At 40.7% G+C, this 71958-nt stretch overlaps 5 protein-coding genes across 7 annotated transcripts; 2 read left to right on the forward strand and 3 right to left on the reverse strand.

Moving 5' to 3' along the window:
• Positions 1 to 6052: 6052 nt before the first annotated feature.
• On the forward strand, positions 6053 to 24354 carry LOC124140552 (3-ketoacyl-CoA thiolase, mitochondrial-like). The gene is made up of 11 exons (XM_048386121.1): positions 6053 to 6114; positions 9824 to 9999; positions 11317 to 11445; positions 12650 to 12766; positions 13578 to 13725; positions 15157 to 15216; positions 15831 to 15943; positions 16799 to 16901; positions 17465 to 17562; positions 19444 to 19598; positions 23920 to 24354. The coding sequence occupies exons 1-11, from the start codon at positions 6069 to 6071 to the stop codon at positions 23999 to 24001; spliced, it is 1227 nt and encodes a 408-aa protein (XP_048242078.1). The 5' UTR covers positions 6053 to 6068; the 3' UTR covers positions 24002 to 24354.
• Positions 24355 to 24497: 143 nt separating this feature from the next.
• Positions 24498 to 31254, reverse strand: LOC124140551. 2 transcript variants are annotated; one of them, XM_046508184.2, is made up of 10 exons: positions 31205 to 31254; positions 30533 to 30801; positions 30022 to 30170; positions 29392 to 29653; positions 28420 to 28528; positions 27365 to 27419; positions 26945 to 27083; positions 26725 to 26819; positions 25863 to 26067; positions 24498 to 25474 (listed from the first exon to the last, which is right to left on the reverse strand). In XM_046508184.2, the coding sequence occupies exons 2-10, from the start codon at positions 30762 to 30764 to the stop codon at positions 25263 to 25265; spliced, it is 1458 nt and encodes a 485-aa protein (XP_046364140.2). In that variant the 5' UTR covers positions 30765 to 30801; positions 31205 to 31254; the 3' UTR covers positions 24498 to 25262. The 2 variants fall into 2 exon arrangements, with proteins under 2 accessions (XP_046364140.2, XP_046364139.2); XM_046508183.2 differs by lacking the exon at positions 31205 to 31254 and having other exon boundaries at positions 30533 to 31198.
• Positions 31255 to 37331: 6077 nt separating this feature from the next.
• On the reverse strand, positions 37332 to 56232 carry LOC124140550. 2 transcript variants are annotated; one of them, XM_048386325.1, is made up of 12 exons: positions 56150 to 56232; positions 53946 to 54489; positions 50293 to 50375; positions 48895 to 49028; positions 47562 to 47648; positions 47062 to 47118; positions 46158 to 46275; positions 45742 to 45844; positions 45350 to 45473; positions 44301 to 44762; positions 42799 to 43521; positions 37332 to 41010 (listed from the first exon to the last, which is right to left on the reverse strand). In XM_048386325.1, the coding sequence occupies exons 2-12, from the start codon at positions 54468 to 54470 to the stop codon at positions 40925 to 40927; spliced, it is 2502 nt and encodes an 833-aa protein (XP_048242282.1). In that variant the 5' UTR covers positions 54471 to 54489; positions 56150 to 56232; the 3' UTR covers positions 37332 to 40924. The 2 variants fall into 2 exon arrangements, with proteins under 2 accessions (XP_048242282.1, XP_048242281.1); XM_048386324.1 differs by having other exon boundaries at positions 55951 to 56227.
• A 286-nt stretch (positions 56233 to 56518) lies between these two features.
• Positions 56519 to 61548, forward strand: LOC124140549 (mitotic-spindle organizing protein 1-like). Its single transcript, XM_046508180.2, has 3 exons — positions 56519 to 56657; positions 59741 to 59886; positions 61196 to 61548. The coding sequence occupies exons 1-3, from the start codon at positions 56606 to 56608 to the stop codon at positions 61226 to 61228; spliced, it is 231 nt and encodes a 76-aa protein (XP_046364136.1). The 5' UTR covers positions 56519 to 56605; the 3' UTR covers positions 61229 to 61548.
• Positions 61549 to 64329: 2781 nt separating this feature from the next.
• Positions 64330 to 66436, reverse strand: LOC124140548 (leucine-rich repeat-containing protein 74B-like). Its single transcript, XM_046508178.2, has one exon. The coding sequence runs from the start codon at positions 66412 to 66414 to the stop codon at positions 64969 to 64971; it is 1446 nt and encodes a 481-aa protein (XP_046364134.2). The 5' UTR covers positions 66415 to 66436; the 3' UTR covers positions 64330 to 64968.
• Positions 66437 to 71958: the final 5522 nt, after the last annotated feature.

The following is a 71958-nucleotide window of genomic DNA, read 5'->3' on the forward strand; positions in this document are numbered from 1 at the left end:
AATTAGATTCCTAGAACTTGCGAGCAACCCTGTAGGCAATCAGACAAGAATGAGAACACCCAAGTCAGTGTGGTTGTTCTTGGAGTATGCAGCAAACTGTACTCACATTGATAAAGTACAGGGAAAGAACTCAATATTAAGCCAATTTTGCTGGGTCTCTCTGCCTAACCTATTTTCATCAGAAATGGAAGGAACTGTTTTTCCAAATTACTATTTCTTCCACCGACCAACACAAAGATAACTTATTACCTACCTAAGTGTTTTTAGAACCATCTTTTCACAGAGTACTAAATTGCTGTGGTAACCAATTCCGGCATAATTGAGTTTCGACCCCAGTCCTTGACATATCAAATATGCTAAAAGTAACTCCTTTTGTCCTTGAAGTAAAGCTGACATGTCTCACACTTATGACATGTGATAGCTTTGACAGTAAAATACTGTATTTTTTTTTTTTTTAAAATAAATCACTCCACTGACATCTGAACAAATGTGACAAATAAGAAAATAAGTCTTCTTTCTGTACTAATGATTATACTGTGACCACACACTGCAGATAAAAGGAAATATTTACTTACCCTTGTGTGAATATGATCCCCTTCAACCTGTGTTAATCCATATATGTTAACCACTTCTAGTATTAATGGATAAGTACCTGCATCACGTATCTGTGTGAAAATAGCTATTTCATGTCAAGTAGACTTGAAGTCATTCTGTCCCCAATAGCCAATATTCTGTTTCTGTTATTACACTTGAGAGGAGCATTGATGTGGATGAAACGATGGTAAGGATGGTCAAAGTGTTGATTCACGTGCAGTAGGATTCCAGATGCTTTTAGTGGCATTGGATGTGTTTGGATTGGTCATATGTACTTACTGAAATCCGCTGTGCATTCCAGTACTTGGTTATATGAAGATTGTTTCAAGGGTTTTGTTGCTCAAATCTTTATCTATAAAATATTTAAAACTGAATGAATGAAATAAAAATATACTGAAATACTGAATGTCACTTTGTTATAAATGATGGACATCTTCACCTGTTTTGTGTAACGCAGCACTCAGCAATGTTCCAGCTATATGACAGCAGTCTGTCAATAATCGAGTCTGAACTAGACAATCTAGTGATTGACATCATAAGAATCAATCTTTGCAATTGGATCATGATGTCATGCACCAACCAAGACAGCAAGTCTGACCACCTGATCCCAGTCACCATTTACAACAAGCATAGTCACCTCTTATGACAAGCATGGGACATCATCCAACAAACAGGTCTATGATGTCACTGTAGAGGTGGTTTCATGCAACCCCAGACATCATGGCCTATATCTCTGTTGTTGCCTTCAGACAGTGTCACTGTACAGATAGTCTGATGCAACCCTAGCCATCATGGCTGATATCTCTGTTATTGCCTTCAGACAGTGATACTGTACAGATAGTCGTGCAACCCCAGCCATCATGGCCGATATCTCTGTTATTGCCTTCAGACAGTGTCACTGTACAGATAGTCTGATGCCACCCCAGCTGCCATGGTCAAATCTCTGTTGTTGGCTTCAGACAGTGTCACTGTACAGATAGTCCGGCAACTCCAGCCATCATGGCCTATATCTCTGTTGTTGCCTTCAGACAGTGTCACTGTACAGATAGTGATGCAACCCCAGCCATCATGGCCAATATATCTGTTGTTGCCTTCAGACAGTGTCACTGTACAGATAGTCTGATGCAACCCCAGCCATCATGGCCTATATCTCTGTTATTGCCTTTAGACAGTGTCACTGTACAGATAGCCTGATGCCACCCCAGCTGCCATGGTCAAATCTCTGTTGTTGGCTTCAGACAGTGTCACTGTACAGATAGTCTGATGCAACCCCAGCCATCATGGCCTATATCTCTGTTATTGCCTTCAGACAGTGTCACTGTACAGATAGTCTGATGCCACCCCAGCTGCCATGGTCAAATCTCTGTTGTTGCCTTCAGACAGTGTCACTGTACAGAAAGTCCGGCAACTCCAGCCATCATGGCCTTTATCTCTGTTGTTGCCTTCAGACAGTGTCACTGTACAGATAGTGATGCAACCCCAGCCATCATGGCCTATATCTCTGTTGTTGCCTTTAGACAGTGTCACTGTACAGATAGTCCGGCAACTCCAGCCATCATGGCCTATATCTCTGTTGTTGGCTTCAGACAGTGTCACTGTACAGATAGTCTGATGCCACCCCAGCCATCATGGCCTATATCTCTGTTGTTGCCTTTAGACAGTGTCACTGTACAGATAGTCTGATGCCACCCCAGCTGCCATGGTCAAATCTCTGTTGTTGGCTTCAGACAGTGTCACTGTACAAATAGTCCGACAACCCCAGCCATCATGGCCTATATCTCTGTTGTTGCCTTCAGATAGTGTCACTGTATATGTGGTATAATGCAACCCAAGGCATCATGGCCGATATATCTATTGTTTCCTTTAGACAGTGTCACTGTACAGATAGTCCGGCAACCCCAGCCACCATGGCCTATATCTCTGTTGTTGCCTTCAGACAGTGTCACTGTACAGATAATCCGGCAACTCCAGCCATCATGGCCTATATCTCTGTTGTTGCCTTTAGACAGTGTCACTGTACAGATAATCCGGCAACTCCAGCCATCATGGCCTATATCTCTGTTGTTGCCTTTAGACAGTGTCACTGTACAGATAATCCGGCAACTCCAGCTGCCATGGCCAAATCTCTGTTGTTGCCTCACCTTGACAATGGCCTGGTTCCTCTTCACATCGCCAAGGCGTGGCAGTTTTCAAATGGCCAACTAAATGTCAGATCTGACCTGGCTGGATAGGCATGCACATACAAGACCTGATACCATGCAGTCGTGTATGGATGCGTTTTGGAAGAGCCAGTAGAGTTGTCGTGTTTTACATGTTGACGCAATGTGCCCCATGGGAACAGAGACTGCGAGGCATAGGCGTCCGAACATCTTTGTTTAGCGGTAACGAGAACTAAGATCTGATTTGAATTAGATTGGGGAGCGCACTCCCGAACCCGTCTGGATCTGTCAGTGACTACAGCGATGTTCAGGGACTACAATAATAGCATTGTGTCATGAAGTTCATCCTTCATAATCCAAGGGGGCACGGGTGGCCCAGTCGTCTAAGGCGCCGCGATTCGCTGTGCAGAGTTGCGTCCCTTGGGCACGCCAGAAACCTATGATTGTGGGTTCGAATCCCGATTCGCCCCGATTATGTTTCTAGGTTTGTCAGCGCCAAAGTCACCAAAGTGGTAAACGTCCGAGGGCTGCATCACTTCGGGTTTTCCTCCCACATTTAGCTGACACGCCGTGATATAACTGGAATACTGTTAAAAGCGGCGTTAAACCCAACTCACTCACTCACTCATAATCCAATGTATAATATCAATATTTTAATCTTTTTATTTCGGTACGTATCCACAGAGACCATCAAATACTTTTTAATACGGTCTCTGATATCCAGTGTAAATTTGATAAATACCATGGACTATTCGCTTCCATAGCTTCGATTTTATTCGTTATTTATTTTGATTCCGATTCGTAAGAAACTGGTCACACGAGTTGTCTTAACCCCTTCCCCCTTTTTTTATTCAATCTGATGACATTTTGTATGCGTATTGCCTACAATGATAACATGCTGATTTGTTTGGTAAAGTAAAATACCAGTCTCATTAAAATCAGATCTTAGTTCTCGCTATCGCTTTGTTTGGCGGCAGCGAGAACTTAGATATGATTTTAATAAGACTGAATAAAATATATAATGCTTTAATCTGCAACATTTAAATGAAATAACATACATTACAACATAAACATAGTAAAGTAACCTGACTATACTGGTTTGCTGACAAGTGGTCGATGCAGAATGAGTACATGCAGAGAGACAAAGCTTATCTTTAGAGGCTTAGCTAGGCCAATCGGTTGAGTACGTCATGGTTTGGATATATTATAGGCTTACAACATGAAGGACACATGAACTACATTTAAGCTATCGTAATCACTAATTATACATAAAAGTTTAACACAGGATAGTAGAGTGTAGAGTGAGTGAGTGAGTGAGTATGTTTTTTTACGCGGCTTTTAGCAATATTCCAGCAATATCACGGCGGAGGACCAGAAATGGGTTTCACACATTGTACCCATGTCGGGAATCGAACCCGGGTCTTCGGCGTGACGAGCGAACGCTTTAACCACTAGGCTACCCTACCCTAAGTAGAACATGCTGAAGAATAATATGTATGGGCTCATTCGATACCGTTACGTATTGTATGTGGCGTTTATGTAGCGAATGACATATATATATAAAACCACTGCCAGGGTTAGGATTTGTCTTTAAATTCTTTTGGGTAGTAACAAATGGAGGTTACTGATACGGGAGATGGAAGTAAAATTGGGTTTAACGTCGCGTCCAAGATTATTGCACTTATATAGCGACGTGCATGCACGTGTGTGTGTGTGTGTGTGTGTGTGTGTGTGTGTGTGTGTGGCTTCTTGTACTAGTCCGGACTAATGCCAATTTTAAAGTGCAAGCCAAATGAGATACCATGCCGCAGTTTAACATGAATACCCTACTCAGAAACAGAATACTGAGCCGACCAGTCCTTGTTTTATCCCCTTAATGTCGAGCGCCAGACAGGGCAACAACAAGTACCATTATTTAACGTATTTTGGTATGACGCTGTCGGGGATCGAACCCCGGACCTTCCGCTCTCCGGGCGGACCACTAGACCACGTAGGCGGTCTTCGGGAAATGGACGTTACATACAATACGTTACGTTAGCGAATGACTCGACGTTGTTCAGCAGAATTTGATAGAGTCATAATAGTTTTAACTGTTTGTTTGTTTTTTAACGCCGCACTCAGCAATATTCCAGCTATATGACGGCGGTCTGGAAATAATCGAGGACCAGACAATCCAGTGATTGACATCATCATCATCGATCCGCGCAATTGGGATACGATGATATGCATCAACCAAGTCAGCGAGCCTGACAACCCAATCCCATTAGTCGCCAGTTACGACGAGCACAGTCGCCTTTTAGGGCAAGCATGTGTTGCCGAAGACCTATTTATTCTACCCCGGATCTTCACGGATAATCGAGGATGAGATAGTATTGTGAATTAGCGCTGTATTTCACCGTGAAGCAGAGTTGGGTCCCTTACTCCGAGGCAGGATTCGGCACAGTTACGATCCTTGTTTTGTTGGCACGATACCCGTGTTCGGCTGCATGACCGAGTTGGTGATACTTGCATGGGCCTTCCACTATTTCACCCTTATGTAACTGAAATGGAATTCTCACTATCTTAGATCTACACATACATTGATGGTCAACCGTGATCCTTGAAAATCCTGATCTGTAGCGGTATGGTGGCATTGTGGTTAAAGCGTTTGGTCGTCACGCCGAAGACCGGGTTCGCGCGCTTCCCCGCATGCATGGGTACAATGTGCGAATCCCATTTCTGGTGTCCGCCGTGATATTGCTGGAATATTATTAAAAGCGGCATAAAACCATACTCACTCACATTGTAAGTCCCCCCGACATTTTCGCTGGTCGAGGACAGTCTGCTATCCTATTATTTGTTATTTGACATTATGAGGCAGGAACAGCAAGCTTCTTTCAAGCAGTTCAATTCCATGGTGTGTGTCAAATGTGTTAATGTATATAAGTAGCAGTTTATGAATTAACTAGATCATGCAGAAGCAATCTCTCAGTGCATAACATATTAATAATTATCAAAATGATTATATGTGCTTGGTGGTGGGGAATTTGATGGAAAAAAATTGTTCCTGAAGTTTAATAAAAATTTGTCATGTCATGAAAAAAAACAATTGCCAGAAAATGTAGTCGCAAAGTGTTTTTCTTTAAAATAAAAGATATTTAGGCTCATTGTTTTAATCAAAAAGATATGTCATTTTGCAGCAGATGTAGCTGAAAAATATCTTTATGTTAAACTGTCACAGTCTTACAAGAGAATTGTATGGTATATTTGCCTTAGGTCTGTGTTACCGACAAACGAAAGGCGTTCACGGTGTACTTCACAAGGGGACATAACTCTATGGAACAATCTTGGAGTTCAAAGTTCATCATGGCGCTGTCCAGAGGTAAGCAACACGTAAAACATGCTCTCGACATTCGAGCATTTCATTGATAATATGTCACTTAAACAGATGCTTCCTTTTCACTAACAATATGCTTTTTGAAGTGTTGCAACTTGTGTTTCAATGAAACGAAATAGGGTTTTTTCCTATCACCTGTAAGTAAAAGCTCAAATACCATGAATACTGACGGTTCTGCAGGTTGGACTTTGCACTTTGACTGTCAGTGAGTCCAAAGTGTCGGTATCAGCACTGTGCATGCGTTCTATACTCCTTGTCCTCTGTTATGGGCCTAAGTCTGGTGTAGACAGACTGTCACTCTTATTCATGTATTATCCATTATTCGAGGCTATGTTTAGCATTGCTTAGTCTGCACCATGACTGTGGAATTCATTTATTTTACGAAACTTTTATTATCTAGAAACGCAAACAAAAGCAAGTCTAGATAGCATAGCTAGCTCTATGAAATCAGCATAGGGAATTTAAAAAAAATATTTTTAGAGTCAAGAAGGATATTGTGCAAATGTTGTGTAATATAAGATTTCAGAGACTAAATGTTAGTCTAAGCATTGCTCAGCTAATTTGCCCATTTCTGGTGTCCCCCGCCGTGATATTGCTGGAATATTGCTAAAAGCGGCGTAAAACAATACTCACTCACTCAGCTTATTTGTGAAATAAACATTTTTTAAATGTTGTTGATGAAGATCTATAATACTATATACTCGACCAGTTATCGCCACTTTTTCATTTTATTTATGACATATTCTGTGTTCATATTTGGCTGTATCAATAACTTTGATTTTTGTGAAACTTCGAGCAAATGCGCTTATTTCTGTCTGTGGAATAAGTTTCAGTAGATTTCTGTATGGGGAATCAAAACAGTGGATATAGAACCTTCCCATGGACTTACTGTACCAATATCGTCACGATATGGCTGAAATATTGCCGATGTGACGTTAAATATTAACTCACTCACTCACTGTACCAATAATTATCCCCATCGTCACTACAGCATGTGCCTGATGATCACTCGCACTGATTCAGTTATCATGGTAATACAAATTACAATTTTTAGTATCTCGGGTATCGCACTCAATGTTGTTATTCATCAAAATTAACAAGAAATGCTATTATCAATTTGTCCTCTGCAAACATACATAAATCAATATTCTTTTCACTAACAATATGCTTTTTGAAGTGTTGCAACTTGTGTTTCAATGAACCGAAATAGTTTTTTTTCCTATCACCTGTAAATAAAAGCTCAAATGCTGACGGTTCTGCAGGTTGGACTTTGCACTTCGACTGTCAGTGAGTCCAAAGTGTCGGTATCAGCACTGTGCATGCGTTCTATACTCCTTGTCCTCTGTTATGGGCCTAAGTCTGGTGTAGACAGACTGTCACTCTTATTCATGTATTATCCATTATTCGAGGCTATGTTTAGCATTGCTTAGTCTGCACCATGACTGTGGAATATATTTATTTTATGAAAAACATATATCTAGAAACGCATACAAAAGCAAGTCTAGCCAGCTCTAGCTAGCTCAATGAAATCAGCATAGGGAATTTTTTTAAATTAAGCTATCGTCAAGAAGGATATTGTGTAATATAAGATTTCAGAGACTAAATGTTAGTATAAGCATTGCTCAGCTAATTTGTGAAATACACATTTTTCAAATGTTGTTGCTAAAGATCTATAATACTATATACTCGACCAGTTATCGCCACTTTTTCATTTGATTTATGACATATTCCGTGTTCAAAGCTGGTTGTATCAACAGTCAGGGTGGCCTCTTTGGGATGTGGATTTTCAATTCCTACTGCAGGACCCGGTTTTTAGCATACGTGGGCAAAGTCACTGAAGCGCATGTAAAAGGACTTTGAATATCCTGTGTATTGGTGTCACTTCACCGTTAGCGCTTGGTTGATTCCCGGCCTTCATTACCACCAGGAGACTCGTTTAGGTGTCTGCGGCCTGTGCGTTTAGCGGCTGAATGTGGATACAAGAGAAGATGTGATCAATAACTTTGATTTTTGTGAAACTATGAGCAAATGCGCTTATTTCTGTCTGTGGAATAAGTTTCAGTAAATTTCTGTATAGGGAATCAAAACAGTGGATATAGAAGCTTCCCATGGACTAACTGTACCAATAATTATCCCCATCGTCACTACAGCATGTGCCTGGTGATCAGGCGCACTGCTTCAGTTATCATGGTTATACAAATTACAATTTTTAGTATCTCGGGTATCGCACTCAAGGTTGTTACCGTATTTGACGTAATAAGCGCCCAGGGCGCTCTCAAAATTAGAAATAGGGGGCTCTTATTAGAATATTATTTTGGTGGAAAAAAACAGAGTTGATGGATAAATTTTGTAGTTTATGCTGACAGCCTGACTGTTTATATACGACAGATATATTTTCCCAGAATTTAATTGCCCATAATTAAGGGGGCATATAACACATGAGTGCGTATTATACACAAATAAATAAGTCTTGCGTACATTGATCAATCGGAAGAGGTGCTGATTGGGATTGTTCACTAGCCAATATATTAGCAAATATCGCCGTGGGCACTTATTAGAGCGGGGCGCTTATTACGTGGAATACAGTATTTTTAACTGTTTTTTTCTGCATAAATGGTCATCATTGTCTAGTGTCTTTACTTTTTTGTTAGAGAATAACTGACCCATATGTTATATTCTCTAGTGATTTAATGGCATAGCTAAATTATTTTCTTTGTTTGTCAATTTGAATTTCTACTTCATTTCTATTATCATGTAATTGGTATAGTAAAAATGTAAGGGGGAAGATGGGTGATTTTCTGTTTGTCTGTTATCTCGAACCAATCTGATCAAACAAACCAAACGTTAAATTCATCTGGGTAATATGGTCAGTCGTAACCTTTTTAGAAATGAACTTTGATGGCATTTCCAAAGACATGAACAAAAGTATAAACGTCACTACATTTGGGGTTAGAGTGCAAATTTCAAGATTCTGGAAATGTCCGTTCCCACACTGACGTTACTGAGAGTGTGACAAAGACGTTACGCAGTGGGAAGGAGTTTGGTCAACAAGCAGCAAAGGGATGTCACTGTGCAAAAGTCATAACTTCTGCAGACCACTAATGAAAATGGGTTGGGTTTGCTTTTTATATAATTAACGGAACTTGTCCCAAGTAATGACCTGAGTTTACACCCACATAATGTGTCTTAGGCCTTTGACAATGATATAGTTCCAGTAAGAACCGCTTAGTCCACCATTAACTTCAATTTGGATGCAATTTTACATTTGACTCATATGTTTAAACTTGATAAAAGGTATAAATGGTATAATGTAACGACTGGACTCTCTCAACCATGATAAACAGACATTGCCAAATAGTCAACCAAGAGTTACCTCCTCTTCCCTTGAGATCCGCACCAGTTTGGGCTATCCTCCCACATTAAGCTTTCATGCCCTGAAATTACTGAAATACTCAGTATGATAAAATATGATCATGATGATTGGGTGATTTCCTGATAACAAACATCTTGTGCATTTTGTTGTTGTGGAGTATTGTGAAAACAATAGACATACATGTTGAGAGGTTCTAAACTTCAGTAGATATAGGGTTAAGTGATGTAAGAATCTATTTTTGTGTACACTCGTGGTTGACAAATCCCCATCCCACAGAATGTTTGTCAATATCATGATTTGCCCTGACCTTGGTATGTGCAGGTGTGTCGGGCGTGTTCATTGTTGCTGCCAGGAGAACAGCCTTCGGGACGTATGGAGGGAAACTAAAGGATTTCACGTCGACCGACCTCGGCACAATCGCAGCCCAGGGAGCTCTGGAAGCCGGCGGAGTCAATCCTGAACTCATCAACTCTGTTGTCTTTGGAAATGTTATTCAGGTACTTTATTTGTGAAAAATCTTATTTCTTAGTATGTTTGGGCAGGCAGGTGCAATGATTTTGACATGCGAATAAATCTGTGAACAGGTCGATGATTTAGACCCAAGAAATGTAATAAGTCAATGGCAAAAGTCAACATGGTCAATAAGTTTGAAAGATTAGAAAAGATGAACCATAACAACAAATCAATGCAATACCTTTCGTGATTGGATAAATATATATTATGTGGCCATTGAATGACGTGATAAGAAAAGCACTTGGCTAAGTCACTACAGCTCCTAACAGCGTTTCCCAATGATACAGAAAGGACAATGCGCTGCTCCAAATTTTAATTATTTTTTTATTGCCTTGCATTGTTTTATTAAAATCGAATGTTGCGGCAACTTGAAAGAGTATTTGGACAGGCTTATTGCGGCACACTTACAAGAATGATTGCAGTAAAACATAAATTTTTCTTGATAACTAACTTATGTACACTAGAAAGTGACTTGAATGAACAGCTGGTGAAGATGAGTAGATCTGCCTCACGTGTGGATACTTCTAATTTTATACGGGGGCACGGGGCTGCGATTTGCTGTGCAGAGTTGCATCCCTTTGGCATGCCAGAAACCTATGATCGTGGGTTTGAATCCCAGTTCGCCTCGATTATGTTTCTAGGTTTGCAGACCCCATGCCCGGGCTCGTGGGTTTCACCGAAGAGGTAAATGTCGGAGACCTGCATCATTTCGGGCTTTCTTCACACATTAAGCCAACACGCCATGATATAACTGGAATAATGTAAAAAGCGGTGTTAAACCCAAATCATTTACTCACTCACACTAATTTTCCACAGACTGATAGTTTTTTTAAAATTCGTGTTTTGTCTGGTGTGAAAAGAATCCTAAATATAAAAATAATTCTTCACAGCTGTATGTTTACATTTAATAATATTTACTTACATGTAAGCAGTTTTAGAAAAAAGACTTCCACACTTTAAGAGCTTGATAATAGGGAACAAGTGGCACCATATACTGCCTCATTATAAAACAGAGGCGATGGGGTAGCCTACTGGTTAATGCGTTGGCTCGTCAAGCCGAGGACCGGGGTTCAATTCCTCACATGGGTATAATGTGTGAAGCCCATTTTCCGGTGTCCCCTGCTGTGATATTGCTGGAATATTGCTAAAAGTGGCACAAAACCATACTCACTCATTATAAAACACCCTGCAGACTAAAATCATATTGCCTTTTTTTCTTCACTTGATGTACTTGATGACATACACCATATTCTATTATACATAAGAAAGTTGGAATTAATGACCTCGTGATTTGGTTGCAGTCTTCAGCAGATGCAGCGTATATCGCCCGTCATATCGGGCTGCGAGTGGGTGTGCCCCTGGAGGTGCCGGCCCTGACCGTCAACAGACTGTGTGGGTCTGGCTTCCAGGCTGTCGTTAACGGAGCTCAGGTATAGTTGCCAGTGGTGGGACGATATACTGTAAACTACCTTTATAACGAACATGAATTGACGGATAAAACAAATTGTATGTTTGGACCTGTCCATTATCTGTATATATGCTGTATATATGCCCAAAACAAACGTCGGTTTTAACGAACTAAAATTACTGGTTCCTTTGAGTTCATTATGACCGTAGGCTACCGTACACTGGTGCAACGGTGGATTGAGATTTTTTACTTCCTGATACTGGTATTGATCACAGTCACACACCAAGAAAAAAATATTGATTCTTATCTTCTTATCTTTAATGTTTACTTTAATAACTGTTACGCCAAACAAATGTAGCAGTATGTATGTGCACTGCTGAACAGCGTGACAAGGCTACAGGTGTGATTCAGTGATTTGGATGACAAGTAGTTATTATATGTTTACACTAACACTCAATAAGACCTTTGTAAAATATAACTAATAAAACAAGAACATGATACGTCATCTGAATTACATTATACATATCATTTTTTACTTATCCTGCATTACTCCTGAATGCATTTACTGCTTACCTTACATCAAAAGAGACGGCACCTAGTGATGTTTCTTGGTGTAAAAAGAAAAGGCTGCTTTCATCTCAAGTCTGCTTTTTGTAGGACTATTGCCGCTGTCATGTGACCGGATGTGACGTCAAATCAAATCATATTACTGTTGTCCCCCAAGCTTATCAAACAAAGGTTTCTGAAGCTATAGTGGGGAGGCAGGTCTGCTATGGGTTGGCCCGTAGAGGCAGTAATGCAGGATAAGTATACGAATGAAAAAAGATATTTAGATTTTACTAAATTTTTTACTTATACCTCATTACATTTTAATGCATCTGTATCGCATGGTGTGAAGGAGGGTGTACCTTGAGATGTCAGAAAACCTCAATAAACAAACCCCTTGAAAAGACAAAAACTTGTCAAATAACCGTAAGGCGGAAAAAACATAAAAACGCTGGAACTGTAGGGCTTGTTCAATCTTATTCACAGACCAAAACATAAAAAATGAGGATAAATCCATGTACACTCACTTGTAAGAATGGATGACAGCATAAGCTAAAGTCTGTACATACTGTGTTACTGATGTCAATGTACACTCACACATCACTAAGAATGGATGACAGCATAAGCTAAAGTCTGTACATACTGTGTTACTGATGTCAGTGTACCTGTTGTGTGCACAGGAGATAGAGCTGGGAGAGAGCAGCATTGTGCTGGTCGGGGGATCCGAGAACATGACTCAGGCTCCGTACGCTGTTCGCAACATCCGCTTCGGCACCAAACTTGGCTCAGACATCAAGGTGAGCAGACGGATCTTTATAGTCTAATATTACAGATGTTCTAGAACAATTCACATAAGCATTTTTGTTCTGCATCAGTTTTGAGTTTCAATACTTTTATTACAAATATGGCACAGATTTGGAATCCAGGTTAGCACTTTTTTAGGCCAGTTAAACCATTTTTTTTCACAAATGATCACCTCTGTGGTCTTGTGGAGCGTCTGCCCAGAGAGCAGATGGTGGGGGGTTTGATCCTCGGCCACGTGATACCTAAAGATGTTAAAAGATGGTACCCTACCTGGTACTCGGCATTAAGGAGCTAAAACAAGGACTGGTCAATACACTGTGTCTGAGTGGGGGAATTCATGTTAAATTGCAGCATGATATCTCAATGGGCCAGCACTGTAAACTCAACATTAGTCTGGACTCGCAATATAAGTGCAATAATCTTGAATGCGACGTTAAACACCATTTCACCTCAACATTTTTCACCAAGAAACCTTTCACTTCATTTTGATCATGAGTGTTATTTATTTCAAGAGTCTTATGGGGAAATACAACCCTTATCACATCTTCCCGTTACAAGAGAGTTAACTGACTATAAGTCCAGCCAAAATACTCCAAAAAACTCCATAATACAAGCCTAGTTCGGCAAGGATGGAAACTGGACTTTTATAGTCAGTTACCTCTCTTGCCTCGGGAAGATGCCCAAATCAATACTGACAATATATATTTCATCCTTTTTCCTCATATTTGTTAGCACATTGATGAAGAAATGTCCCATGTTGGATTTAGTCTGTCCCCATGAGAAGAAGCTAATTTCCCTCCACAGCTGGAGGACACGCTGTGGGCAGGCCTGACCGACATGCACATCAAGACCCCCATGGGCATCACGGCTGAGAACCTGGCGGTCAAGTACAACATCTCCAGGGAGGACTGTGATAACTTCGCTCTCGCCTCACAGACACGCTGGCAGAAGGGTGGGTGGTGGTGGTGGAATATCTTGTTCCAAAATAAGAGGCTGTTCAACTGAGTATTACATTCGTGACCAACTCGTGTTATTCCGGGACAAGCCGAATAGCGACTCGTGCCCCTCTCGTGGCCATTTTTGCGACTGGGTTCCATCTTAGCACAAATAGGCATACCTAAAACAATTGTCAACTCATTGCGTAATGGTCCACATATATTTCCCCATATATTATATATATTTCAGATGCAATTTAAAGCACATCGGGACATGCGGAATTATACAGTATCATTGAACACATTTAATTGTTTCTTGGGTATATTTTTAGATGCAAGACATATGTAAAATCAAAAATTATTTATGAGGGATTATTTGACAAAGAACTCGAAATCATACGCCCATTCTGATTGGTTTGTCGTATTTTCGCACAAACAGTCATCAATAGGGGGTAGAGTCTTCTTGCAGGTTACAGAAAGGGGCGAGTGGTGACGAATGTGAGTATTAGGCCATTATTTTTTCACTCATTGCATAAGAGATTTATTTTACCCAAATCACAAGTCGTATGGGGTTGGAAATGAGGTCAGTTTCAACCTTTGATTTATTGACTCTTTGTCTTTGAATTATTGACTACTGTCAGAAGAGAAAGTTTATATCAGGAAACTCTGTGTCAAGGACAAGGGAGAGAACTCTAGATTTATTATGTTGGAATCAGTTATGACTGATCAATTTAGCGAAATATAAATGTCAGATGGAGCATTTCACCCCTGTATTAGTGATGTTGATGATTTTTCTAGACCACTGTAACCACAAGATACTCTTGTACATGTGATGTTTTATTTTGATGTTTTCATTTGGTCTAATTTCGTCTAATTTCAAAGTTATGGAAAACTGTTTATAACTGAAGACTAGCCCATATGGGAACGTTATCAGTCCAAAACGTGAACATGTTTTTAAAGAATAATGTTGAATTCTCCTTCAATGTACCTCTTCATTTTCATCACAAGTTGTAAATGTTTAGTAAACCACACAAAAGTAGTGGATGAAACAGGGTCCTTATCCCTACTGTTTAAACAGGCCTAATGAAATGTGTCCTCGTGGAGCCATGAGCTGACTGCTGCTCCACTAACAATTGCAGGTGGCCCAGTCGTCTAAGGCACCGTGATTTGCTGTGCAGAGTTGCGTCCCTTGGACGTGCCAGAAACCTATGATTGTGGGTTCAAATCCCGGTTTGCCCCGATTATGTTTCTAGGTTTGTCAGCATTATACCCCTGCTCGTGGGTTTCACTGAAGTGGTAAACGTCTGAGACTTGCATCACTTCAGGCTTTGCTCCCATATTAAGCTGACACGCCGTGATATAACTGGAATACTGTTAAAAGAGGTGTTAAACCCAACTCACTCACTCACTCACTAACCATTGCATAATTGATGTGATGATTCTTTCAGCTTTTGAAGAGGGCGCTTTCAAGGCTGAAACTGTTCCCATGAAAGTGAAAGGAAAGAAAGGTGATTACTTGGTGACTGGTCATAACAAAAATCTCTTGCTGAATTTAGTGTTTTCAGTGATGGGTATGTAGGGTTACCCACTCAACCAGTTGGAGCAACTTCCTCTTCAGCAAGACCTTAATGCATAAGGAGTGATGCGGGATAAGTATACATATATAGAAAATATCTAGATTTTACTACACTTGTTATTTGAAGGACACTGGAATCTTTCTTTTCTGGACAGGATGAGGCACTTAATAAAGCAGGGTCTTAAGGTGGTAAGATATGAATGAATTGCCTTGTATATTTGAAAATTGGTCTGAATGATCTCAGACCATGTTTACACATCAGATAATTTTCTTCTGGTCCTCGGGGGCACGGATGGCCCAGTCGTCGAAGGCGCCGCGATTTCGCTGTGCAGAGTTGCGTCCCTTGGGCACACCAGAAACCTATGATTGTGGGTTCGAATCCCGGTTCGCCCCGATTATGTTTCTAAGTTTGTCAGCACCATACCCGTGCTCTTGGGTTTCACCGAAGTGGTAAACGCATGTGACCTGCATCACCTTGGGCTTTCCTCCCACATGAAGCTGACACGCCGCGATATAACTGGAATACTGTTCTTCTGGTCCTCACAGGTGAGGAGATATTTGAGCGAGATGAGCACCCACGGCTCGCTCCTGCAGCTGCACTGGCTAAACTACCCCCAGTTTTCAAGAAGAATGGAACAGTATCTGCAGGAAATGCATCTGTGAGTTTTAATCAAGTTTTTACATTCCTTATTGAGCCAATTGCAGACATGTTATTTTAGGTTAGAGCTTGTGCTGTAGTGGGTATTTGTTTCCTCAAATTCAAAGTGAATGGAAGTGGATGGTTGTAGGTAAAGATTTCAAGGAGCATTGAGAAAATGTCATTGAAGGAGCTGCTTTTCTTTTTGCAAGTACTGCAACACTTTTCTGGAGATTTTTTATGCATGCCCCTTGTGGTTTATTTTCCCTGCAGTGTTTTATTGTATGATAAACAACTTCCATGTGATGTTTATTTCTTATATGAAATATCAATATTATGTACGGCCTCTTTAAGGATGATAATAAAATGTACAAACTTTAAAAATATTTACCCGTATTTAAATAATGATAACTCCCTGAATAGAATCTGTCCTCGCAAATGTCAGACAAGTCTATTTCATGAACAGGGGGGTTAAATTTGGTCTTTCTTGCATATTCTCATAATTTGCATGTTGATTATCAGTACTTTTTCTCCCAATACCGATTGTCCTATTTCTCCACTTTTGGATGCAATCGTTCGGCCATTGCGTTTATCTACGTTGCCCAGCTACATCTATGCTGAACAACTCCCCCAACACCTCCCTCTCAAAAATAATGTTGTCCAAGTTATGACATCATCAAGTTGTGAGTGCATGTTCGAATCTCCAGAAATGATGTCACGATAGAACAGTGTTTTATCATGAAATAAACCATTCTTCGTTCTTCATTGTGATTTATTTCTTCTTTGTGGTTTATCGTGTAGCTATCTTATATTTATACATAGTCGGTATGGTAATGCTCGTTATGGACGCTAGTATGACAGTATGTTCTCCTTACAGGGTGTGTGTGATGGAGCAGCAGCTCTGATCCTGGCAAGCGAGGCAGCTGTGAAGAAACACAACCTCACCCCACTGGCTCGCCTTGTGTCCTACGGCATCTCAGGTACTCAGTAGATCTCCACATTCCATAGGAGACCCGTGAAGATTCGGGTCAGAATAGGTCTTCAGCAACCCATGCTTGCTGTAAAAAGTGACTATGCTTGTTGTAAGAGGCGACTAACGGGAACGGGTGGTCAGGCTTGCTGACTTGGTTGATGCATGTCATCGTTTCTCTACTGTGTAGATTGATGCTCATGATGTCAAACACTGGATTGTCTGGTCCCAACTCAATTATTTACAGACTTCCGTAAAATAGCTGGAATGTTGCTGAGGGCAGCGTTAAACATCAAACAAACAAACAAACAAACAAAAACTTCATAGGATCTTAGCCAGTTTTGCACTGGACTCGTGATCAACAGATCCTGGCACAGCTAAGGAATGCAACTCAGCACAGTGAATTGAATTGCATTGTCCCCTGCAAATATTTGAACTGTAAAATATGAGATTGTAACAGAAATATGTTGTAAAGCAAGTTCAAAGCGTCTGTTGAGCCCAACAACGCGGACACTTCGACCTAGTTTGTACATGTTGTAAGTTTGGATGTGAGCGTGAAGAGTTCTGTTGCAGGTTGTGACCCCAATATTATGGGTATAGGTCCTGTTCCATCCTCTAAGGCTGCTCTCAAGGCTGCAGGGAAGGAATTGAAAGACATGGATCTCACTGAGGTAAGTTCAAACATGTTGTACACATGCCAGAAAATCCCTGCGGGCATTCTGGGTTGGAATAAGTCCAAAGCGAAGCTTAGCTGGTTGTTAGAGACGAATGATTAAATTTCAACACTGTTTGTTATTTTATCAGTTGTCAGGCTGTGTGACTAGTGACTATACATGATATATGTTACTGATAGTCAGCGGTAGAAACTAACAGTTTTAGGCCACTAGTCCTTACAATGATAACATATAGCAAGACCATTAAAATGGCAAATTTCTACTAGACCTTATGATACCGTAACTATTTGGCAGTTTGGCAAGGACTACAGGACTAGTGCCAGTTTCTAATGCTGATAGTGTGCCTTTTGTGGACATCACGGTTTTGGTGTATTGTGTTCATCAGTATTTGATGCCCAGACATTTTGAGAGTGTCTGTAAAGTTGACACGGGCAAAAATGTATTATCGGTGGTTCATATTGAGAAAGGGAGGTTACCCTAATTACAATCTGTCCTCATACCACTTGACGTTAAAAGATGGTTGTTATCCTGCCTGGCATTCACAGTTTAGGGGATACTACAAGGACTAGGCAGTACAGAGTCAGTATAATGTGTCAGAGTGTGGTGTCCATGTTAAACTATGTCATGGTATCTCGGTGGGACTAAAACAAGCAAACCCCCCCCACACACACACACATTGCTATATAAGGGAAATAATCTGTAACCCCATTTCTACAATCTGAAGTTATCTCTGTTGTGTTCGTATTTGCAAAAAATGGCATTATTCATGATGCACATTGTCGTTGGTCAAAATATTCATTTGCCATCTGATCCATAACAGTGTTCTTAAGCAAATGTTTAAATATATTTTATTTTCGTCTTTCCATTCATAGCTTGCAGCAAACTTAAACCATTTCTTGTGAAATAATCTTGTGAATACAGTAAACTACGGTTATAACGAACTCAAAGGGTCTACTAAATTTAGTTCGTTATAACCATAGTTTCTTTATAAGCATATATACAGCATAACTACAGCAAATAGTTGGGACCAAAAAGTAAGTTCTTTATATCCGTCAGTTCGTTATAAGCGTGTTCATTTTAACCGTTGTTTACTGTATTAGTTTTCCCCAAATGTGGTGCCACTTTATGTTTCTGAAAAGATGGCTTCAGGTGGTCCCACATTTTAGAAAATCAGCATTTGTAGCATGCTGAGTGTGATGTGTCCATCCTCTTGGGTTCTTTGGTTGCTTGAGTGGTTTAATGCTGATAATAAGTTTATAAAATCAGGGCCTCTCTCTATGAAAAGGAAAATTATGTCGAAACTTGAATTGAACTGAGACATGGGAAAAGCATATGACCTCACACTTATCCGGGAACTTGTTCCAGGAAAAAGGAATAACTCATGAATGTCAATGAGCCTATGACCTAGTTTTGCGATGTTCATATGAGTGAGTTCTGCTGCAGTTTCTAAACATCTGTCCAATTGAAAGTCAAGAAATTTACTTATTGACAAAAAAGTAATTCGTGATACAATTGTTTTGAGTTGTACATATTATCTACAAGTGCGTTTAGGTTTGAATAGTCAACAAGAATTAGCTCCCTTTCAAACCACAGATTGGTGCTCGGCATAAAGGGGGCAAAAACAAGGACTGGTTGACTCAGAGTCAGTATACTGTGTCTGAGTTCATGTTATACTGAGGCATGGTATCTCAGTGGGCTAGCACTATAAATCGGCATCAGTCGAAACTTGTACACACACGCATGCACGTTGCTACATAAGTGTAATAATCTTGGACGCAACGTTAAGCCCCATTTCACCTCACCTCACCTTACCTTATGATACACCAAATTCTACAGTTTGGGCTTGCACAGACTAATAGTGTAGCTTTCATGATTCAGGTGAATGAAGCCTTTGCTGCCCAGTCCCTGGCTGTGATAAAGGAGTTGGGATTGAACCCAGAGATCACCAATGCTTGTGGTGGAGCAATAGCCCTGGGACACCCTCTTGGAGCCTCTGGAGCCAGGATAACAGCTCATCTTGCACACGAGTTGGGGTAAGCTGTTTGACAGTCTTTATCCTCAATTTTAATGTGTGTCATGTCTCCATTTTATTTGAATATATGTATATATTTGGACCCATCTGCCGTCATCGCTTTGTTTCGAAAGGGATGTCATCATTTCTGCCTCTCTTATCACCATCTTAGCTTGTAATCAACAATCAATGAAACTCCCCCTTCTCATTGCAAAATCTATAGACAGCCTCATCCGAGCAAGCCTTCAATATATTTGATTGATTCAGAAGTAATAAATAAAGATAGGAAGAAAAGTTTTCTTGTTAAGGGAAGATCTTATGTAACAAGATAGCATGCAAAGTGATATCGCCAGGCTATTATTTATGTAGAGGTGGACAAGTTATTGTTAACATTTTTGATAACTGACATGTAACAAATTTTTAAACTTATCCTATCTCAATCAATGTACTTCTTCCTTCTTTTGATCCTCATTTGGAAACATGCTTAAACAAAGTTTCCAGCTTCTAAACATATTTCACCCTAACACATCTCAGCATCACCATGGTCACCACCCCATCAATTGGGTCACGCACTGTAATCCCGTGCGTTGTGACTTTACACGATACGATCACCTACTATCCCTGCAACCTAATGCTTTTTCTCATCACCACCCTGTGGAGACGTGTATTGGGTTTTAGAGAATACATTTCCCTGTTTTTTGGCGAAGGCTACCTCCTGATTGTAAATACATTTACAACACTAATTTGAGAGAGGATGGGTACAGAACGTGATCAACACCCGGCTTGTTTAAAATGCCGCCGTATTTTCTCCACTGTGGATCCTCATGATCTCTGCTGTGTGCCGGAGGAAGTCCAATGACTTGGGGCATGGGCCTTTCTCTGCTATGAAGCCCAAATGGGACACCAAGCCAGCTGTCCCCTCCATCAGGTCCAACATGAAACCTCCTCCAACGTCAACCATACCCTCCTTGTCAGTGTAAGATATTGGTGTTTCAGACAGCTTCCTCACTGACGATGTTCCCACCAAGTCGGCCCAGCTGCCTGTCCCCAGTGCGACCGTGTCTATGCCTACGTTGGAGCAACCAGCAGCTCGCATGGTTCTCTATAAGGACCGCTTGTACAAGACAGCTTCGACAGCCAGTCGCTCATCAGGTGATGTTCCTGTTGTCGCGGACCTGACTTCTTCGACTCGAGACTCAGTCCCTCCCAAGTCGACGGTACTGGTTTCAGCTTCATCCCGGGTCAGTTGTCTGAGGATCGAACTCACAACTCTGATAAAAATCGGCTGGCTTCCTCTAGGAGTCGCTGTTCCAGGATATTGACCCTCTCCTGATCACTCATCGGAGGCTCAATGTTCCGGATCTACGGATCACTCTTGGGATCGACCTTCTCAGGATCATTGCTCTACGAATCGACATCGCAGTGGTGCTACTGATTCGTCACGTATTACTCCTGAAGTTCACCATCATTCAAACGATGATTCCTATAATGCAGATCGATCATCAGCTCAGTATCGCTCTCCTTCTACAAGTTATTCGGATCGTCAGCATCTTCAGGTTCGTTTCCGCTCCTATGACTCAAACCCTGAGCAACAAGACTTTCCGCCTTCATCCTGGGATCATCTTTGACTAAGTGAATACGAGGATAGTCTACATGGCTGGGATCCTCCCCCCCATCTGGATCTGTATCATCCTATGCTTGTCTACCCTTATCCTGACTATCGCTCTTGGGCCGACTTCTATCGTTTCGCACCTCCCAGTGATTGGTCCATGGGTCCGGTCAACAAGAGGATTGTTGAGCCACTCCTTCACATCAAAGCTCATCTCCAGTGGACACTCGTATGGATCAACGTTCTCCAAGTAGATCCACATAGCCATCTCCATCTTCGGTTCCTGCGCAAGCTCCCTTTAGCTGTGTCAGCTCCACCTCCTCTGCCTTTGTCTACCTCATTGGGACCATCATGACCAGACTCGTACTTCGTCTCTGGACATGACTTCTGCCCTACAGCACCGTTCCGGTCAGCCGATAGTGCCTCAACGTGCCGCTTCGACTCTCCCTTGTCCACTCCTCCTTGATCCAATTCTGTTCAACCTGGATTCTTTTACTGCATCGCCTGATGTCATCTTGGATCGTCAGCCTTCCCCCACCACATCTACAGGAGCTTCGATAACGACTATCCAGTGATTTTCCTACCTTAGATTCTGGATCAACTTTCAGCACAGTACTTCAACGGATGACCAGCTATCGTCGTACCCAACACCAGTTCTTCAGCCATCACACTGCCTCCCAGGCTCATCCTGTCTGATGCCGCTAGTCATTTGGACAAGGCCTTTTCTACACTTTCCTATGTTTCCGAGATTGACTTCAAACTCTTTGATTCAACTTAGACGTACAGGCTCTCATGTTCACTCGTATTTCATACATCCTGTTGGCAACGGAAGCCATCGTTACGTCTATGTCCCATGCCAAGTTCTCAGAAGACGCATTAACTAGAGGTTCCGTTACGCTGATACAAGAGAAGTTTAAGGGTATCACCACATCACAGCTCTCCGCCATCGGTGTGTCCTCCACCACTGTCAGTGGGATGACAACTTCAAGGCATGTTTATAGCAGCTTCCTTTGTCTACCCAGTACCTGTTTGCTGCCAGGATTCAGGAAGTCGTCCTTGGTGTTAAGGGGGACACACATCTCAAGGTATCCATGGACCTACTCTGGCTTCAGAGACCGCACCTGGAGGACCAACAAAAGAGGGACCGAAGTCGACCACAGTTCTTCCCTTTACAGCGAGACTTCCAGGAGGTGCTGAGATCTTTTCATGGCCGAGGCCATGGTCATCATAGCTAACATGGTTACAAGTCTTCCACCATGCGTTCTGTCACCTTCACTGCTTCCAAGGACATTGGTGAGTCAGCCAAGCTAGGCAACTCATACTCTAAGTGACTTGCATCAGCTATGTGACGGGGAACTTCCGTCCCAAATCATACCAATCGTACAGACTAAGTCTTCTCCACTACAACCAGATCGAAGATCTCCACGGTTGCTGAACCACAGTGCCTCATTTGGTCCTTCAAGCTGGCTGATCAGTGGTAACGATTGCGGAAGCCCACTTGGGATCTTCATCCCCTGCCATTTGACGTCTGCCGAGTATGAACCACTTGCTGAGGAATAAGTGAGATCCACGCACATGATGTTACCAGGGTGCAGTTTAAGAGATGACAGGACAGAAAGGTTTTCTGGGCCTTCATAGCGAAGAATCAGCTTCCAGGAGAGCCAGACCGTTTGTTCACCATCCCCTCAGGCATTTATCCTGAGCCCAGATGAACATGAAGACATCTCGCTGTACCCAGTTAGAACGCTCGGCATTTACCTCAAGGGCAAATGACCACTTCAGTGTGCCCGCAAGAGACTCTTCATACCACTTTCTGACTAGTGTTAAGGGATCACTTTGCCTGTTATGGTAATTTTACCCACTACGAGTTCTTGTCTTTTTGACATGAGGCCGTGTTATAGATTATTATATTCGTATCACTGTTAAGCACCAGCTTCTGTGTGTTTGTCTCACGGTTGTTGTTTCTACAGGCTAGGGTATCTGTGCCCCACTGTCCAACCATGGGATAAATGCATAGTGTGAGATAGGATAAGTTTAAGAATTTGTAAATATTTCATTGAATTGTATATTTAGATACTTATCCTATCTCACATGCTATATGCCCTCCCGACTATCACTGCATCACAGCTCCGCTAGCCTGTCATCTCCAGGCAAGAGAATGAAGTGACAGGGGTAGTCAGGTGATCATGTGGCATGGGATTACAGTGCATGACCCAGTTGATGGAGTGGTGACCATGGTGATACTGAGATGTGTTCGGGTGAAATGTTTTAGAACTAGAAGCTGGAAACTTTGTTCAAGCACGTTCTCCACATAAAGATTGAAATTAGAAAGAAGAAATGTATAGTGTGAGATAGGATAAGTGTATAAATCTACAACTTCAAAAATTTACTATATCATAGATTAATATCCTTGAAAGTTAGCCATAAGGTTTAAACCTTAATGGTCCAGTTAGGAAATTCCAAAATAGTGATGTAAGAATGCCATGTACAAGTATTATAAGGGTGAGAGTAAAAATTGTATCACTTGGTGATCTAGAACTTACTGGGGTGAAAAATCCCTTGTCCACACATTAAAGTCCACAATTTACAATTCAGAGCAATCTTGATGATGTTGATTCAATATCATTTGTAAATTTAGGTTAAGAAAGAGACAGTCCAATGTAGTGTTAAGTATGATGTGGTAAACAGGAGTGTTGACATGTTTAGGTTTTATAAATTTATCCTTTAATTACAGGAGGAAAAATGCAAGGTTTGCTCTTGGAAGTGCCTGTATTGGAGGTGGGCAGGGAATCACTGTTATCTTGGAGAAGGCCTAAGAAATTTGTGATACATGAGAGCGTGGAGTGGACCATATGAATGCCACAGTATCAGTGATATGAAATCTTGGCACCATCTGATTACTTCTGAATACTGTGTTGTGAGCCTGTGTGTTGTCTTCATTAAGAATTGATCATGGCGTTGATATGTTGATGGATCTGTTATTTGTTATTGAGTAAACATTTTTAGGAACCACATTGTCATAGTCGTCCAAAAGCATCTGGATAGCTATTATATTTGTCCACAATGATAATTATGTCAATGTCAAGCAAAATTCTTGCTCTACGACAGCTGCAGCATTATCTATGATCAACGTTTTCTATATCACTGTTTATTAAAATATTTTGATAGACCCTGTTTTTCTTTTTCTTTTTCCAAGCAAAATACATGTAATGACACTTTCAAAACTCAGTATACAGGTATAAGGAAAGTTTATTTTTTAAAAATGTCAAACTTATTATGACTAAGAAATATGCATGTACATGTATTATGAAAATAATCAATACACAACACAAATGCCAGAAAAATATCATTAGATTCATGAAGTTATTACACTTCATTGATAATATTCTTCAGTAATGTATTACATTACATGTAGCACATGTAATTCCTATAAAATTATCATTGGGGTGGACCATTTTTTACTTGGTAATTTTGTAAAACATGCAAAGCTACCAAAATATATTCATGTTTCACAGGCACTGCCTACATAAAAAAAATATATTTAAAAAAATACATTTGATGACCATTTTACTTCTAATTTAAATACAGAAAAAATAATGACTCCCAAATAACATACATACACATGCATGTACAAAATAAGAGCTCACCTATGTATATAATGATCAATTGTCTAGGCAAAGATACGGATGGATGGAAAAAAACACGTTCGGAATTAACTAAAAACCAACATCATCAGACATGTTAGTAAGAATCGCTTTGATATATACATTTTCATTTCAAGAGTAGCATGCCATCTGACACATTAATCGGCAGTGTTGTTTATAATAAGACATATTGGCTCCACTCAAGTGATAAAAAGTGTCCAGCAATGACAAGCATATGACACTATAATACTCTCTCTGCTCTAGAAAGAAATGTTTAGGATGACATTTATTTCATATTGATAATTACATGAAGTAAATATAGTGTGTGTAGCTCACACATGGCCACATTTGATTGAATGTTAAGTGAATCTATCGAGGTGTGATACAGTACTAGATATGACTGCAACTTATTTTGTGATAGATTGATCTAGATTTAATGATCAGGGAAGACTGGCATGCCATAGGGGTGGTTGCTGAATGATGGAGAGAAGAGGTTTGGCAGGTCATCAAAACTGAGGGAAGTCCAGGCAAGTAGAGAGCTGTCATTGGGGGATGTGCAGCAGGAGTTGGTGTTGCCGTCAGAGGTGTTGCCAGTCACTGGGCTTATCTTCAGAGGAGTCAACTTCAAGGGCAGTTCATCAAATCCTGTCATTGTTGACATCAGGCATTTAATAAAATGTTGAATATAATGATTGAGAAAAGAACTCATGAAATAAATCATGAGAGAACTTGTTTTCAGTTTTTGATAACTTCATTGTCAGCCCTGTGATCTATTTTTGGAAGTGTTTCATGCAAGATATATCAAGAAAAAAGCCACATTATGGTATAGCGATGCAATCGGAAACTGATTTTTATAGTCATAAAGGGTCAGTATCCAGGTACATCTTTCCCCAGCCTTCTTAATATGTAAAGGTTTTAATCCAAATATTGGCTGCTTGGTAATAGATTATTGCTGCACTGTGTATTAATAAAAGTTCAAAACACCAGTGATACAAGTGTCCATAAATCTGGTGACCAGAGAACTGAGGCTTACCTTCATCAGTATCAAAGCATGTTTGGAATGCTACAGCCTTGGGTGTGTTAGCTGATCTCTCTGGTACACATGCCACCAAGATGGGGTCTGGATCTCGGACAGGGGAAGGGACATTGAGAACCTGGAGAGACTGGAACTCTCCTTTGGCCTCCGCAATACACTCCGGGAAGCTGATACCATATTCCTTGGCTATCTGAATTACATCCTGTTGGAGAAAGATGGATCATTTCACTGTCCTCAGGTTTCAAAGCATTTGAGTTCACTAGGGACATCCCTCACTTATGCCAGGATAGGCTGGTAATGGATTTGAATCACCCTGATTATGATACTTGGTTTCAGTGCTCGAGCTCATTGATTTTACCAAAGTGGTAAACAACTACACAATGCATCACATTTGACTTTTCTCACAAGTTTAGCTGTTCAAATCTCTACATTTAACTCAACTAACTCACTTATTTAAGTAACAATAACAATAATTCACTTTCCTCTTGAGAAAGACAATCTCAACTACATTATTGCAGGTGAACATAACAGCTCTATGTATAAGAACCTAAAAATATCCTTTATTATCAGCCTGTTATATAGATATAAGTCTGAGATTTGAGTGACTTGGTAGGCTCAGCCAATAAAAGTTGCTTTATTAACAAGTTACAATCTACTGAAAGTGATGTCTGGTGATTTTGGGCTCATAGATTCACAATGTTATGGCACAGATTGTTTTATCCAAAATTTGTAACAATAACATTAACATACATTAGAACAACTTAGGAACTGTGGTAATTGTTTTCAAGATCTATTCTGCTGTTGCCAACTTCACTTTGCTGTGCCAAGAGTTTAATGAAATAATGTTGCAAACATTTACCTTGAGATGTTCATCTTCAACACTTGGTTCTTGCAGCATGTCCAAAAAGGGTGTTGTGGATTTGGGCTTAGGTGTTCGAGAGATCATGTAATGGTCTGGTAAATATACAAAACTAATGTCAAATGATTGAAGTGTATATCTCGATGTATTGAGTATCTAATAATATACCTATATTCATTATAAAAAAAGGAACTTTAGTACTCCTAAAGAAATGACTAACCTGGGTTGTAGGGTACAATCCATTCATTGGGAGCAAGGGAGCGGTTTATGGCCCAGAAACAACCTTTTGTGCTTATCGCTTCTGTTGAAAAGCGAATCTTTCGGAACCACTTCTGGTACAGAGCATGGCGAATTGAACTCTGGAAACAAAACAATACATGCAATTTGTGCCACAATAGTTTCATTAATTAAACTCACTCTCTCAAGAGAGCATAAGCAGAAAATGTTCAATTACATACTGTACATGTACAGTTTGAACTGTGTTACCTATCAGGAACTGCATAAGTTTGATGGTAACTGGGAGCTAGTGTGTTTATTACTGATATCAACCAATGATTTTCAACTAGCATATTACATCATGCTCATAAAGGTTCAGTTTTAGAGAATATAATGTCCAGGTATATTAACATGCAGAACTTACCCTCCAACTGTTAATGGCAGGTTTATCAATGAACCGGAAGTAAGGAAATTTGTTTCTGAAACAAAGATGTTGAAGATATGACATCTGCCAGCTAAATCAAAATATTATCATTCTCGGACTTGCTAGCATACACCGGTAATGCATCATATAGTTTTGGGATTACTAATGCATATGATCTCTGACAGGAAAGACTTTATGCTTCATAGATCTTTTAGACTTGCTGATTCTAACTGCGGTAAATATCTTTCATTGCTGATTTTATTTAACTCTAAAAATCATCCTGGATGGGTGTAATTCATCCCCGATTTTGGGTGGGACCAGGGAAAGGTTGGGTTAAACATATCTTTTTTAAACAAATTTTAGATACATCCGCTGAAACAAATGAAATATATTAAGCATGGCAATTCAAGTACTTTTTGGTATGGTTAGGTGCCTTGTCAGGTGAGGTGAAATGGGGTTTAACGTCGCGTCCAAGATTATTGCACTTATATAGCGACGTGCATGCACGTGTATGTGTGTGTGTGGCTGCTTGTACTAGTCCGGACTGATGCCGATTTATAGTGCTAGCTCACTGAGATACCATGCCGCAGTTTAACATGAATACCCCACTCAGACACAGTATACTGACTCCGAGCCGACCAGTCCTTGTTTTAGCCCCTTAATGCCGAGCGCCAGACAGGGTAACAACAAGTACAATCTTTAAACGTCTTTTTGTATGACGCGGCCCGGGATCGAACCCTGGACCTTCCGCTCTACCACAAGACCACGGAGGCGGTCAGGTGCCTTGTGAAGACTATAAGCTCACCTGACTGTGACACCACTGTGTTACCATCTCTATCTTGGCTTCAGGCAAATCAGCTTTGGAGTAGGGTCTCCATGAATTTATTCTTTATAATTTTGGAAAATATCATTTATCATAACCAAATATTTAATAGTCTGTAGTTAGTTTTACAAAGAAAGAAATTTATTGGTCTAAACTTGGGAACACTCAGAAAGATGCGCATTGCCTTTTTGCTGGACAGAAATGTGCTGTGAAGAACAAGGTTAATACATACTGTAAAACAGCATAGATCTGTTGGACTTGTAAAAGACCATCTGGACTCTGATCAATGGCCTCAGCCACAAGCTCCACCAGCTTTCTGGGAGGTTTCAGTAGTTTTGTACCTAGAACATGAGCCAACATCTACATAAAGGTGAAACAAAAAGCAACAGGTCATTACAAATTGGAAAAAAATACATGAAATTAAGTAGTTAAGTTTGGGATTTTCATCCCCACCCATCTTACTACCCCAAATCCTGCCTTGTAACATTATATTGTACCTACACATGAAGAAAATTTCAGTGAGTGTTCCCTTCTGTTTACTTGATGAAGTACACTATAATCCTTGTCCTTCCAAACAATCATGCTTCATGACTTCTTTAAGTGGCTTTGAGAAGTTGGTATGATGACCAAGGGAGCTCACCTTCCTACTTAAACATCAGTTATCCACATGACATGTATATAACCTTCCTACTAACTTGACATTTCTGTACAGCACTTGCTTGATAAAAGTGTCAATCTCTTCACCAAAATGTCACATTCATTGTAATAAAGCTGTATATCCATAGAACATAGAATGATCTCCCTTTTTAATCATGCTACATATCAGTCACTTCAGTGGACAGTTGTCAGATGTCTTGAACAGTTTGTTTAAAATAGAAATATGTAAAATAAAATGCCTCCTGCCTCATATTTTGAAAAATTGAATAAAAATCTAAGAATTAGGCTTAATGATGAACTAGCCTTCACAGTATTTTGCAAAACTTTATAATGTTTAATGTTTAAACATCATGAATATTTCTGTCCTAAATATCAAACAACTTGTTACTAATATGGTAATTATTGTAAAAAAAATATGATGAAACTAAACTTGCTTCAGAAAATGTGAAAGACATGCAGGACAAAAAAAAGGATTATGAACTGTATACATCAATAACAAGTTACAAATTTTATCGACGCCTATGAACACTGTTATAAAATAGTATACCTGCTGGAAGAAAGTGACGATCTCCACAGCCATCTTCCTTCCTTGACTGTGTAACAAAGCAGTCAATATTACTGTAAGATCTGCGTTTTCTCTTTGCTCTTTCCTTGGTGGATTCTGCTCCTTGTGACATGTGGGAATTTCCACCACTGGCGGAATGAGATTCCTCATTGTTGACATTCTCTGGTAGGATGTAGAACTCAGTTTCTGCCAAAGTTGTCAGTGCATACACCTCTGCTCTCTGGTTTATTTCTTGTTCTTCAAGCTGGAAGTGAAGCATGATTTGAATTTGAATTTAAAATACACACAATACCTACACTCCTAGTTAAGCTATACAGTGTGTAGCACTGGACACTTTTAGACAAGTCCATAGTTTCAACAAATTCATTTTATTTTAAATTTGGGCACATATTTAAACTTCACAAAACATGCAGATATCCCAACAATAATATTACATCATCTTCAAAACCAATCCATAATTAAAGAAAAAATATGTTTAATACTCCATCCACAAACTATGACATAAATTAATTCCTTTTAACTTCTGATTAGGCAGAGGATCTACTATATTTACTATTTTTGTTACTTAATCAGTAATTTCTGAGAAATGTATCCATGGGTTCAGATATTTACCCTAGTAAAACATGTATCTGAGGATGTGATCAGCTTTGTTTTGATGTTAAATCTTCTTCTTTCTACTAGTGATGGTTCCACAAGTGATAGTGTGAAAGTGGGCTGAAGAACACTGCCTCTTTCTCTACCTGCCATCCCTGTCCTTTGGGCTGTAGTATTAAATTAAGAAACATTTGTACTTATCTACAACAGAAATAGAACAATCCTGCTTACATGTGTTCTAAAGAACTATAGAAAACCATTTTATTTGACTGAGTTAAACTTGAATGAACTATGCTGAATGGTCTAGTGCAGGTCAATTCAAGGCCTTCAACGTTTGTCCCTTACATGGCCGGAAGAAAATATATTTTTATTAATATTCACATCTAAACCAACAGAGCCTGGAAGACAATGTGACAATTAGTCTTTTAATTTAGAGCTACCATGGTCGAGAACAGCTATATATACCCAAATGCCCATTACTACTTTTGTACAATACACGTCAACCAACTATTATCCTTTCTTTGATTACTTGTTTTAGACTGTTTAAAGTGCTTGTCCACTTTTTGCTGTTTTGAATACGGCTTTGTTTGGGCATCTTTTCTCCCTCTGTGCACATTTTGTACGTAATGTTGACTCTGGTGGTTCGCATCAAAAGAATGCATTTTCGCAGTGCTGGTTCCTTCCAAGAATTCTTCATTTTCGGTGATTATTCTTTTTCGAACATAATGTTTCTGCTTTCTCTCCCTCCGTCCGAGTTCCATGTTGATTCCTATGGAGTGTGTGGATATCTAGCCTATCCTATTTAGATAGATTATCAAGAATTCAACCAAATTAATGAATAAGTCAAATGAGACATGCATGACAAAACAGAAACGCAAATAACCATTGGTTTCTTCGAATAAACTTTTGAATAGGCCTAGACTGAGACTATATATTTAAGTTCAACAAAGATTGAAAAGTTAGATAATTAAGACTCAACATGCAACCAGTCTATACTTTCCTAGTTCGTGAACTGGGCCAAAAACACGTTTGACATCAGAATGTTAAGTGCTATCGGACCAACGGCTTGTTATGGTCGTGTCGTTGTTGTAGCCTAAATGTCATCATTTGCTACATATAATGCATGCTGAATATTTTTACAGTTGTTGATGTCGTGCTCGTTAAATTATTAACAGGCAGTTAAAACATAAAATATTCTTACTGTTGCCCCACGTCTGTCGTCTTGAGGCCATCGTCTGCTGGATCTGCAAGATGCGCGCATGCTCGAAAATAAATTTGATCTGATTGGTTGAAAGTTAAGAGGCGGTCTTATTGAAAGTAGGAAATCTTGCTGAAACGAGATTCGTAATCTGCATCGAGCGTTTGAAATAAGATTGTTTCTTTGTAGAAAGGTTATTTTTTCCCTTTAATCTCAATTGAGGTTGTTTTGTTATTCAAAAGACTGTAAGGTGAATGGTGAGGTCCTATATAGGCCTGTCCCTAAAATTATATGGTGTTCAGCAGCTTAAAAATCTTAAAAGAGATCAAACAAACACTATTTTGAAGTGATACCACAGTCAGTATATAGTAAAGTAGAAGGCAGAAGACCGAACAGAAAAAAGAAATCAATAAATATGTTATTTTTGAAAAGTAGTCTTACATGTCTACAGAGAGCACACGTCCCTGGGGATTCAAGGTTAGAATTGGATCCAAGCGACCATAGGGGCGGTCGGGTAGCCTAGTGGTTAAAGCGTTCGCTCGTCACGCCGAATACCCGGGTTCGATTCCCGACATGGGTACAATGGTGTCCCCCGCCGTGATATTGCTGGAATATTGCTAAAAGCGGCATAAAACCATACCATACTCCAAGCGACCATTGCTCGTCCTAAGAAGCGACCATGTACATGGTTCTGGTGGTCCGACTCGGTGACTTGGTTGATTGCGTGTCATATCGTACTCCGACGGCGTGGTGACCGCCTCCGTGGTCTAGTGGTAGAGCGTCCGCCCGGAGAGCGGAAGGTCCGGGGTTCGATCCCCGACCGCGTCATACCAAAAGACGTTAGATGATACTTGTTGTTACCCTGTCTGGCGCTCGGCATTAAGGGGCTAAAACAAGGACTGGTCGGCTCGGAGTCAGTAAACTGTGTCTGAGTGGGGTATTCATGTTAAACTGCGTCATGGTATCTCAGTGAGCTAGCACTATAAATCGGCATCAGTCCGGACTAGTACAAGCAGCCACACAAACATACACACGTACATGCACGTCGCTATATAAGTGCAATAATGTTGGACGCGACGTTAAACCCCATTTCACCTCACCTCACCGACGGCGTGGTTCGTTGCTCACAATATCGATCACTGGATTGACTCGATTATTTACAGACAGTCGCCATATATCAGGAATATTGCTGAGGGAGACGTTAAACTAACAGATACAGACTGAGACAGCACATGGTGAAATTGTCTGCTACTTTTTCCCCAATGGTGTATCTATTCTCTGATCGATTGTCCTTTGAACTGAATCACAGGAATGGCCATCACCATATACTTTTCTCCAACACAGAACCGATTTTGCTTTGATTTAACTTTCAACAGTCTCATTGAAGTCACATATCTTTGACGATATACGATTGACTTTGCCAGGTTTCGAATCCGATTAAAAGGACATATTTGTATTAACTTAAAGACCTACTGCTGAACAGTTTTAGGCTATAATCATGACTTGGAGACGACACCTCTGATTTAACAAGACTTGTGAGAGCAGTTAGTGCATGCATGTGCAATGACGAAGGCTAATTAGAATAACGGTGTCCGAAATATTCGTTTTATTATCAGGTAAACAAATGTGCCAGTGCATGGGGCTGCGATAGCAGATACGGTGTATACAACACATACTGATTTCAAATACGGGAGTGCGAAGAATACACTTTTAAATGACAAATCATTATTTTGATGGCACGTTGTTTCTTCCGTCCAGGGGCCGTCGGGTAGCCAAGTGGTTAAAGCGTTCGCTCGTCACGCCGAAGACCCGGGTTCGATTCCCGACATGGGTACAATGTGTGAAGCCCATTTTTGGTGTCCCCCGCCGTGATATTGCTGGAATATTGCTAAAAGCGGCGTAAAACCACACTAACTCACTAATTAATAAGATGGGGAGAGCTATAAGTATGTTCCTAAAGGTGTTCAAAATCAAACCTCTTCATGAACAGTTGGTCTGTAGAGTACAGTAAACTGCTTAAAGGGCAAGTTCACACGGAAATTAACCTATTTTTCTTGTACTTTTTCCACATTAAAAGTGTTAACCTAGAAGTGTCATGGACAAAAATATAAAAATATCACAATTAATTAACATATTTTTCGCATTAAAACGATTTATATTTTTCACATTTACCAAGTGTTCTATTTCCACAACAAAAACACCATGGCTTATGCCCCTTGCAATATGACGTCATTGGTGCCAATTGATAAACATTATGACGTCATCATGCTTTGTTAGAGCCGCTTCACGTGGTGTAGGTCTAGTTGTGTGATTCTAGCGTCTCAGATGCCAGCCAGCATAGTGTTATGCTGAGTCACCACTGCGCCGGAGTGTGTCGTAGGCCATGTTGTTTTACCGCAAACTGGTACTTGATATCTTTTGCGTTGAGAATAGACAGGGACCCAGTTGAATTGGCACCAATTACGTCATAATCTAAGGGGGATAACTCAGGCATGTTTAGCTCGAAAAACGAAGGCCTCATAACGGTATATCATTTTCACACTATTGTGAGCTTCCTACTTTCACTGTGAAAAAAATGAGTGTATATTTTCAAACACAGATACTAATTAATTCTAAAATTGCGTTTTGTTTAGAAAAAGAAAGAAAGTGATTTTTGCGTGTACACTTCCCCTTTAAGGAGCTAGCCCCTGCTAGCCCCTGCGAAACTTTCAAGAACAATTCTTGAATGGCCTCTACAACTATGGCAATACCATGCAGGATTGCGTAGGATATCAGCCCAGACAGTGTGGAACCGTTTAGGCACTGAAGGTCTTCGAGCTAGACGACCAGTTCGAGGTGTGATTAGGACGAACCTTTATCGTCGGCTGCGACGTCAATGGTGTCAAGGTCACAGAGTATGGGCACAACTGCGATGGAGATAAGTTTGGTTTATTGGCGAGTCAATGTTATTGTCGATGACCAATTTGGTTATGCTTCACCGTGCGGATGGTAGATTTCGGATTTGCAGGCGTCACGGGGAACATTCTGCGCGAAACTGCATACAGGAAGTGGACAGATTTGGTGGTGATAGTGTGATGATGTGTGCATGCCATCTCCTACATTGGCAGAACAGACTTGGTGCAAGTTAGGGTAATTTAACGGCACAACGTTACATGGATGAGTTCTTCGACCACCCGTCCTTCCATTATGCAACAAGCGAAGGTCATTTTCCAACAAGACAACGCCCGACCTCACAAGGCAAGACAACAGCCTTTTTCAGAAATCCCAACATCAAGCTCCATTTCTTTAGTGCTAACATCTCACCACAATACTGCAAACTATTTAGGCATGAGAACTTCAGGCAGACAGTTTCTGACAGAATATCCCCAGAATTCCATCAGCAATCCGAGTAGGGAAATGAAGGAGGCACTTGGTCCCCTTTGAACATCTCTGCTGCCAGCTTAATATGGGAGCAAGTCTCATGTTTACCTCATGGCCATGGTGCCAACAAACCAAGAACAATCAGGGAAAACCTGGGATTCAAACACAGGACAACAGGATCCTTGCAGCACACTTTGGACACATGCTGGACCCACAGAATATAAAACAGACCTTGCATAATGTTGACAACCTTTATTTAATAACATACTCCATATACTGCCACACTGAACTTAATCAACAACCCCAAGTCCAATACCTTGAGAAACCTCAGCTTATAATACTGCAAAGTTTGCTGTTATTATAAAGCAAAAATATACATCTAAAGTTTCTCAATCACATGACTGATTGACCAGTTCTTTAGTACTAGGAGTGTTGATAACTTCAGTATGGTGGAACGATCACTGCATTATACACATGACATGACATGACATGACACAAACATGATCAACATGATTCAGGGAATACATACTTTGAGGAATACTTTGTGAGTGTCCAGACACCATCCAGGTCCACATTCACACATCAGAGACTCACACAGCACTCTTTCATACATAAAACCATAAAACATTATACAACTAAATTCCTCACATGAATGACTTCACCAAAACGACATTTGCTGTTTATGTACTCATGGCTATAACTGAAAATCATATTTTGTGAAAGAATACATGGAAAAAAAGTTGAATCAAATGACATGTTTGGGATCTGTCAATACTGGTGTTGCACATGTACACAAATAAATAAACAGACAGACAGACAGACGGATGGATTAGTCAGGAGTTGAGCGACATTCAGTTGAGCTAAAGAGTGAAGATATGATGACTACTGGTTGACATGAGTAGAACTTGCTGACCAGGCTGAGTGTGTAGCATTCCACTCTGATGTAAGAGTTTGGTTGTTTGTTTGTTGTTTAATGCAGCAATCAGCAATATTCAAGCTATATGCTGGCAGTCTGTAAATAATCGAGTCTGGACCAAACAATCCAGTGATTGACATGAGCATCGATCCATGCAATTGGGATAAGATGACATGCATCAACCAAGTCAGCGAGCCTGACCACCCGATCCTGTTACTCGCCTCTGACAACAAGCATAGTTGGCATGCATTGCTGAAGACCTATTCTACCCTGGATCTTCACAGGTCTGATGTAAGAAAACACACAGAACCCTCTGTAAACTAAAATAATCCTTTGCCCATGGTATTGTAACCCTCAGCCCATAGGAATTAACGCTTTTCCCACATCATATAACCCATTTCCCATTCTTGACCCTCAAGTAAAATAATCTTAAATGTTAGAAAAAATTACCTCTTCTTCATAGTATAAAAATACTTTGCTAACAGAAAAGTAATCCTTTGTCAGTGAAACAAATTACACTGCATACATGGATATAATACTTTGTCTACAGGCAAATATTGCTCGTCTGCTGTTATCTCAAGTCAAAGTATCGCCAGGTTATATATACCAGAGATGGACCTGGGTGCACAATAGTCCCTACACAACTAAACATGGACAATGACGGACTCATTCATACCACAGCTCACTTCCGACTGCACATACAGTAAACACATCTTATTGCACCCTTTTGTAAACTATGCACATGCATAAAATCATAACCAATTTATTACCCATAGCGTTAGAAATAACCGAGTACATAAAAAAATCTTAAATTCTTACATGAGTTTCGTAAAATCAGTATGACATACATGTGAGTGTAATAATTTCTTTACTATCCATTGTCTTAATTCTTTTGAGAGAGTTAGTGAGTGAGTTGGTTTTAACACCGCTTTTAACAGTATTCCTGTTATATCACGAGGTGTCAGCTTAATGTGGGAGGAAAGCCCGAAGTGATGCAGGTCTCAGACGTTTACCACTTCCTAGAAACCCACGAGCACGGGTATAGTGCTGACAAACCTAGAAACATAATCTAGGCAAACCAGGATTCAACCCACAATCATAGGTTTCTGGCGTGCCAAAGGGAAGCAACTCTGCACAGCCAATCGCGGTGCCTTAGAAGACTGGGCCACCCGTGCCCTCCTTAATTCTTTTGGGCTCCCCTTTAGAAAAAATGCACTGATCATTACAGCTGTCCTAGAACACCAAAATTTGTCAAATGACAACAATCTTCAGCTATGACGTAATTTCTAGTGTGACGTCATTCTGACCTTACATGACAATAAGATTCAAATGCCGTCAACAATGCCGTCCAGATGCCGGAAACAATATACTGGTGCACGAGATGTGATATTTGCACTAGTCCACATAAAAACTTTTTAACTCGTTTATTTCTAACCCAATGTGTAACAAAATTTGCCACTAACGTGGCCATATCCCCCTGCCCCTGTTGCAGAATTTATGACATAGTTAAATCTAAACCTTTTTTATCCAAGGTTGAACTTGTCATGGAAATTGTAAAAAAAGAAGAGTTTGGAACCTAAGTCCATCTTGTTGCCATGGAAACGTATAAAATAAAAATTTCTAAAATTTCTAAATAGCAAAAGGCACCAGTTAAGCATGACAAACCTGCAAAGTTTCATGAACAAATATTGAACGGTTTATGAGTTATGCTCCGGAAACGAACCCTACCCAACTTTGTTGGGCGGGGGATAATAAATAGAGATTATTATACGAGCATGTGTCATTCTGATTTGACGAAACTCATGTAGAATGCATGTACTACTCTCTCCCTCTCATATTTTATTCTCTCTGTCATCTTTCAAAATATATTACAAATAAAATGACAAAAAATTACAATTCTGGTCATAATACACAAAAGATAAATATATCAACTCTCACTCAAATTAGCATAAAATGGACGAAATGCCATCTTCTAATGACAATACTAATAATGATACACATGATGTTGTATATTCATTGATAGAAATGATAATGTTTTCTTCATGGTCAATGAAACTTGTCCTTCAGACAAATTAAAATACACCCAAGGGATGGAACCCACAGTTCCATGGATTTACTGAGCACTTGAAGTACAATCTATGCTACACCAACCATTGTTACAATTACAAATATGGTTGAATGTGTGACGGAGACAGGTGGAACAGGTCCTACACCACTGATACAGCCAGCCATGGATTATTAAAATACATATCTGTTACTGTTTGGGAACATTTTGGGTGAAATGTCTGTTCTAAAAATATAAACTAATGTGAATGTAAAATGTTCATTTACTTCATTTTTTTTATTTTTAAACCCTTTTGTAATAAAATTTGAGTACATGAAAAATCCTCATCTTTCTTATAATTTATATTGATGATTTTCAGTAATGCTGAATTTGATAAACAAATTCGCTTCCCATGTTAAAAGATTTACATAAAAGAATCTTACACCGGGGGTGAAAATATCAGAGAATCTGATGACACATGGAAATTAAAACTTGAGAGATATCGAAAAGATATGAATAAATTCCACAGGACATTAAGCTATATATCTCCAAGTACAGATGTAATAATTTCCGTTTAAATGTGAAGCTTGGAAGACAACAGTTACAATCCTCATAAGGAACAATTCTATGATTTCTATTTCATAAAAAACTGTAAATATATTGAAGATGAAAACCATGTGATGTTTAAATGTGAACAATATGTTAAAAATAAGAAGAAAGCACCTCTCGACATATTACGCTGAAACACCATCTCTGATGAAAGTCACACATCGTATGCAAACAGATGACAAACTTGTCCTTCAAAGTAAGGGTGTGTGTTCTTAGAGAAAGACCTATTTTTCAAGAATTAAATGAAGTATACCTTACTCCATCATGTGTGATCTATGATGCTAGCGTGCTAGGGTCCTGTGCCATGCTACTGAATACATTGTCTAACTTAATGAGACTTGCGGCAGTCTAGCATCCAATAAATACGGAATAAATACACAAGACTACGTTGTAGTGTAGTCAGCATGGTGAAGTTGTTTGACTGAGCAATATTTTCAAGATATTTACTGTCCAAAATATATTATATACCTGATATACTGCACAATTGATTTTTAAAAACAATTTTTTGTTAAAGGTCAAAGTTGACGGTAAACCGAATAAATTCTCCCTGCTTTGGTCTCAATATTATCAACATTATTCAAAAAGAAAATGAACACAAAATCACTGACATATTGAAATAGACATTCAGTGACTAACATCAGGCAACCATATTTTTCCACCCCTGCACATTTAAAAATCATGAAAAATGCCATTCTGTTTCAGTGAATAGAACACAGACTTATTCTTATGAATTAAAACTGTCGACATGAAATTAATATTTTAAAAATAAATCTCAAACCCTGGTGATCATGTATGTACGACTTCTCGGTAGAATCTTAATCATGAATTAAAAAGAACCCATCATGAAAAACTGTTCCATTGTGAACACAATGGATGACATAGATCTGCATCAAAGGTGCTATCACATCTACCCGAACAAAACAAAACGTGGAAATGGAGACTGTAAATTCTTCCAATCCTATTCTTCACTCAACAATCGGAGCGAGAACACAATATAAAAATTGACCCTACTACCGTTGACCCTTGCCAAGAGTCTCTTCAATACAGCTTCAATTAGTGCTGCAAGAGTACCGTGTATCCTAAATTTGCCCAACACAAACCACAAACAGTTTAAACCACAAACAGTTTAAACCACAAACAGTTTAAACCACAAACAGTTTAAACCACAAACGGTAGGTAAGTGTTTATCACCACTCTGACACCACAACAGTAACACTTGAAAATTAAGGGTTCTGATAAATAATTGTTTAAACTCTTTTGTTAAATATACCTTCAAGTAGGGTGCATTACACAGAACTTATGATATTTTAGTGTTTACGGTATTGAGTGACAGGTCCAAAACCAGAAAGAAAAACTAATAATTGAAATATATACTGAACAAAATAGTCTTTTGTAGAGTAGACTGATCACACAATTTCATAAAAAATATCCCTCAAAATACTCATGATCCCTAACTTTTCTTTTTCAGTATAGCTCTGATGGCTAAGAAAAATAACATGATACACCTTCAAAAATCATATAAACTTTTCATATAAAAATTTATCAAATGCACTGTCTGTTGTCTCTGGACATTGTAATCTTTTAAAATCCCCTCAGAAGTTAGTATATGTATATGTATGTTACAAACACAATACGAAACATCCTGCACTTAAAGCAATTTTACCATTTATGTTTTGGCCCACTTAACATGCTAAACCAAACAAATTATGCCAATTAAAAAAAAAAAATGTGCTAAAAAGATTCAGATATGTTTTCATTTCGTCTGACCACAGCAAAACTGGAAAAGTCTGTACACCTTAAAATAAGAATAGTGTGGTCTAATGTTCAGGAGCCTATCACAAAACAGATACAATGACTAAACAAAAGTGAAAAAATCCACTGGGTAATAAATTAGATGGGTCTTGATAACCAACCAATCACTGATATGAGTTGATTATCCCCTTCAGGTCTTACTTGGACCATCCCATACATAGTATGGGTGAATCCATTTACACATTGAAGGGGTGATGAGATCATAAATGCATTGAGGTATGGAGTTGTAAATTCTAATGCATTTATGTTATAATTAACTTGTTAGTTCAACATTGTTACCTCTACAGCTAACAAAGTTATCTTAATCATGTTAATGCCCTATCACAGACTGACTTCGAAAACAGGTTTGGCATTTGCAACAGAGCTACAGATAAGCAGCGTATTTGCGTAAATTACCCCCCACTCTCCCCCTAAAAATAATATCCAAAACCCAATTACGTTCAATTAACTTGCGTACCGAAACGCATGCATTAAATGAAAAACTCAAATGTATAAAAATAGCTTGTGTACATTCCCAATGAACCTTTTTCAGCATGCGTACACACAATTACAAGCTAATTTACTCTACGCGTCAAGCCTATTTATTTCGAACAGTTATGTACATCTAAAACATTATTTCATTTTTTTTCAAATCTTAAAATGTTTACTAATTTTGGGGAAAATCCAACAGAGTGATGAATAGATAAGTGAAAAAATATTGGTTACCCAATGAAAAATGTAATAACCCAATTACAATAGAAACCCTGGAGTATAAACTCAATTGCTCCAAAAGTTATCTGGAGCTCTGTTGCAATGATTTGGTATAAATAATATGGCTATATGTTTTAGCACTCATGTGCTGAGGAGATTCCAGACTTAAAACAATGTGTGGGGGTCATCGAGAAAATTGAGTCCAAAGTGAGTGAGTGAGTGAGAGACATGACAAACAGACAGACAAAATGTGTCCCATCTGATCATGTCGTGGCTAATGACTGACATATCGTCATGATGCAGACATGGGCTTGGCTTCAGGGCAATACTTCGCGAGGTCTTCTCCTGCTCGTTTCAACAGCTCTGTTGCCACGTCACCTGAAAATGTACATTGTTGAAGTCATAAGATACAAAAGGTCCTTGTGATCACAATGTTTTTTGTTTGTTGTTTAATGCCGCACTCAGCGAGATTCCAGATATATGATGGCGGTCTGTAAATAATCGAGGACCAGACAATCCTGTGATTGACATCATGAGCATCAATCCAATTGGGATACAATGAAATGCATCAACCAATTCAGTCAGCCTGACCACCCGATCCTGTCAGTCGCCTCTTACAACAAGCATTTGCACTGGTGCACTTTCAATTTCTATGAACTCGGTTATTTCTAACCCAGTGGGTAAATGGGTAATACACATGTATCAGCTTTATTATGGTTAGGGCAAGCACAAAAGAAAACAATCACCAGGGCCCCGTTGCTCAAAGCAATCATAGCACTAAGACCATCATAACTCTCACACTTTAACAGAGTTACGACAGTTGTAGCGCTATGACAGTTTTCAGATTTTGCATGTTTTGTGGAACAGGGACCAGAAGATCACATATGATCACTAAAGATTAAACAAACTGGTTGATGGCAATAATATGGAACCTTTCATCATGTTCATAGAATTAAATGCATAGAAAACTTGGAATCATCAATAGTACAGCTTGATAAATCAGAATTGATCAATCCACCAGGGTAGACATCATTGGCCATATCCATGTTGTCTGCAGCTCATTTCGGAAGTCATCTTCCCGCGTTAACTGACTATAAAAGTCCAGTTTCCACCCTTGCCGAACTAGGTTGGACTTATGGAGTTGTATTTTGGCTGGACTAACGAGTCTATGCATAGACCAATCAAAATCGTGTAACGAAATCAACATCCGGTTTGTTGCCTGTGTACCGTCAACTGTGCATGGACAGATATTTCACAAATCTTTTCATGTTTCTAATCAAGGTGCTCACATGATTTGATGCACTTCGCTATGTAAGACCCAATTATTACAAGATAGATCTTCATTATTGATCATATTGTCTTCACTGGGCACCAGCATTTTGTTTGAAGCAATTGCAAGTGATATCAGACTGGAATCTGATTGGTCAATAGGAGCGATATAGAAGGGACGTAACTCGTACTAGCTCCGGAAGATTGGACAAGTGGTTATGTAAGATAACTAGATTTTAGGATAAAACGAGTCGGTCTAGATTGTTACTAGTTTCGGACCAACGGACAAGCGGGCATGTCTAGCCATGATCAATAGTATTAGTGAATTAAAGGCTATGAAAATCTTACAGGTCCTGAACATGCTGAATGTTATATTGTTGCAGTTTTGCGATATACACATTTAAGTATCATGTACAATATATGGAGGTTGAAAATATAATGCATTTTAGGCTAAAAAAATAATAGTTTTGGTTCTCAGGCCATGCCCACATCATCATAAAGTCTGCTGCACATTTTGTTTTTTATTCCATTTTCCAAAACAATTAAAATCCTAATACTTAAAAACTATGCGATCCAATATAGCACGCAGTTATTTCCCTTTACATGTGCACTGCTTTGATGCGCATCTTGTAATATGGTCATGGCAGCAATACAAGTTTGTATGTTTGTTTATGTAGGGAGGCCCTTTCCCAGGTTGATGGTACACAACTGTTTATTTGATTACGTACTAGTTTGAATATGCCAAAAAAACACAGCTGCCCACACTATGTTTTCAAAAGTCACTGCCTGAGAAACAATTCTTTAATTCTTTTAAGCCTTATACTTCTACCAACTAAACAATGTTAATACGAAGAGTAATCTACCCATGATACACTGAAACAAGATGGGTTTACTTACTGGCAAGCTGACAATTCCCTTTGGATGGCTTATCTATGACAGCGATTTTTCTCTCTATTCGCCGTCTGCATCGTTTTGTTGGTGTCGAGGAGCTGATTGGCTGGATTGGAAGCGATGCTGATTGGCTAATACTGTTGTCTAGTTCACATGTTTGAGTTGGACACTGGTTACTGGTGCGAGCTAAAATCTTCCGTGCACGTTCTAACACTCTGTCCTCTGCCAGACCTGAGTCACTTTGTAAGAGATCGTTGTCACTGGGCTGGTCGAAGTCTGAACACACACGTTGACAATCTTTAGAGGTCACACTGTCCTCCAACTCATTTTGATCTATACTGGACTCGGATTTGAAAGGCAGAGAGCTAAACTGACTGGTCAGATTTGTATGAAGTCCTGTATCGAGATTGGTCATTTGGAGACTTGCAGTTTGGTATCCTGTGTCCTGATTCGCTGAACTAGGCTGGGGTGCATAGTCGCTAGTTGTGTCCATGTCGTCAATTGAGATGTCCTGACCATAGTTGAAGGTGTAGGTCTTATTGTCTACTTGGAAGTAGAACCCATCCTGACTGGATGAGTCAGTTTCCATAGCAATGGATTTCCTGAAAGCCATCACTGGCCCTCTAGTGGCAGGATCTGTAGCACCAAGGGAGGGAATTCTGTTCAGTTGTCTGCAGTCTTCTGCTTGTGGTGTTGACGATTCATCAGCTAGGTGCTCGGAACTGGGTTCTTTAACAAAAAACAAATCTTTAATTAAATTAGATGTATTCAGAAGTCTGTTACTGGGTAATCTAAATCTATCATAATGGGGTGAGGTGAGGTGAGGTGAGGTGAGGTGAGGTGAGGTGAGGTGAGGTGAGGTGAGGTGAAATGAAATGGGGTTTAACGTCGCGTTCAAGATTTTTGTACTTACATAGCGACGTGCATGCACATGTGTGTGTGTGCGAGTGTGTGTATGTGTGTGCAAGTGTGTGTGTGTGGCTGCTTGTACTAGTCCGGACTGATGCCGATTTATAGTGCTAGCCCACTGAGATAACATGCGGCAGTTCAACATGAATACCCCCTCAGACACAGTATACTGACTACAAGCCGACCAGTCCTTGTTTTAGCCCCTTAATGCTGAGGGCCAGACAGGGTTAAGTACCATCTTTAAATGGCTTTTGGCTTTTGGTTTCGTCTCAGAATCTATCCCAATATGACTGAGTGTTGACAACAGATAACAATCAAAGGAATAAGCTACAATTAGCAAGGGTTGAAAATATTTAAAACCCAACACAAATTGTGCTAGAAAATACTGGAATAAAATAAATTTTCCTCAAGGTTAACAAAAACATAAAAAAATTGTTGAATATTCTGAATAAAATTGTGTTGTGTATTAACTTTAATTGTTCTGCTCTTGCTTTCAGAGAAAATAACTGAATGTTTCAACCCAAGGACTGAAAAAATATGCTGTCCGTTATGAATTTTTTTTAAAAAATCGAAATTTTTTAAACCCCTAATTACTGTACCTGGCAAGTATGAAGCACCCAGATTATCCCCTTCCTCAGAAGTGGGATTGAATGTGATGGGAGACACATCTGCCACCGGCAACTGTTGTTGCTCGTCCAGTGTTTCTCTCGCTATTTGGCAGATCGGTGACATATTTGGCACAGACAGGGGTGATGGATGCCGGTGTGAGCCACTTCCCTCCCCAGATTCACAACTAATCGGAGACATGTCCGGCATGGGTAAGGGAGATAATCTCTGTCTCACATCACCTCTGTCCTTAGGATCACAACTAATCGGAGACATGTCCGGCATGGGTAAGGGAGATAACTGTCTCTTTATGTCATATTCGTCATCAGGATCACAGCCTATTGGGGACATGTCTGGCATTGGCAAGGGAGACAACCGTCGCTTGGTATTACAGTTAAATGAAAAGCTTTCTTCCACATTTGGCACTCCACATCCAGATGATCGACAGAAGGCACCTGAAAACAAAAGGGAGAGGTGACTGAGCATGTAGACAGAATTGGTTAATGCTCATCTGAACTGGGTTTTAGCTTAATGTTGTGTGTTTGTTTTATTTGTTTGTTTGTTTCCATCTACCCGCAGCAAAGGCGTTAACTGACTTTATAAGAAAGTCCAGTTACTTATAAAGTCAGTTTACACCTTTGCCGCGGGAAGATGATTTGTTTGTTGTTTAACGCCCCACTCAGCAAGATTTCAGCTATATGATGGCGGTCTGTAAATAATCGAGTCTGGACCAGACAATCCAGTGAGCATCGATCCACGCAATTGGGATACGATGACATGCATTAACCAAATCAGTGAGCCTGACCCCCAATCCTGTTAGTTGCCTCTTACGACAAGCACAGTCCCCTTTTGCGGTAAGCATGGGTTGCTGAAGACCTATTCTACCCCGGATCTTCATGGGAGATCTTCATCTTTAAATTATGTGATTCAAACTGACACTTCAAAAACACGAAGAGCACATCACAGTTTTCGAATCAGAAATGTTACAAAAACAACAAAAAACACAGAAATATTACACAATTTCTGAAAATGGTGTTATTACCTCTGTTTGAGCGCTTTTTGTTAATGGGAGATAACTCTGGTGAGGCCAGGAAGTCAGCTTCGGATGATGTTCTCCTGAAGTATGGTTCAGAAGGACCTTTGATGGGGCTTGAGGAAAACTGACCCTGTAAGGAACAAAGCAAGAAATATGAACAAGAATATAGGTGAAAATACCAGTTAATCTTGGTGACTTAAAAATATACACCCTAACGTACAGTAACAGGAAATCAAAAAGCTCTTTCTTCTACTGAAATCTTTTTCTCTTGTTTTTTTCTGACTAAACAGTTATGGAATTTTATGATCAATGGCTTGGTTGGTATTGCCCAAATATTGACTACATTTGATCGTCAGGACATCACTGACAAGTCATATGCTACACGAGACATAGATTACCGATGATGACGTCCTGTACGTCTGTTTGTCCCATTCTGGTGTGGTCTGCGCTAGAGGTGATGATGGTGGAGAGGATAACTGTTCTAGTAGCTTTGTTTCACTCCTGTAACCATGGTAACAACATAGCACGCCATCATATAGGTTTCAAGGCAAGAATTAAGGTTATTTAGAGGTGAGAAGTGTTTTACGCTGCTTTGAACAGTATTTCAGTTATATCACAGCATGTCAGCTTAATCTTGTAAAATTAGTTAAACGTTTTTTTAAAAATAATTACTAAAACGTAAATTTACCTCAGTTCCTCTTTAGAACTGACAGGAACAATATTTTGGTTTATCGCAGCATGTCAGCTTAATGTGGGAGGAAAGCCAAAAGTGGTGCAAGTGAAAGGTGTTCACCGATGTGGTCAATAAACCTACTTGACAGGACTTAGAGCTGTGCTTGTTTCCCCTTGGAAGAAGAGTTTCCGTCGCAACGAGGATGTGCTGAGAGCTTCCTGATTAGTCTCCTCGGTCGCTTCAGCGTTCATGTACTCTCCTGGGTGGCAAATGCTTGTGTCAGTTGTATGCATGATTGAAGCCATTTATTAAGGAGTGAGCTAATATACTTTTACGCCTATATCGGCACTATTCCAGCTATATTAAGGAGGCTTGTAGACATGATAGATGCACATCTGGCATGTACATGATGAGGGGCTTAGATTGGAATTTATTTAGTTTTTGTTTCATTTGAATTCACATCCTAAATCATCCATTCCATTTTGACATCTACTCCGACCCATGAACCATGACACTGGGTAATCACATACTGAAAGTTAGGGATGAAAGAATACATCGGTGCACCGGTGCATCGCGAGGTTTCATGTGACGATACGATATGCGATACATTTTTTTCTGTTTCAATACAAGATGATACACTTGCTGATATAAATTACTTACTACTCGTTTAATGATCCCTGACGTTTTTGTCAGTCAGATATCACAAAATGTGTTGTAATTAGCATTTCACGTTCACTACTAAAAATAGCAGCTACGAACATGTGTCCACAGCTAGGTATTCCTTTTGAACTTGCTCTGAAATATTTATTGTCAAGAGGTTTGCATCCGGTGCAATATGCGTATCGCAATACGTATCGTATCATGACATTGCTGCATCGTTTCACCTCTACTCAAAGTTAGCCAAGGGCTCTGGGTGAGTATATGATTTATGTGTATATTGTAATGGCATGTACCACAAAAGTGACCCTTGGCGTCACAGAATTCTGCAGATCCGCAAATTCAGTGGTGGAGTTGAAACTTACGTAAAAGAAGGATTGGGACTCACCCAGCACACTCTGCATGTCAAAGTCCACCGGCAGGGACAAGGTCGTTTGACAAGACACTGGAATAAGAAAAAGGCACATAGAAATATGAACCTGGGATTTGAACCCATGATCATGGGTTTTTGGCACTACTAAGGTACGGAACTCTGAACTCAGATTTCAGGTTGTGTCCAAGATTATTGCACTTATATATATGGTGACGTGCATGCATGTGTGTGTGTGAGTGTGTGTGTAGCTGCTTGTACTAGTCTGGACTAATGCCGATTTTATAGTGCTATTCCCCACACAGACACAGTATACTATCCCCGAGTCAACCAGTCCTTGTTTTAGCCGCTTAATGCCAAGCGCCAGACAGGGTAACAACAAGTACTATCTTTTATGTCTTTTGGTGATCAAACCCCTGACCTTCCGCTCTCAGGGTGGACGCTCTACCACTAGACCACGGAGGCGGCCCTTGTAGCGAGAAGGGTAACATGGGTATTATGGATGGGGAGACACTCACCTTCCTGACTTTTGCGGAGCTTGTTCAGCTCCTTCTGTATGGAGCCTTGCAGATCCTCCGGAAATATCTGCATCGGTCTGTGTGCTCCTGCATCACAATGTCACAACAGTTATTGAAGGTCATTTGAGGATTTCAGGGCCGAAAAGGTCCCAAGTACCCTGTACCGGATCACAATGTCACAACAGTTATGGAAGGTTATTAGAGGATTTCAGGGCCGAAAAGGTCCCAAGTACCCTGTACCGGATCACAATGTCACAACAGTTATTGAAGGTCATTAGAGGATTTCAGGGCCGAAAAGGTCCCAAGTACCCTGTACTGCATCACAATGTCACAACAGTTATTGAAAGTCATTAGAGGATTTCAGGGCCGAAAAGGTCCCAAGTACCCTGTACTGCATCACAATGTCACAACAGTTATTGAAGGTCATTGGAGGATTTCAGGGCCGAAAAGGTCCCAAGTACCCTGTACTGCATCACAATGTCACAACAGTTATTGAAGGTCATTAGAGGATTTCAGGGCCGTAAAGGTCTCAAGTACCCTGTACTGCATCACAATGTCACAACAGTTATTGAAGGTCATTAGAGGATTTCAGGGCCGAAAGAGTCCCAAGTACCCTGTACTGCATCACAATGTCACAACAATAAGCTCAAATATGAAACACATATATGTGATGGTGAAAACATAATTACTGCTGCAACCATAAAAACTTTCTTTGTCAAGGAGATCAGGGTCACTAACACGACCTACCTGACTGAGTGACTGGGGTGTGGGGGCACTAACACGACCTACCTGACTAGGATGTGGGTTTACTAACACGACCTACCTGACTGGGGTGTGGGTTTACTAACACGACCTACCTGACTGGGGTGTGGGGGCACTAACACTACCTACCTGACTGGGGTGTGGGTTTACTAACACGACATACCTGACTAGGATGTGGGTTTACTAACACGACCTACCTGACTGGGGTGTGGGTTTACTAACACGACCTACCTGACTGGGGTGTGGGTTTACTAACACGACCTACCTGACTGGGGTGTGGGGGCACTAACACGACATACCTGACTAGGATGTGGGTTTACTAACACGACATACCTGACTAGGATGTGGGTTTACTAACACGACCTACCTGACTGGGGTGTGGGGGCACTAACACTACCTACCTGACTGGGGTGAGGGGGTACTAACACGACCTACCTGACTGGGTGACTGGGGTGCAGGGGCTGATGTACTTCCTCGCTGGGGTGTTCCAGGGGGAGAGGACAATGAGTTGGGTGTGGGGGCACTAACACAACCTACCTGACTGGGGTGAGGGGGTACTAACACGACCTACCTGACTGGGTGACTGGGGTGCAAGGGCTGATGTACTTCCTCTCTGGGGCGTTCCAGGGGGAGGGGACGATGAGTTGGGAGGCAAAGTAGTGAGAGATGGCCTGCTGTGCTCGCTCCTCCGCCTCTCGGTCCAGTCTGTAGGGAAGATGAAACAAGAACACATAGAATGTGAGGCCTGAAACCATGTCCAACATTTATGGCACCTAAAATGCTTAAAAAACATTGTTTTATTAAAGGTAATTTGAAAGATTTTCAGGAACTCTGTGCTCAACTGTGAGAACACTGTGTGAGTCAGCCTTGTGTGAAGCACGGGAAATGCGTTCCCCGAGCCTTTTGCCGATTTGGGTCATGAAATGCATGTCCCGGGGCAAGTATACCATTTATTTGGGAACAACTCAAGCACATTTATGAATACCGTATTCGACGTAATAAGCGCCCCGCCCTTATAAGCGCCCACGGCGATATTTCCTAATATATTGGCTTGTGAACAATCCCAATTGGCACCCTTCCGATTGATCACTGTACACAAGTCTTATTTTTTCACGTATAAGACGCACTCATATGTTATATGTACCCTTAATTATGGGCAATTAAATTCTGAAAAAAAATATCTGTCGTACATAAACAGTTCAGGCTGTCAGCATAAAACCACGAAATTTATCTTTCAACTTATTTTTTCACCAAAATAATATTCTAATAAGAGCCCCCTGTTCCTAATTTTGAGAGCGCCCTGGGCGCTTATTACGTCGAATACGGTAACCTAAAAATTACTTGCCCATGTTGATGGGCCTATTTTGAGCAAACATCGCCCCGATCAAGATAATATTAATTTCGTTTTTATCTGTTTGTTTCGTTGAAGGAAAAGCTACAAACTCACAGGTACTGTACAAATACTAGAATGCATAGAGTAACATACTGTATAAAAAAGGCATAAAATACATTTCGCAGTTCATAAATAAATAAGCAATTAGTCCTGATGTAAGTAAATATTTAGTTGTTAATTTCATACAATTTCTCCCATGTCGCCGTGGCAGAAGACTACATTCATTCTGGGCAGACTTTGAGGGTATGAGTCCCACTGACGACAATCGCTTTTCATGAAATTGTTCTATCATCAAGATAAATGATAGGGAAAAAAAGAAGTTCAGTCATTGCCAAGTGGTATTTGACTAACAATTCAGTTAGTTCGACCACGGACAAAGGAGCCATGGCTTAAAAAGCTATAGACAGACAGACAGTCTGTCTGACAAATTTTCAGATTGATTTGAAACTTAACATTTAACTGTCAATTACCTGAGAATCAATTGACCTGGTTTCACGACATAGTGCCAGGGACTTATATTGCAAAGATATAGAGAGTCATGTAATTCTCCTGGGTGTGGCAATCAGACTCACTAACCCGTGATCATGCTGTTCCGGCATGTCCTCGATGTTAGCAGGGTTCAGGGCAGCAATGTGCTCTATTGACCAACGGAATGTTTTCTGAAACACAACAGTTGCAGAATATACATAAAACATTGATCAACTGTCAACTAACATAACTAATCACTTCCTGTGCCATGAAAACAATGTGTCCCCAACTTAAGGCCTAACTGTACGATCATAGGAAAACATGACCATAAAATTGAACAGTTTAAAAGTTATTTCAGTTATCTTGCGACTGATAACAGGATGAGTGAGTGAGTTGGGTTTAACACCTCTTTTAACAGTATTCCAGTTACAGTTACATCGCGGCGTGTCAGCTTAATGTGGGAGGAAAGCCCGAAGTGATGCAGGTCTCAGACGTTTACCACTTCGATGAAACCCACGAGCACGGGTTTGGTGCTGACAAACCTAGAAACAAAATTGGAACCCCACAGTCATAGGTTTCTGAGGTGCCCAAGGGACGTAACTCTGCACGGCGATTGCGACGCCTTAGATGACTGGGCCACCCGTTCCCCCCGACAACAGGATGAACAATGATGAGTGCGGTGTTAAACAACAAACAAACAAATAAAACATCCACAACATACGTGCAGGGAGTTATCAATGTCAGCCCCGAGTCTGGAAATGTCAGTAATAACTAGGGCTGGGACGATACACCAACTGTGATCCAATACGTATCACGATACATTGCTCACGATGGGATACGTATGATCTTTTCAAAGACAGTATTGCCAAATACCTGGCACACTGACGATATACAGTTGGTATTGTCAAATATGGCACAATGGATGACATAATTTAGGTTTTCACTACTAAACATGCTAAATAGTGTTTGGTGTAATAGTTATTAAAGCAAACATTTAAGGTAAGTATAGATATTTTTGACTTAGCATGCCATTGTGATTGATACTTGTATTGAGCAGTAAAAATTGCGATTTACTGATGCAGTGGCATATATAGTCCCACCACTTAAGTACATGTAGTAGGACTTTTGACCAATAGAAATGCACACACGATTCATTATTTCATAATTGATAAGTAAATTAGTCCTACTCACAGTATTGATTTAATGAAACAATGCACAGCCACACAAAAATTGTAATTGATTTCTGAGCAGTGTGTCTTTGCATCATAGAGTGAGTGAGTGAGTATGGTTTTACGCCGCTTTTAGCAATATTCCAGCAATATCACGGCGGGGGACACCAGAAATGGGCTTCACACATTGTACCCATGTCGGGAATCGAACCCGGGTCTTCGGCGTGACGAGCGAACACTTTAACCACTAGGCTACCCGACCGCCCCTCATCATAGAGAAATGCTGTCAGGAACTATAGTGACTTAGTCAAACACTTATCTTATGACGACGTTCATTGGCCAGATCGTATATATATATATATATATATTCATCAAATTGCATTCCTTTGTTATGGTTCCTCGACCATTCTTGTTGATATGACTTATTGACTTCTGCCATTGACTTAATTCATCATGTCTTTCGTCTAAGTCATTAACCTATTTACAGCTTTCTGTGTCAAAATCACCAGACACAAATTATGATAACCAGGCACAAAAAGATACACCATCCGTACATAAATGTGCATCCATTCCACCTGTTCTAGCATGGCTGCAGTTTTATACTGGTAGGCAAGTTTGAGATTTTTAAACATGATAATTGGATGCTTCCTTTGCTGAGGTGTGTACATCATAATTATACACATTGCATAATAGCCACTGATAGCTGTATTTGTGTAATCAGGGCTCCAGATAACTTTTTGAGCAATTGAGATTTTATTCTAGGGTTTCTGTTTTAATTGGGTAATTACATATTTCATTGGGTAACCAATATTTGTTCACCCATCTATTCATCACTCTATTGTGTTTTTCACAAAATTAGTGAACTCTGGAAGATTTTGAAAGAAAAGAAACAATATAACTGTTCTAAATATAAAGATCTAGGCTTGGCTCGGAAAGCTCAGTTGTACGCATGCTGAAAAAGCTTCATTGGGTATTTACCCGTGCTGTTTTGAGACATTTGAGTTTTTCATTTAATGTATACGTTTCTGTACGCAAGTAATTGAAGAAATTGGGTTTTGTATATTTTTGGGGGGTATTTTACGCAAATATGCTGCTTATCTGTGGCTCTGTGTAAAAATCAGACCAAAAAAAGGAACTGACACCCCCAATCCCATGGCTTAGTACTCCATGTCATACAAAAAACAACTTTCTATAAAAACTAACGGCGTTGATTAGTAGTGGGTCGAAACACCGATGCATTGGTGGATCGCGTTTTACTACTTCTCGATACAAGTATCGATCACAATCGCACACTAAGTAAAAAGTATTAATTCTTACCTTAAATGCATTCTTTAATAAATGTAACATTAATTAGTAGTGAAAAGATAAATAGTTTCATCCACTGCGCCATACTTGACACAATCAACTGTAAATTGTTAGTGTGCCAGGTATTTGGCCATCCTGTCTATCAAAAAGATGGCTTGTGCACCACAGATAAGAGCACATGCAAGTATCATGATACATTTTGGATCACGAGAAAGGTATCGTGATACGTATTGGATAGCACAGTTGGTGTATTCCTCTAATCCCTAGTGTTGATGGTGTTTAACAAAGTTCTTCTGCTTACACATGTTAAAGGCAAATATTTTTGTGGGGTACAGAAGCATTGGAACAAGCTATATTCCGTATGTTTCCCTGCATGTTCTGTGGTAATGAAATCTGTCACAGACGTGTGTTTATAATTAAGGGGGATCTGCTCCTCGGGCCTTGAATTGAGTACTGAATCTAGGGACCCTCCAAATTTTCAACTTTTAACTGGAGGGTTAGGACAAGGACAGCCTGACATTCATGCTTAATTTACTGTAATGTATTCTAAATGTTGTGATATGCATAATAGTGAGTGAGTTGGGTTTAATGCCGCTTTGAACAATATTCCAGTTATATCACAGCTTAATGTAGGAGGAAAGTCCGAAGTGATGCAGGTCTCACAAGTTTACTACTTCGGTGAAACCCACGAGCACGGGTATCATGGGGTATGGTGCTTACAAACCTAGAAACATAATCGGGGCAATCCGGTGTAAGCTGCCAAAATCTATCCCCCCTCCTTCAGTGAGTGTGTGAGTATGGTTTTATGCCACTTTTTGCAATATTCCAGCAATATCACGGCGGGGGACACCAGAAATGGGCTTCACACATTGTACCCATGTTGGGAATCAACCAGGGTCTTCTGCATCCCGAGCGAACACTTTAACCACTAGGCTAACCGACCCCCCACCCCCCTTTCAGGGTATACCCGGGTAGATTTTGGGGACTTCCCAGAATCTACCCCTCTTTCCCAGAATCTACCCCAGGGGGTATAATCTGGGAGTTCCCAGAATCTACCCCGGTGTAGATAATAATAAATTGTTATCGAATCCAAATTGCCTGAGAATCTACCCAGGTATACTTTGCAGGGGGGATATACTTTCAGACTATACACCGGGATTCGAACCCACAATCATAGGTTTCTGGTGTGCCCAAGGGCACAGCGAGTTGCTGCACCTCAGATGACTGGGCCACCTGTGCCCCAGATATGCCTAATAACAACAATGACATCTCATACGTGCTACTTACTCCATCTTCTCCTGCAGGTGTAGACATGACAGTAAACAAACCAGGACTGAATCCTGGGAAATGTACACGGTCACCTGTCATGTCAAAGGGGTTGCTGATCACATGACTCTGAGGTGTGAGGTGATTGGTTACTCCGGGATGCAGCCTGGAACCACTGGGAGTTTTGGCGCGGCTGCTGCTGGGAGTGGACCCAGTGTTTCTGATCGGAGTCTTGAACAGGAGCGGGCTGCTGCAGTCAGTCTGAACCGCCATCATGGAAGCAGTCTTATGATATGGACTAGACAGTGCATGCCGGAGATATGTGTCTGAACGAAGTCCACAGGTTCCAAATCTGACATGGGCTGGACTTCTTTGAGATGTGCTGGGAGTGTTGGAGTCCTGTGTTTTGGAAAATTGAACAGGACATCCTCGGTGAGGACTGTCAGTTTTCTTGTCCGGGGTCACATTGTTGAGATCGAAGTGGGGCACAGGGGTGAAAGTTGATCTGGTATCCAAAGTTTCACTGGTACAAGACTCTGTTTCCATATTATCACAAGCTTTCTCTCTGAAAATGGAATGTTCTTGGTGAGTGGATAAAGCCTATTCTCAGCTGTATAACAGTAGATTGAAAACAATGGAAACTGTAACAGATGGTGAAGGTGAAATGGGGTTTAACGTCGCATTCAAGATTATTGCACTTACATAGTGATGTGCATGCACGTGTGTGTGTGTGTGGCTGCTTGTACTACTCCGGTTGGTTGGTTGGTTTGTTGTTTAACGCCGCACTCAGCAATATTCAAGCTATATGACGGCGGTCTGTAAATAATCGAGTCTGGACCAGACAATCCAGTGATTGACAACATGAGCATCGATCCACGCAATAGGGATCGATGACATGCATCAACCAAGTCAGCGAGCCTGACCACCCGATCCCGTTAGTCGCCTTTTACGACAAGCATAGTCACCTTTTACGGCAAGCATGGGTTGCCGAAGACCTATTTGACCCCGGAATCTTCATGGGTTGTACTACTCCGGACTTATGCCAATTTTATGGTGCTAGCACACTGAGATACCACGCCACAGCTTATCCATGTTAACATGAAAACCTCACTCAGACACAGTGTACCGACTTCAAGCCAACCACTCCATGTTTTAGCCCCTTAGTGCCTAGCGACAGACAGGGTAACAACAACTGTCAACAAGTACCGTCTTTTAACGTCTTTTGGTATGACATGGCCGGGGAACGAACCCCCAACCTTCTGTTCTCCCCGGCAGATACTCTACCGCTAGGCCACTGAGGGAGTTGAATGATTTACTAAGGGTTAGATGTGATACTACTTTGTTACATACATTAAGTTATGAAGATCTTGTTCAGTTTAGTAACTATCAAGTATCTCATTACATATATTGGAGATATTGAAATTGAAGTACATTTGGGCATGTTGGGTGATGACAGAAAATATTAGAATTAGAATCTGTGACTAATCACACCAAACTCGCATGTAAATTAAAATAAGATGGGCAAAGCAGAACAGTTATAAGAAATGACCAATGATGACACTGAAAAAAAGTCTAAATAGCCCTTCAAAATTCTGTACAGCAGTACCTTCAGATATATATATATACACATACTTCCTTCAGCATAAAACAAGTTAAGACTTTACAGGATACGTTTTAACATTTTGGGTCTGTAAAATGTAGTGTAATTGATTTGACTATTATTAGCAGACTTAAAGCATGCCACACCAGTACTAGTGAATTAGTAGCATCTAGCATTGGTACATTGCCACGTTGGTAGATAGGTGGCCAGAAAAGGCAAATAAATTCTATGTTCCAATAATACATTCGAAGGAAGGTTCACATTCCAGTCAGAATAAATCACACACGTGTGGATGTTTGTCATCGTAATGTTATTGGTAGATCAAACAGAAATATGAACAAAACAATAAGACAATTTATGATTCTTAGGTTTTCTTGTCTTCATCCTCGTGAACATCTACATATAACATGCAAAATTTTGTGTCACCTTTCGTAGAGTATATATCTGTTGTTTACAAGGGGAACATTTCAACCTGTGGCATGATCTTCAGAAATCCCATTCACGTGTTCAGTGTAAATACACTTTCACTAAAGATAATGCCAATGTTATCACAGATCATCAGCAAATTAACTATTTCATCAGAATTGAAAGTGAAATTGTTCATATATGAGTTGAAATGAAGTACCATTTAAGCGTATCGTTTGTAAACATTCACGGCGAATTTGTCCAGACTTGCTCCAGAGTTCCCGTCAGATTTTGAACTGCCGCTGCTTTTGCAGCCAATGAAATTGTACTTCCGGGTTCCTCAATACTTGATGTTCTAAGTTAATACTCATCTATAGTGAAACTAGATAAAGAAATAGTTAGGAAAAAACACAGAAACGCTTAAGTTATACCACGAGTTTTATATCTGAAAAATGTTCACGTGTTATTTATGAATATCGATGACGATTGCAAAAGTATGTGTGGGGACATTGCGTTGATAAATTCTGAAATAAATTGTTTCTGCACTTGTGGGCACTTATAAACATTAAATTATTTTGTCCTGATTTTTTGTGTGTAAGTGATGAAAACCTCAACGCATGGAAATGTCAATTTTATTTTCATAAAAAAATTCTGCTGTACAGTCATTGTTTGAAAAATGGCGGACACTGGTAGATCGAGAGTTCCCTCTGCTCGAGAAACCATGGAAAGTATGCCCTGTTTTAACGCCATATCTGCAAAATCACTGGGGGACATAGCTTGGGGAGAATGACCTTGCTGTTCAAAACAATTCTGACCATCTTACGTTGTCCTAGCTAAGTTGCTAATGTCTGATAATCTTCAGCAATTCAGTATCTTCACAGACAACTTTCATATTCCAGTAAGCATTGTTGGTGGTAGAGGATCATCAAACTCATGTTTCCAGTTTGGCATGGCAGATGAGTTTATTATTACAAATTTACCTGAAGCTATCACACATAATTCATGCTACCTTTTCAATCAGCATCCATTAAATGCATGCGCAGATAACTTACCTCATCCCTAATGTCACAACTACCCCTATAAAGGACAGAATGGGGTATTTGATTGGAAAGGTACACATACTAATCCTAATGATTGTAAAGAGGCCATTGATTTCAAAGGTCTGCCTGACCCTGTTCAAATTAGACTTGGGCCATGTGAAAGGATGGAGCTTGATTAGAAAGGGGTTCTAAAGGCTAAGGATAGTGTTTTGGATAAGCCACACCAATACTTAAAGGGGCACTGATCTAACGCAATTCCCCGGGAGTGGTTGTTGCCTTTGTTATTGTTTTTCCCCAGTGAGTACCCGGATGTATAGCAGAAATCTAGACTAGTTCGCAACCTCTGCTGCGCCATTCGTAAGCGCATTAGTCACTTTTATGGGTAGTAATAAGGGCGTATGGTCACATTGATCAACAAAATGAAATACAGTTTTCGAGATAACAAGGAAATGTAGGTATCTTTGCGGGTAGCATCGGTAATGGTGACGAAATTTTGATAAGTCACTTGCTTAATTTTGCGATTTTCGTTTACACTATTTTGACTTGCAACACAAAGTAAATATTTCACCTGAGCATTGCTTTTTTTTATAGTGTGTATATTTTTTTACTGTCAAAATGTGTAACATTTTCAAGTTTATTAAAAGCCTAAATATTCAGTTATTTTACAAAGTGACTGAAAAACATTTTCATCTGTATTATGATAACGAATTCCAAACATTTTGATGTTTAATGTCATCACCAAGAGACTGAAAATGTTACGTTGAAAAGTACATTTCTATGTTGTTTGACTTCTAATCCAACATAATAATCTGTTGTGATGTTGTTAGGCCCTTTTGATCGTCTTAATCAATGTTAGTCAATCTGAAGAATTTCCCAACAAGACATAGAGGAACAAGAACAAATCGGTTCAATGCTACAGCGAATGAAGGAAAACAAAATGCAAATACCATAATTACAACCTACCAAATTTATGTGTATAAATTTTGGGCAGCTTCCTTGTTCGAGGAATGTATCCGTGAATATCCACACAAAGGAACAATATCCCACTCGTCTGCAGCTGTACAAAGAAACTTATTCGATGTCACGTGTCTCTGTAACAATCAAATATTTTTAAAGATATATATTGTTTCGGGATATTATAACCCGTGTTCCTTTCTCAACTGATCACTTAGATTGTTTCAGGTGTTTCACATAGGTGTCAAGTTTCAAGGGTCGGCTGAGAAAGCCCACTTGACAACTATTTTCATAACGTCCACGGTTCCTAAAAAGTCCATTGAGTTATAGATAACAATGAGCAATCAATCAACGTATTATAAGTTAACCCTTTGAACAAAGTATGTTGTTTTTACATCGACACTTCACGCCATGATATGAGTGTATTCCCTTTGTTTTAGTAAACAGACATGTAAACACTCCCTTTTGACATATCCACTGTGCAAGATAACAGTGATTAATCAATCAACATATTTTCTGTTATTCCTTTGATGACTAGGAACGATCCGTTGATTTACAAAAAAAGTAAATGAACTGATCATTCACCTCTTGCTGGGCCGCCACGTGCATATTACATAACACACATTTCACCTCAGTTCAAACCTGGATTTAGATTGAATAATTACCCCAGACACAATAAATGCCAAATGGGAACCTTTGTCAGGTAATCTAAATGGTGTTACCACCAATTGTACCTGTAATAAATTCATTAACTGAGCATCAAGTGAATGACGACAAATACACAAGTGTAGGGTTATACCAGAAAACGTCGATGACAACAAGTGAGTAGTAATCGTATTATCGACGCAATCCGAAATCCGAAAATGCTTTCACTGCATGGATACTTTTTTATATTATTAAACTATAACCATCTGGGGTATTTCCAAATGACGACATACGATGAGCTCCGCCGTTCTTTTTGTCTGTTTGTTTAGGCTGAAGAAATTAATTAACATGTGCCTTTTGTCGAAATCTTTATAGATCACCGTTAAACTAATCAGTGTTCAAAAATGCGTAAATCAAATATTGCCTCCAGCCTCCAAGTTTATTTAGCTGTCCTTGCAGACGGTAGCCCAGTCTCTGGTCACGCTCAATTGCGTTGCGTATCATCCGGGTACTCACGGGGGAAAAACAATAACAAAGGCAACAACCAGTCCGGGGAATTGCGTTAGATCAGTGCCCCTTTAAGAATTGACTTTCACTTTGTGTGAGTTCATTGGAGTATGAACCTTCGTAGAGTAAGGGCCATACACTTCAGTATTCTGGCTATGTGACGATGATGAGTCTGGACCAGACAATCCAGTGATTGATATCATGAACAATGATCCACAATACTGGTGAACAATGATCCACAACACTGGTGCACGGTGATATGCGATCAACCAAGTCACCGAGTCTGACCACCCAATCTTCTAAGTCGTTTGTACAACCAGCACAGGCATAGGATCATTTCTAATCCAGAATGGCCACAATCTACATTATCTAAGTATTTTTACAGTCTTACATCACATGCACAAGATAGCCATCAATGGGAGGGACTGGGCAACTACATGTCTCTCCATCATTCTGTCACCTTTTTGTCTACAATGAGACATGATCAAATGTGAAAATACACATTCATTTCACTTACAATAATCAGTATTGGCAACATTACAGTACCATGCATCTCTCCTTAGGTAGACTTGATCTGACCACATGTTGACACATAGGTCTTACATGGCTGATACAGGTTTTCCCTTTATATGTGTCATGTTCTGTAATAGGGTTTTGTGTTGCAGCCTTAATGGAGATCTCCAAACTGTTAAACACAGGACTTGACGGGGAGACGCTGGCGACTTGTGTACGTTTATGTGAGGGGGGTGTCAACCCTGAAGCCCTGGCACTCGTCATTCAAGAGTTACTCCGGGAGTCAAGTGCTGTCAAGGTAATGATGCAGTGAAATTCATCCAGATAGTGAATGTACTCCCTTGCCTCTGGGAAGATGATCCCTGTTAGGATAAGTACCAGGAATGTTTGCTTGTCAAAAGAGGCAACTAAATAGATCATGTGGACAGGCTTGGTTACTTGGTTTGTGCTATGTGATTGTACCGAAATATCGTAGGATGTTACTTGTATTATCAACAATCAATCACAGGGTTGTCTGGACAAAGCAAGAACGCCTCTGTGGTCTTGTGGTAGAGCGTCCGCCCGGAGAGCGGAAGGTCCGGGGTTCGAACCCTGGCCGCGTCATACCAAAAGACGTTAAAAGATGGTACTTGTTGTTACCCTGTCTGGCGCTCGGCATTAAGGGGCTAAAACAAGGACTGGTCGGCTCGGAGTCAGTATACTGTGTCTGAGTGGGGTATTCATGTAAAACTGCGGCATGGTATCTCAGTGAGCTAGCACTATAAATCGGCATCAGCCCGGACTAGTACAAGCAGCCACACAAACACACACACGTACATGCACGTCGCTATATAAGTGCAATAATCATGGACGCGACGTTAAACCCAATTTCACCTCACCTCACCTCACCTCACCTGGACAAAGCGGGTCATTTGGATCATAGATGTACTTTTTCTTTGAAAGACTCACAAGTTTATTTAGTTGTAGTAATTATATATATTATCCTCAATCAGCATTCAATTCAAGCTGAGTACAAATGATATGGAATATTTTACACAGGGATTTATGGAAGCATTTTCAGCATTAGACATGTTAGAAATTGGCACTAGTCCTATAGTCCTTGCCAAACTGCCATGTAGTCATGGTAGTTAAGGTATCATAAGTACTAGTAGAAATTTGCCATTTTTAAGGGTTTTGCTACATGTTGTCATTGTGAGGACTAGTGGACTAAAAATGTTAGTTTCTACCACTGATTTTATGAGGCCGACATTGGCCTGAGGTTGAGAGGAAATGTCATTAAACATTCCAGAATTACTACTCCCCAATTCAGATTGCCATAATTGTGACTCATTCTTATAGCATTGCCATTGTTTGCATAGGTGTCTTATTGTTGCATTAAATGCGAGGTTAATATATCTTTAAACATGCTGAAATTAGAAAATAACAACTTATAAGATTCCCACTTTTCCGAAATAATGAGTATTAGTATTTCTCCTAATTTGCCATGTTTACTTGAGACACTTAGGTTATGACCCTTGATAGATCCCTGCTTCAATTAATCATACCATCATCAGTATCATAGCTATGTTGTAATTCTGTCAAGAACTTCATTGTTTATGTTTTGGTAGGCATCTGAGAGTTCTGGCCAGTCCTACTCATGACACTGATGTGTTGTTGGGGAGCATGGACAGAGTGTGATGATGTGGATGATGCTGTGGATGCAGCAGCCAACATCAGCTGTCATCAACATAATGATGAAGTAGCACTGTACAGAAAACATAGCGAGATTCATCATATATGGACACAGTTTGAATATATTCAACATGTTCATGGACAGAGAGGTCTCCCTTACAGTCAGTCCTGCATATAGTTCAGGATTTGTGGAGGAACACTGATTTTGTTACAGTTTTATTGATAATCATGCTTGTTATTGTTAAGATGTAGTTGTATATGCATGTATTAAATAAATACTGTATCATTAGACATTGTTCTGTTGTGAATTTGTATCAATCTATTTAATGTTTTTCCCATCTTCCCAAAGAAAAGGAGTTAACTGACTGTATCCAACCCTGGTGGGAGTCCGTCACGACTAACCTCGGGGGGTAGTGTAGCACGGCCAGGGATCCCCCACCCCCGCATACAGCGCCAGCTCCCCGAGGTTCCCAGACTACCCTCAAGGCCACCATTACCAAAGTCCTAGCAGGAACTAAACTAACCCACAGACAGACAATCCCAGGATCATAGATAAAAGTGTGCAGTGACTCAACGATTAGCACTTCATCAGGCGTTTCATCTTCCTGAGGCAGGGGAATTAACTGACTGTTAAAGTCCAGTTTCCACCCTTGCTGAACTAGGCTGGGATTTCTGGGATCGATCCGAGCGACACCAGTGGCTATTACGAGTTATGTCCCTTCTATGTCCTTCCTATTTCTCCTATCACTTGAAATTGTTTCAAACAAAATGGCAGACCCAGTCAAGAAGATCTGATCGATAATTAATATCTGTATTGTGATAAAACAGGACTTTCTTTGTGAAGTGTATCAAATCTTGTGAGTACCTTGATTAAAAACATGAAAAGATTTGGAAAAAAATCTGTGGACATTGAGTTGGTGGTACACATGCTTTGCAGATACTGCAATTGACTAAATCTGCATGGCCTTTTAGGAAAACCAGGTATCGATTTCACTAAGCGATTTTGATTGGACTATGCATAGGACTCATTAGTCCAGTCAAAATGTAACTAAAAAATTCCAGCCTAGCTTGACAAGGGTAGACACTAGACTTTTATGGTCAGTTAACGCCCTTGCCTCAGGATGATGTGTTTTACCCCATAGGGATTCCGTGTGAGAATAGGACGCTAACAACCTATGCAGATTGTAGGAGGCAAACAAATGGACTGGGTACTCACTCTCAGTGACTTGGTGGATTGTGTGTCTATGTACCCTGACAGCATGGAACGTTGCTCACAGGGGGCACGGGTGGCCCAGTCGTCTAAGGCCCCGCAATTCGCTGTTCAGAGTTGCGTCCCTTGGGCACGCCAGAAAACTATGATTGTGGGTTCGAATCCCGGTTCGCCCCGATTATGTTTCTAGGTTTGTCGGCACCATGGCTGTGCTCATGGGTTTCACTGAAGTGGTAAATGTCTGAGACCTGCATCTCTTTGGGCTTTCCTCCCACATTAATCTGACAAGCCGTGATATAACTGTTATACTGTTAAAAGCGGCTTTAAACCCAACTCACTCACTCACTCGTTGCTCACAATATCAAACACTGGATTGTCTGTTCCAGACATGATCACTAGTATTTACATGCCATTGTCATATTGCTGGCATATTTCTGACAAAGAAAACAAATAAGTAAGTATTTTATGTTGATTCTGTGAAGGAGATTGAATCTGGAATACAACAATATCAAAGAACCAAAAGGTTGTACACAGTAGTCTGCATGGTCAGTTCTATAGTGTATCATCAGTGTTTTGGCACGCAGTAGAAGGTGCCATAGACAAGAATACATGCATCCTATGGATACAAATTTACAAAAGCCTTTTAGGGCCATTTGTTTTTTTATTTTTTCTTGAAATTTCAAGATACTAACTTCAAATTTCAACTTAGTATCTTGAAATTTCAACATAGCATCTTGAAATTTCAAGTTAGTATCTTACAATTTCAAGGAAAAACCCCCAAAACAAATGGTCATACAGTGTTATACAGTGATAGCTGTTTATGTGTTTGGAGATATTTTACCTGGGCTTCAATTAATTAATGCTATTCATTGTTTTAGTATTAACCCAGTCTATATCCAATTTTTCTGAAATTCCACTTTTGTTAGATCCAAGGTGTCAGCCACCATGTGGAGCACATGTGTTGATCCTGATCCAAGTGAACCAGATTTTTTAGCCTTGTGAATTGACTTTGTGTACCAGACCCGACTTGTTTCAACTGTTATTAAACGTACCAATGAACCACGCAACATACAGGGATTCCATTAAAATTGGACCCACTAATATTTTCACCAATATTGATATATTGGAACTTTGTATGGTATCTTGTGGGTGGAAACCAAGTACTGGGAATATTAATGTTTGTTTGCTGGTTTCTTTGTTGTTAAATGTCGCACACGGCAATATTCCAGCTAAACGTCAGTGGCCTGTTAATAATCAAGTCTGGACCAGACAATCCGGTGATTGATATCATGAGCATCGCAGTTGGGATCATTGACATGCATCAACCAAGTCATCCAGCCTGACCACCCATTCCGTTAGTCGCCTCTTACAAGCATAGTCGCCGGCAAGCATGGGTTGCCGAAGACCTATCTACCCGGGGATCTTCACGGCTCTGCCTCTATTTTTATTAATAAAATATCATTGCCGAGTCTAAACAACACTCATTCATTCTTCTTTATAGTGAGACCGCATAGTGAGACCGCCTCCGTGGTCTAGTGGTAGAGAGTCCGCCCGGAGAGCGGAAGGTCCGGGATTCGATCCCCGGCCGCATCATACCTGGTATGGCTCGGAGTCAGTATACTGTGTCTGAGTGGGGTATTCATGTTTAACTGCGGCATGGTATCTCAGTGAGCTACCACTTTAAATCGGCATCAGTCCGGACTAGTACAAGCAGCCACACACGCGTGCATGCACGTCGCTATATAAGTGCAATAATCTTGGACGCGACGTTAAACCCTATTTCACCTCACCTCTTTATAGTGATGTGCTGAATAATTTCATATTGCTCACCCACTGCTAAAAAGCACAAGACTAAGTCAGTAGAAATAATAATTTATGCATGTTATTGAAATACACACAACACGAATCGTCTGGGTATTTACTCTGAAGACACGGAATGTACAGACTGACATGATTTACAGGGACTAACAATGTTATATATATATATAGGTGTGTGTAAGCGCGATGACATTATCAAAACAGAAACAGATAAGCATATTTCATTCGTACGCACGTAGTTGATAATAAGCAGTTTATGTACAGGTCATGAAAACATACAATATGCATAATGCACTCAGTTACAACGCAATGGCCAATGCATGCCCTAGAAGGCCAATATAACGGCACCGAAGTGACCATCATCACCGTCAAATCATTAATCATATTTATAAAATATACAAATAGTACGGTTTAGTCACTGTTCGAAATGTGAGAGACCAGGGTTCCACTTATAGAAAAACCATCTTAGTGCTAATTATGCTTACGATAGTCGTAGCGCTAAGATCGCTTTGTACAAGTGGACCCATTGGCTGCGAGGTGGTTATCAAATCGCGACCATCCAACCCCCATTTTGGACATATTTTACCAACAACAAAATCACTTCAGGCACGCTGAATATTTTATGAATAACATCAACATATATAACGCATTTACAAGTCCTGTGACCATGTAGTAGTCGTATCAGCTGTCGACACCGACGAGGGGGCTGATGTCCACGAAGCCGTCGCTATTCTCCATCTCACTGAGCAGCGACACCACGATGTTCACTTGTTCCTCCGTGATCGGGAGTCCCGATGTCACGATGGTGCTGATGACGTCTGTCGCCGCGAGTCGTTGTTCACGTCGCTTGTCCAACGACAACAGAACGTCAACAACGTTGACGTTTTCCTCCTCGCAATAACGCTTTAGATGTTCGAATAAATTCCCTGCGTTTACCTCCGCAATGGGAACGTTAAACAACATGGCCGACTTCTTCTTCGGGCGTGGCTTGATGACGTAGTCCCCAAGAACCAAGCCGTGCAGGATTGTGACGTCTTTGCCCTCTTGGAACTCCTTCTTTGTAGCTATGAATTCCTTGTCCACCTCGACACCTGATATGTCGAACTGGGTGATGGCACAATTTTCCGACATTATGGCTCTTAGAATAGCCTTCGTACCATCCACTCCGATTGGGTTATGATCCAATGTCAGTATCTTCAGCATTTCGTTTGCCTCCATGCCTTTAGCGATTAGCAGTGCTCCGGGGGTTGATATTCGGTTGTAGCTGAGTCTCAGATCGGTCAGCACTTGGTTCAACTTCAGGATGTCGTAAACTCCAATTGCTCCTTCGTTGCCAAATCCGTTGAAAGAAAAATCCACAATCTTTAGTCTGGTGTTTGCTTTGATGCCGTCACAAAGGTACTTGGCTCCTTTGGGTCGGAAGTAGTTCCAGCTCAAGTCGATTTCTTCAACCGTGTCGTTTTCGCAAATTGCTGGACCTAATAAAGCCGCGGAAGCATCCCCGAGCTGGTTGTGACCAAGTTTTAATATTCTTACGCGGTTGTTTTCATTCAAAGCATCAGCTATGTATTGCGCCTCTGCATCAGTGATTTGGTTCCCTGTCAAATCCAGCACCTCTAGCGTGGTGTTTGACATTAGCATATCGCAGACGGCTAGAGCTCCTCGTCGACCTAGCTTGTTCCAGGCGATGTTCAACTCTGAAATGAAACAGTTATCTTTCAGCATGGCGGACACATACACTCCCCCTTCCCCCTCCATCCAGTTGTCCTCCAGGTTCAAATTCACAACCGATGTGTTAATCTGTAGCGGAAATGACATGACCTTGACCCCGACAGCTCCAAGGCCGTGGTGTTGCATGTTGAGTTCTTCGTCCTGCATGTGACGGAGGAAGTAACTAGCAGGAACTATCCCGTGGCTTTTGCAGGCGTTGATGTAGCGATTCCTCCCTGTCATGTCAAAGGTCTCCGTTTCTTCTTCTACCTCGAGGTCTGTGTCGTATTCATCGTCGTTGCCAGTGGGAGACTGTGTCTCGTTGCGAGGAGACCAAGACACCTCACTCCCCTGACATTCACTGGACTCGGAGATCACCCCCATCGGTGATCGCGACATAGACGCCCTGCTGCTCATCTTGATGCCGCGGCCGTAACGATGCCAAAATGCCAAAGAGTAGATGACGTCATAGACACAACTATGACGTCATTTAACATCCACGTACTGCGCGGGAGCATTGTGACGGCAGAAACAGTAACATGACAATAGAACGATGTTTATGCAGTAACGTCACAATGGAAAATAATGCACATAGTTCAGGGGCGCGTTTGTAAATAATCGAGTCTGGACCAGAAAATCCAGTGATTGACATCATGAGCATCTATCCACGTAATTGGGATACGATGACATGCATCAACCAAGTCAGCGAGCTTGACCATCCGCGTAATGAAGAACGTAATAGAAGAGGCTCGATGACGAGCTGATGAAATTTATGACTACTTTGAAGATGTGGAGCAGACTGAGGATGATGGTGTGTTAGCTACCTTTGGATCAACGCTGCTCATTTTCTCGTTGATCCAGTCAAGAATTCCTTGTTCCGCTGTCAAAGTAAGCCGCCATTTTGGTTTGAGAATGAAGCGACCTCAGTCAGCGATTGTTTCGCTTGCAAGCGGCTGAAAGTTAGCGCACTGTTGTAAGGCGAATCACTGTACATCGCTTACAAGCGATTGGCGCTTTGCAACGCACCCCTGCTCATACATAGTTCCATGCCGCCAAGTCACCACTGCGCCGGAGTGTGGCATGTCAGATGCTTTTCAGATGCTCTCAGATTATTGCTGTTTTGGAAGCTGATGTCGAATGATCATAAAATAAACACAAAAGTCATAGGGGCGGTGGGGTTGAAGCGTTCGCGGCCTACCTTAAGAATACAGTACCGCAAACACGTGACAATACCCTATGGCGTAATTTGTAGTATTTTGTTGCCAGTCACAACGGCAAAACAATGCCAGTTACGTCGGGGATCATGGACTGTGCATAAGCTCCTCCCAGTGATCTATCATCTCTACGCGCAATGTCATTGAATACGCCCAGCGATGTTGAGAGTTTTGAATATTTGTATACTAAATATAGCCTATATATGAAATAAACTGCAAGTCTGCTACAAGTCTAAAATTATTCCTTGTTTGTTGACAATGGTATTGCATGGATAAGTTCATTACAGTATATAGGGATGATGGTTCTGCTATTATGTGCCCTGCGCCATGGAGTTGTTTTGATAACACTGTAGGCAATAAGAGAGGACACACAATGAACTAATACATTTATTACTCGCCCGTGAAGAGATCACCTGTTTAATAAACACACAGCTGTATTACACATTGTGTAATACCAAAGCGCGTGCTTATTTACTGCGGGAACAAGTTTCACTAACAAATATTACAAACTCCCAACATCCCTGGTCTAATTAAACGACATTGCGTGTAGAGAAGGTAGATCACTGAGAGGAGCTTATCCACACTCGATGACTCCAGCAATCCTGTCACTAGGCTGACGTCACATGGTATTGTTTCGTCAGTGCATCTTGCAACACAAATCCGCAAATTACGTCATAGGGTATTGTGACGTGATTGTAAACTTCGTGATGCAGGGTCCCGCTCTAAGCTGGTTCAGGAATACATCTGTTTCAGGGATGCAGGAATACATCTGTTTCAGGGATGCAGGAGTACATCTGTTTCAGGGATGCAGGAATACATCTGTTTCAGGGATGCAGGAATACATCTGTTTCAGGGATGCAGAAATACATCTGTTTCAGGGATGTAGGAGTACATCTGTTTCAGGGGTGCAGAGAATACATCTGTTTCAGGGATGCAGGGGATAGAATCTGTTTCAGGGATGCAGGGGATATAATCTGTTTCAGGGAGGCAGGAATACATCTTTTTCAGGGATGCAGGGAAAACATCTGTTTCAGGGATGCAGGAATACATTTTTTTCAGGGATGCAGGAATAAATTTTTTCAGGGATGCAGGGGATACATCTGTTTCAAGGACGCAGAGAATACATCTGTTTAAGGGATGCAGGACTACATCTGTTTCAGGGATGCAGGACTAGATCTGTTTCAGGGATGCAGGACTACATCTGTTTCAGGGATGCAGGACTAGATCTGTTTCAGGGACGCAGAGAATACATCTGTTTCAGGGACGCAGGGGATACATCTGTTTCAGGGAGATAGGAATCCATCTGTTTCAGGGATGCAGGAATACATCTGTTTCAGGGATGCAGGAATACATCAGTTTCAGGGATGCAGGAATACATCTGTTTCAGGGATGCAGGAATACATCAGTTTCAGGGATGCAGGAATACATCTGTTTCAGGGATGCAGGAATACATCTGTTTCAGGGATGCAGGAATACATCAGTTTCAGGGATGCAGGAATACATCTGTTTCAGGGATGCAGGAATACATCTGTTTCAGGGATGCAGGAATACATCAGTTTCAGGGATGCAGGAATACATCTGTTTCAGGGATGCAGGAATACATCAGTTTCAGGGATGCAGGAATACATCAGTTTCAGGGATGCAGGAATACATCTGTTTCAGGGATGCAGGAATACATCTGTTTCAGGGATGCAGGAATACATCTGTTTAAGGGATGCAGGACTACATCTGTTTCAGGGATGCAGGACTAGATCTGTTTCAGGGATGCAGGACTAGATCTGTTTCAGGGATGCAGGACTAGATCTGTTTCAGGGATGCAGGACTAGATCTGTTTCAGGGATGCAGGACTAGATCTGTTTCAGGGACGCAGAGAATACATCTGTTTCAGGGACGCAGGGGATACATCTGTTTCAGGGAGATAGGAATCCATCTGTTTCAGGGATGCAGGAATACATCTGTTTCAGGGATGCAGGAATACATCAGTTTCAGGGATGCAGGAATACGTCTGTTTCAGGGATGCAGGAATACATCAGTTTCAGGGATGCAGGAGTACATCTGTTTCAGGGACGCAGGGGATACATCTGTTTCAGGGATGCAGGAATACATCTGTTTCAGGGATGCAGGAATACATCAGTTTCAGGGTTGTTGGAATACATCTGTTTCAGGGACGCAGGGGATACATCTGTTTCAGGGAGATAGGAATCCATCTGTTTCAGGGATGCAGGAATACATCTGTTTCAGGGATGCAGGAATACATCAGTTTCAGGGATGCAGGAGTACATCTGTTTCAGGGACGCAGGGGATACATCTGTTTCAGGGAGATAGGAATCCATCTGTTTCAGGGATGCAGGAATACATCAGTTTCAGGGATGCAGGAATACATCTGTTTCAGGGATGCAGGAATACATCAGTTTCAGGGATGCAGGAGTACATCTGTTTCAGGGACGCAGGACTACATCTGTTTCAGGGATGCAGGAATACATCTGTTTCAGGGATGCAGGAATACATCAGTTTCAGGGTTGTTGGAATACATCTGTTTCTGGGATGTAGGAGTACATCTGTTTCAGGGACGCAGGGGATACATCTGTTTCAGGGATACAGGGGATACATCTATTTCGGGATTGCAGGAATACATCAGTTTCAGGGTTGTTGGAATACATCTGTTTCTAAATGCAGGAATACATCAGTTTCAGGGACGCAGGAATACATCTGTTTCAGGGATGTAGGAGTACATCTGCTTCAGGGACGCAGAGAATACACCTGTTTCAGGGATACATGGGATACAACTGTTTCAGGGACGTAGAGAATACATCTGTTTCAGGGATACGTGGGAAACATCTGTTTCAGGGACGTAGAGAATACATCTGTTTCAGGGATACATGGGATACAACTGTTTCAGGGATGTAGGAGTACATCTGTTTCAGGGACGCAGAGAATACATCTGTTTCAGGGATGCAGGAATACATCTGTTTCAGGGACGCAGAGAATACATCTGTTTCAGGGATGCAGGAATACATCTGTTTCAGGGATACATGGGATACAACTGTTTCAGGGACGTAGAGAATACATCTGTTTCAGGGATACAGGAATACATCTGTTTCAGGGACGTAGAGAATACATCTGTTTCAGGGATGCAGGAATACATCTGTTTCAGGGACGCAGAGAATACATCTGTTTCAGGGATACGTGGGAAACATCTGTTTCAGGGACGTAGAGAATACATCTGTTTCAGGGATACATGGGATACAACTGTTTCAGGGATGTAGGAGTACATCTGTTTCAGGGACGCAGAGAATACATCTGTTTCAGGGATGCAGGAATACATCTGTTTCAGGGACGCAGAGAATACATCTGTTTCAGGGATTCAGGAATACATCTGTTCCAGTGATGCAGGAATACATCTGTTTCAGGGATGCAGGGAATACATCTGTTTCAGAGACGCAGGGGATACATCTGTTCCAGGGATGCTGGGAATACATCTGTTCCAGGGACGCAGGAATAGATCTGTTTCAGGGACGCAGAGAATGCACCTGTTTCAGGGACGCAAGGGATACATCTGTTTCAGGGATGCAGAAATACATCTGTTTCAGGGAGCAGGGGATACATCTGTTCCAGGGTCGCAGAGAATACATCTGTTTCAGGGATGCTGGGAAAACATCTGTTTCAGGGACGCAGAAATACACCTGTTTCAGGCACGCAAGGGATACATCTGTTTCAAGGACGCAGGAATACATCTGTTTCAGGGATATAGGAATACATCTGTTTCAGGGATGCAGGAATACATCTTTTTCAGGGATATAGGGATACATTTTTTTCAGTGATGCAGGAATATATCAGTTTCAGGGATGCAGGAATACATCTGTTCCAGTGATGCAGGAATACATCTGTTCCAGTGATGCAGGAATATATCAGTTTCAGGGATGCAGGAATATATCAGTTTCAGGGATGCAGGAATATATCAGTTTCAGGGATGCAGGAATACATCTGTTTCAGGGATGCAGGAATACATCTGTTCCAGTGATGCAGGAATACATCTGTTTCAGGGATGCAGGGAATACACCTGTTTCAGAGACGCAGGGGATACATCTGTTTCAGGGATGCTGGGAATACACCTGTTTCAGGGATACAAGGGATACATCTGTATCAGGGATACATGGGATACATCTGTTTCTAAATGCAGGAATACATCTGTTTCAGGGACGCGGGGGATACATCTGTTTCAGGGATGCAGGAATACATCTGTTTCAGGGATGCAGGAATACATCTGTTTCAGGGATGGACCAGACAAAATACAATCAACAACGATCAGATTTTGGTGTCAGGCTTTGGAGTCCCATACATAGTTTAACTTCGTTATTACGGACTTTATGCTTCTCGCAGATGTTTCGAGGTTTCAGTATAAAGCTAGGACCTAGGTCACTGACGAGGGTTGTGCTTCCTGGCACTGCGCCAGGTCTTTCCAAGGTCATCCAGAGCAGGTACCCATGGTAACTGCCTCTTGTCACAGCCACTGGATCTTGGATATTCATTCACGACACTGGGACTGGCGGATGCAGGATACTCGAATTTGGTAGTCAATGTTTATTGCTGTCGAGTTGGTTTAACGCTGGATTGATCAGTATGTCAGTTATATCACGGCGTGGCTTGGTGTGGGAGGAAAACCCTAAGTACTCCAAGTGAAGGTCATGGTCGTTTCTCATTCTGGTATGGTGTACACCAAGGATCATAACCATAGAGAATCATCGAT

The sequence above is a fragment of the Haliotis rufescens genome, unplaced genomic scaffold (assembly GCF_023055435.1).
Source record: "Haliotis rufescens isolate VD_foot unplaced genomic scaffold, xgHalRufe1.0.p SCAF_6, whole genome shotgun sequence".
Classification (NCBI taxonomy): domain Eukaryota; kingdom Metazoa; phylum Mollusca; class Gastropoda; order Lepetellida; family Haliotidae; genus Haliotis; species Haliotis rufescens.

Bases quoted from the DNA above. Each gene is read 5' to 3' on its own strand.
- LOC124140552 (XM_048386121.1), top strand. From the start codon at position 6,069: ATGGAACAATCTTGGAGTTCAAAGTTCATCATGGCGCTGTCCAGAG. The intron at 11,446-12,649 runs GTATAGTTGCCA...TTGTGTGCACAG, and splicing joins CTGTCGTTAACGGAGCTCAG to GAGATAGAGCTGGGAGAGAG. The intron at 17,563-19,443 runs GTAAGTTCAAAC...TTCATGATTCAG, and splicing joins AAGACATGGATCTCACTGAG to GTGAATGAAGCCTTTGCTGC.
- LOC124140548 (XM_046508178.2), bottom strand. From the start codon at position 66,414: ATGAGCAGCAGGGCGTCTATGTCGCGATCACCGATGGGGGTGATCTCC.
- LOC124140551 (XM_046508184.2), bottom strand. From the start codon at position 30,764: ATGGAACTCGGACGGAGGGAGAGAAAGCAGAAACATTATGTTCGAAAA. The intron at 27,084-27,364 runs GTAAGTTCTGCA...TTTTGTTTCCAG, and splicing joins CTGCCATTAACAGTTGGAGG to AGTTCAATTCGCCATGCTCT. The intron at 25,475-25,862 runs GTAAGCCTCAGT...CAACAATGACAG, and splicing joins ATGCTTTGATACTGATGAAG to GATTTGATGAACTGCCCTTG.
- LOC124140549 (XM_046508180.2), top strand. From the start codon at position 56,606: ATGGCGGACACTGGTAGATCGAGAGTTCCCTCTGCTCGAGAAACCATG. The intron at 56,658-59,740 runs GTATGCCCTGTT...TTTGTGTTGCAG, and splicing joins TGCTCGAGAAACCATGGAAA to CCTTAATGGAGATCTCCAAA. The intron at 59,887-61,195 runs GTAATGATGCAG...ATGTTTTGGTAG, and splicing joins GGGAGTCAAGTGCTGTCAAG to GCATCTGAGAGTTCTGGCCA.
- LOC124140550 (XM_048386325.1), bottom strand. From the start codon at position 54,470: ATGGAAACAGAGTCTTGTACCAGTGAAACTTTGGATACCAGATCAACT. The intron at 49,029-50,292 runs GTTAGTGAGTCT...TCTTCCCTACAG, and splicing joins CCGGAACAGCATGATCACGG to ACTGGACCGAGAGGCGGAGG. The intron at 44,763-45,349 runs GTAATAACACCA...TTTTGTTTTCAG, and splicing joins CAAAAAGCGCTCAAACAGAG to GTGCCTTCTGTCGATCATCT.